The 72,089-nt window shown below is 44.3% G+C and overlaps 1 protein-coding gene across 1 annotated transcript; it reads right to left on the bottom strand.

Annotated features, from left to right (window-relative positions):
* Positions 1-14,605: 14,605 nt before the first annotated feature.
* Positions 14,606-52,183, bottom strand: dpt (dermatopontin). The gene is made up of 4 exons (XM_067992922.1): positions 51,887-52,183; positions 34,316-34,441; positions 19,116-19,223; positions 14,606-16,925 (listed from the first exon to the last, which is right to left on the bottom strand). Exons 1-4 carry the CDS (start codon positions 52,159-52,161, stop codon positions 16,859-16,861), a joined length of 576 nt encoding a protein of 191 aa, XP_067849023.1. The 5' UTR covers positions 52,162-52,183; the 3' UTR covers positions 14,606-16,858.
* Positions 52,184-72,089: the final 19,906 nt, after the last annotated feature.

Genomic DNA, 72,089 nt, shown 5'->3' with positions numbered 1-72,089 from the left:
GGGTTAACGGACAGAAAACAGAGAGTAGGGATAAATGGGTCATTTTCAGGCTGGCAGACTGTAACTAGTGGGGTGCCACAAGGATCGGTGCTTGGGGCTCAGCTATTTACAGTCTATATTAATGACTTAGATGAAGGGACCAGGGGTAATGTATCCAAGTTTGCTGATGATACAAATCTAGGTGGGAAAGTAAGCTGTGAGGAGGACACAAGGAGTTTGCAAAGGGATATAGACAGGTTAAGTGAGTGGGCAAGAAGGTGGCAGATGGAGTATAATGTGAGGAAATGTGAGGTTATTCACTTTGGTAGGAAGAATAGAGAATAGAATATTTTTTAAATGGTGAGAAACTATTAAATGTTGACGTTCAGAGTGACTTGGGTGTCCTTGTACAAGAATCACAAAAAGTTAGCATGTAGGTACAGCAAGCAATTAGGAAAGCAAATGGAATGTTGGCCTTTATTGCAAGGAGATTGGAGTATAAAATTAAGGAATTCTTACTACAATTGTACAGGGCTTTGGTGAGACCTCACTTGGGGTATTGCGTACAGTTTTGGTCTCCTTATCTAAGGAAGGATATACTTGCCTCAGAGGTCGTGCAACAAAGGTTCACTAGATTAATTCCTGGGATGAGAGGGATGTCCTATGAGAAGAGGTTGAGTAGAATGGGCCCATACTCTCTGGAGTTAAGAAGAATGAGAGGTGATCTCATTAAAACATATAAGATTATGAGGGGGCTTGACAGGGTTGATGCTGAAGGATTGTTTCCCCTGGCTGGAGAGTCTAGAACTGGGGGGGGGGGGGGGGCATAGTCGCAGGATAAGGGGTTGGCCATTTAGGACTGAGATGAGGAGGAATTTCTTCACTCAGAGGGTTGTGAATTTTTGTAATTCTCTACCCCAGAGGGCTGTGGATGCTGACTCGTTGGTTATATTCAAGGCTGAGATAGATAGATTTTTGGACTCTAGGGAATCAAGGGGCATGGGGATCAGGCAGGAAAGCGGAGTTGAGGTTGAAGATCAGCCATGATCTAATTGAATGGTGGAGCAGGCTCAAGGGGCCATATGGCCTACTCCTGCTCCTATTTCTTATGTTCTTATGCAAAGGTAACTGGGCCCTCCTGGTAGGAGGGACCAAATCCTCACTATGTGCCACTTTGTCTGAGTCCCTTAAAAATATAAGTGGGGTGAATTTTTGTGAGGGTTTGCCCGCTCGTCCTCCACAACTTCAGCAGAAGGTCCACGGGAACCCTGGAAAATGGCCAAGAACCCCCACAGAAATTCTCCCCAACATCATTGAAATCCTGAGGCAAGAAAATATATAATTCCTTAAAGTAATAAGATGAAATATCCTGAATGAATTGAATGGAGTAGCTGGAAACATGATATGTTGTCATGCAGTGTCAGGATGCAAAACCAGAGGCCTTTGTGCATCATTACCTTTTGTAATAACCAGGTTCTCCATTTCTTAAAGGGGCTTTGTAACCATTTGTAAAGGGGGGGGGGTGCAAACGAGACTGGAAGAGCTCAAAGTTATTTTTCACACAGTGACACCAAGCATAAGCAGTGAAATTAGCCTATGATGTAATCACATGAGGTATTGATACAGAGAAGGGAAAGCTTACCTAGTAAGTTTATGCAGATGGGGGTAGATTTTCATCTTCACTGCCTGGGTAGTAATCTATTGAGCAGATCATTTATAGAATCTGCACAATTTTCATTCCATTAATTTCAGTGGAATGAAAATTGGCCAGTTTCTATAAAGGCTAGGCGATCCGCTCAGCCAGATTACCACCCAGGCAAAAATGAAAATCCGCCCTGTGATAATGCCTCTAAACTAAACTGGTAATCCCCGATCTCACAATCCTGATGTATATGTACAGCTATGGAATCTGATAATGTAGTGATGGTGCAGCCGCATTGGGATTACTGCTCTTCATGCTGCGTGCACCTGTGCACCATCATTTAAATCCATTTTCAGCACTTCTGATGCATAGTCCATGAAGCGCTGGGAATGAACAGGGGTCAAGGGGTGGGTTCTCTAGCACCAGCAGCTCTTAAAGAACAACTGTATGCAAATCTATAAAAATAGCAGAAGCAAAATGCAGTTGCAGAACTGCACCATTCCGAGGTTTAGAGATGCTACAGAAAAGGATGGATTGTTTTGGAGCAGAGGGGCACCCTCCAGATAAGGGTACTGCCAGAGGAACCTGAATGGAGGTGCCAGAGAGGGAGCATTAATGCTGCCTCGATGTGGCCCAAACATGGGAGCAGGTGAGGAAGAAATTTGCAGGTATATACAAGATTGTCAACGTAAGTATGTTTACATTTTGCATAATGTAACAGAACTGTCTTATAAGGGATATTAATAGCACTGCGATGCATGGTGCAGCATTACCGATGAACAAAGCCTAACTCTCTGTCAACTATTCATCTACCTTCAAAATGCCACAGGCATGCTTTACCAGGGCATTCTGCATTGCTGCCATCACAGTACATTTACCGTGAGGCCCATGAAATATGGTAAGCAACAAACCCCAGGCATGCTTCCCACAAATGCATGACGCATGTTCACACAATCGCATAGGGCAGCTACCAGTCTGTGACACTTGAGTAACACACATCTTCATTCATATTCCCCATTTCAAAATTGCTTGCAGGAGACATTGGCACACACATAATCACACATTGAATACCGATAAAAGCTACAACTCTTGACTGCTTGTGAGGAAAGGGCCTGAATGAGCTGCAGACTAATAGGGAGAGCATGGCCACTCCCGGGCCTCTGCCGCAGAGACCCCTTGCCAAGTTTCTAACAGGCATAGCTTCCATTGTGAATACCCTGACTGAGGCTCTGAAAAACTTGTGCTCTAATCCACAGCAATTTGTCTTGTCTGGATTTACCATGTTGGCGATTAGACTGAGACAACCACAGGACCTCCACAAACTCATTTCTGCCCAGTGGCCCACTCCGATGCTGATCTATGGACATACTGAAGGAGTGCCTAGCTGCAGGAGAATGGCAGAAGCTAGCTTGGGCGATGGAGATACCTTCCAGGATGATGCTATATCTATAATACTCACCTGCCCTGTTCCAATGAGTGCAGATGTGTCACATCGAATACAGACCCAGGTATTGTTGTTGATGGGCCCTGTACGGACCAGCACAAGGACCTACTGGGACACCTCCATCCATAGAGGCAGCAATTGACATGCAGTAGCCACTCACATCATTTCCTCCTTCCACTGGGGAAACTCTTAGAAGAAGCACATAATTAGGAAGTGGAGTACTCATATCATAAATTGCCACAAAAGGGGACGCACTGGGGTAAAAATCACTGAACACACCTGCACCATGCACAGGATGAATAAAAGTGGGTATCACGCATAAGGGATAATTTTACCAAATTATTCTCCGAGCGCAGAACCTCACCCACTAGGAGTGTTGATCTGGAATGCAGTTGCACGTATCCCATAGTTTCCCATCCATTCATTTTATAAAATGTTTTCTGCAATGCAAAAGTTTCCAAGTTTTACTCCAGGATGTTTCAGATTTTTGCCCAGAATCTAGTAGTTTTAATGATTTGTTTAGGGTGCAAGAGCCTTAGGGAAATTCAATCTTCTCCCTTGAATTAAAAAAAACACACATGCAAACTGTATATGTAGTGACACCATTAGCAAACCAAATCCCTGCACCCTTTCTCAGTGCCTTGAACACCTTCATTTATGTGTCCGCAGAAAGGGGCTGAAATTTCTCTGCTAAAATGTGTTAAAGGAGCATTACGTTTTTTATCCTGACTGTTATAATGAACTTGCAGAAATGCAATTTTTTTGAACAGTGCCATTCCAGCGATATCAAAGTTGCTAAGACATGTACAAACCAATGAACCAATCAGAATGCATTTGTAACATTGCTGATGAGGCACAGTTAAACAGCTAACAAGGCGCCTAATCTGAAATCTGGCAAACTCCGTTAATATAGCTATGCCGTACACATACCAATACAACAACAACAACTTGCATTTATATGGTGCCCGTAATGTAGTAAAACATCCCAAGGCGCTTAATAGGAGCAATTTTCAAACAAAATTTGACATCAAGTCGCATAAGGAGATATTAGGACTGGTGACCAAAAGCTTCATCAAAGAGGTAGGTTTTAAGGAGCATCTTAAAGGAGGAAAGAGAGGTGGAGAGGTTTAGGAAGGGAATTCCAGAGCTTAGGGCCTAGGCAGCTGAAGGCATGGCCGCCAACGGTGGAGCAGTTAAAATCAGGGATGCCAAGAATTGGAGGAGCACAGAGATCTCGGAGGGTTGTGGGGATGGAGGAGGTTACAGAGATAGGGAGGGGCTTATGGGGGGGCGGGGGGAGGAATCTTCAACTACCGCCCAAAATGAGTGTGAAGTTGGCGGAGCAGCCACCCACCTGCAATGGGCATTGGAAACTGGAACCGTTTTCAGTGAGGGCGGGTATTCAGCTGGCTCCTATGCTGAGCCAGCCAGCAGGTCAGGCCTGGGGTCTGGGAGCTGATCCTGAAATGGCTGAGCACAGGCCGGCAGTGGGCCATATTATTATGGAACCAGGAGGAGCACGCTCCACCCCTTTGTACTTTATAATTGCAACTGGGGGAACGAACAACCACGCTTGAACTGGATTTGCATATTTAAACAACCTCCCAACCGAAACAGGCGGGCATGCCGAGCAACCATTTACAGGCCTGCCTGAAAATTGCACCAGATGGGCCTTGGATTTCCAAGGGGTGGCTGAGGTTCCCTTCCGGTTTTCAACACCTGTTTTTCAGGTGAGAGACGGGCAGCCGGCAGTTGAAAATCACCCCGATGTATCCACAAGATTCTGCGTGACCTCAGCCCTGTATTGGCAGGCTTTCTGTTTAGTGTAAATAAAATTGCAGCTTTTGCTAAAATGATTGTTCCTGAGAGAGCTCCTTGCTGTGTATTTGATATGGTTTATCACCAGCTCACAGAGACATAATCCGCTGACTCCTGAAACAGGTGAGTAATTACTGTAAACTGTGAGTAGGCCCAACAGGAGGCATGTGGTGGGAGTGAAAGATTTTGCAATGTTATACAGAAAACATACAATTATGTTGTATTTCTGAGATTGGGCATACTTAAAAGCTTGGGTGCATATTGGTAAACTTTTTATTCCTTTGTACTGTAAGTAATAAAGTGACTTATGTCAGGCATGTAGTATGGAAGGAATAATCTCAATGTGGGATCCCTTTTTTTCCTGCTATCTTGTACAGTGATCTATAGTCACTATATAACAGTACATGAGGAAGGATATTAATATGTTTTGCTGCTTACAATCCAGCTATGGAAATTGCAGGTCATTATTCTGCAAGGCCTTTCACCGATCTGTACCTCAGTATCAGTGCCTAGCTAATACATGGAAAATAGCTTGAAGTAAAGGATATTCTTATTTGAGACATTTAACTTCAGATTTCTGTGTGAATAAGAATATTCTTTACTTCAAGGGGGGTGAAATTGCACTGTGTTATATTAGTGTACAGATTTCATACAACACTAATGTATAATGGAAGCATCAGGGTAAAGCCCACCTTGTCTTTTAGTATCATTAAAACTAATTTCTTGATTGTGGCAACTTTAACATCAGACATTCTAAATTTGAAAATAATATTACTGCAAAATCATAAACCCTACTGGTGTAGGGGATGTGAGAAAATTAGTTATTTTCCATTACTTCTAGATGTTGTGCATCCTGCTTGGGTTGTAAACAATGGAAATTTTATTTAGCTATGAGAGAGGACTAGCTGGTAATTGCATCATATATTATAGTCCATGGTTTTAGTTTCTGGAAGGAGGATCAGTAAGAAGCAGGAGGGTATAGGGGGATGTGGGTGGCAAGTGTTACAAGGAAGTGGTCGGAGTTGATTTAGTCTGTGATCGAGACCATGGCAGCAGAGATCATGTGAGAAGCCAAGGTTGAGAGGGCAGCCATGAATAGGGGTAGGTAAGTTTATATGGAGGGAGAGGATAAGGGAGGTCAGGGGGGCAATGAGATCACAGGAGAGAGGGCAAGGTGAGATGAGATGGAGATTGAAATCACTGAGGGTGAGGATTCACTCAATACAGAGGCTGAAGGAGAAAGGAGGGAGGATATCTCGGTGAGAAACTCGGTGGAACTTGGAGGGGGCAGTAGAAAACAAGGTTTTTAAAGGAGAGGCAAGGGAATGGAAGAAGGTGAGATGCTCGAAGGAGAAGAAGGTACTAAAGGAGTAGGGGAGAGTCCAAGGTGTGATTTGGTGATAAGGGCCAGACCTCCAACGCGGCAGTTTAGCCGGGACAGATATTAGAAGATATAGCCAGGCAGTGAAGGGGCAGGGTGTTACCACCAATGAGATATATTTCTGTCAAAGCCAGATGTCAATGCAATTATCGACAATAAGGTTCTGGATGGCAAGGGCCTTGTTCACCAGTGAATGGAGATTCTGGTGGGAAATGCAGAGGGGGCGGTGATTGCTGATCCACTGGCAGAGTCCAAGGGGGTAGTGGTGAATGGAATTGGAAGGTGAGATTAACGCCCAGCAGGCGTACCAGGTGGCAAGCTTGACAAGAGAAGAGGGTCGGGCAGCTGGAGTGCTGCTCTTAAGGAGGCAGCAATGGATGCCTTGGAGAATGCTGAGAGAGGCAGAGTGGGTAGCTGTGGACTTATCCAAAAGGGGTTCAAGTCTGGCATGATGGCAAAAGGGATGGCAGCGGGAGAGTAGGAAGACAGAGGAGTAGTGATGGGTTGGAGTAGGGACTGGGGGGGCAAAGTACCCAAGAGGGAAGAAATGAAAGGTGACTGGTGACAAGATTTTATAAACACATAAAAAGTAAAAGCAAATAGTTAAAGGAAGTGTAGGGATGTTTAAAGATGAAAAAGTAAATTTTATGGAGGTTGGAGGAACTCGCACCGTGCCAGGGATCAATGGCACGCCCCGCCCATTGGTATATGAAAATCACATCGGGGTCCAACACTTCAGGTTCGATCCCAATTTAAATATTTAAACAAGGCTCCTGCCTGTTTCGGCCGGGACTGCTGGCTGCCAATTTCAAGGTCCACTTGATAATTGAGTTGGGTGGGCCTTGGGTGGCCAGTGAGCGGATTTTATTTCAAATTTTCATTTGTCTACCGCCCCGTTTTCCAACATAAACATGGCAGTAGGCATATGAAAATTGGACCCTGTGTGTCACGGGCACTTCTAGGATGTTTTATCATGCACTATCGGCATGGAGTGTTGGGCAGGCCGAAAACTTCAGTGCCTCATAATGCGAGGAGTAGTCAGCCAATGCACATCAGCGCTACAAGCACCAAAGATCGCATTATCAGCATCAAATCTGATGTGGATTTTTTTGTCCTTTCTCATATTAATGTTGGAAATATTTTATTCATTTTGGATGGGAGCACTGCAGGAATATTCATATGGCACACTTGCAATGAACAAAGAAGCTGGGATAGGAAATTATTTTATTTACATTAAATCAGCCTGACCATGATATTGGAGGGACAGGCATTTGAACACCTCACAATTGCTAATAAATCCAATAGGAAATTCAGGAGAAACTTCTTTACCCAAAGAAAGTAGTTGTGTCTGACTAACTTGATTGAATTTTTCGAGGAGATAACAAGGAGGGTCAATGAGGATAGCACGTTTGATGTAGTCTACATGGATTTTAGCAAGGCTTTTGACAATGTCCCACATGGCAGACTGGTCAGCAAAGTAAAAGCCCATGGGATTCAAGGGAAAGTGGCAAGTTGGATCCAAAATTGGCTCAGTGACAGGAAGCAAAGGGTAATGGTTGACAGGTGTTTTTGTGACTGTAAGGCTCTTTCCAGTGGGGTTCCGCAGGGCTCAGCACTATGTCCCTTGCTTTTTGTGGTACATATCAGTGATTTAGACTTAAATCTAGGAGGCATGATTAAGAAGTTAGCAGACGATACAAAAATTGGCCGTGTGGTTGATAATGAGGAGGAAAGCTGTAGACTGCAGGAAGATATCATTGGATTGGTCAGGTGGGCAGAAAAGTGGCAAATGCAATTCAATCTGGGGAATTGTGAAGTAATGCATTTGGGAAGGGCAAACAAAGCAAGGGAATACACAATAAATGGTAGGATATTGAGAAGTGTAGAGGAACAGAGGGACCTTGGAGTGCATGTCCACAGATTCCTGAAGGTAGCAGGACAGGTAGATAAAGCTATGAGGAATGATTGGATAGGCTGGGGTTGTTTTCTTTGGAACAGAGGAGGGCGAGGGGAGATTTAATTGAAGTGTATAAAATTGAGGGGCCTAGATAGAGTGGATAGGAATAACCTATTTCCCTTAGCAGAGAGGTCAATAACCTCATAGATTTAAAGTAATTGGGAGAAGGATTAGAGGGGAGTTGAGGAGAATTTTTTTCACCCAGAGGGTGGCGAGGGTCTGGAATTCACTGCCTAATACGGTGGTGGAGGGAGAAACACTCATCACATTTAAAAAGTACTTGGATATGCACTTGAAGTGCCGTAACCTACAAGGCTACGAACTAAGAGCTGAAAAATGGGAATAGGCTGGATAGCTCTTTTTCAGCTGGCACAGACATGATGGGCCAAATAGCCTTCATCTGTGCTGTAAATTTCTAGGATTTCTATTGTTCTATGAATGTGGAATGTGCTACCACAAGGAGTAGTTGAGGCAAATAGCATAGCTACATTTAAGGGGAAGCTAGATAAGCTCATGAGGGAGAAAGAAACAGAAGGGTATGCTAATAGGATAAGATGAAGTAGAGAGGGAGGAGGCTCGTGTGGAGCATAAACGCCGGCATAGCCCAGTTTGGCCGAATGGCCTGTTTCTGTGCTGTAGTTTCGATGTAACTCAATGTAACAGAGCCTCTCATGATCATCAGCTGGACGTCACTTATCACAGAAATTCTGACCCATTAAGCCCAGGAACTCTCAAAGTGCTGGCTCCACCACTTTCTGTAGCAGATTATATTGATATAACTATTAATTTTGCTGTAGGTCATCAGCTTTACTACAAAGTCATTATCTATGGTTTTGAGTAGGAATGAGTAGTTATATCAATATAATCTGTTACAGAGAGTGGTGGATCCATAAAAGCCATGTTACATCCTAGAGACTGAGTTTGTGACCTTCCTATGTTAAACTGATACTGATTTCTTCTGTGCAACCTGCCTCCTTAATTTTTGTCTTCTATTGCCTATCAATGGCTTAAGGACGAGTCGAAGTGTGGAGCTCAGATATCTCCTTAGGCCCACCTTATTTGGCACCACCTGATAATATCAGTCCTGGTTTTCTATTTCACCCTTGAGATCTGCGTACTTTAAAATTTCTTATGGCAGGCAGTTCTCCTGGGTTCTGCTCCACAGCACAATGTCTGAAAGAAGATTTCTCTAAATAATTTTGCTGCAGTCATCAGCCACACTGCAAGGTCATTCTCAATGATTCTGAGTAGGAATAAGGAATGATACTATAATCTGCTGCAGAAAGCTACATCATTAGCACCTGAACTTGACGTGTCACTTCCATGTAAATTTGACATTCAAGAATCAAAACTACAATTGTATAACATCACAAATGAAATTAAAATTCCATCTATTGGATAAATGCTGGACTTTTAAGCCCTGACTTTAACCTACCAGCCTGGCGAGAAGGGGATAGGTTTGAGTCGGACACTCAATTTACACCCTGCCTGAAATCAGGCAGGGTGTAAATCAGGCGTCCGACCCAAACCTGTCCTGTTCTCGCTGGGTGTGTTAGATTAAAACTGGGGCTTTACTTTGTGCATTTATTGAAACATTTACTGGTGTTTTTAGACCAATTGTATTTTTTGTAACATTCTCTACAGATAGTTGTGCAGGTTCATGGCTGAAACTAGTACGGTCATTTGGTTATTTTATAATGAATTCCCACTTAAATGCAAGGTTGCATTTATTGCCCAACCCTAGTTGCCTGAGAAGGTAGTGGTGGGCCCTCTTCTTGAGCCACTGTAATCCTTGTGGAGATGGTATGCCCATCATATTGTTAGGTAAGGAATTTCAACAATGATGAAGGAGTGGCAATACATGTCCCAGTCAGGATGGAGAGTGACTTGGAAAGGAACTTGGAGGTGATGGTGTTCTCATGAAATTTGCTGCTGGTCCTTCTTTCAGGTAGAAGTTGCAGGGCGGGGAGGTGTTGTTGAAGTAAACTTGGTAATTTTCTACAGTGTTTCCTGTAAGTACTACATACTGCAGCCACAGTGTACCAGGGGTGAATAATGGGTTTAGTGCCAGGGTGCTGATCAAGCCAACTGCTTTGTCCCGGATGGCGTTGAGCTTCTTGAGTGCTGTTGCACCCCCGCCCATCCAAGTGAGTGGTGAGTACTCCACCACACTCCTGAGTTGAGACTTGTAGATGGTGGCGAGGCTTTGAGGAGTCAGGAGGTGAGTCACTCATTACAGAGTACACAGCCTCTGCCATCACTGGTAGCCACAGTATTGATATGGCTAGTCCAGTTGAGCTTCTGGTTAGTGTTGATCCCCAAAATATTGATGGTGGGAGATTCAGCAATGATGGTACTGTTCAAGCTCAGGGAGAAATGATTGGACTTTTTTTGTTGGAGATGGCACTTATATGATCCAAATGTCAGCCCAAGCCTGGATGTTGTCCAAGTACTGCTGTGGACTAATATGGGCTATTTCATTATTGGAAGAGTTGTGAATGAACACTGTGACATCATTAGCAAACAACACCACTCCTCATCTTACGATGTCCTCAGACTATGAAAATTGGTCTCTGACAAGCATGACCATCTTCCTGCAACTGGTGAGTATTCTCGTCCACTCACAGTGTAGATCAATGTGCAATGAGGTCTAGAGCTGACTGGTTCTGTGGAATCTGACATGATCTTCGATGAACAGGTTAGTGGTGAATAGGTGTCGTTTGATTGCACAATTGATGATGCCTTGCATCACTTTGTTAATGATTGGAAGGAGGCTGATAGGTGGGTAATTGGCCTTTTTGGGGGATTGGACATACCTGGGCAATTTTCCATATTGTTGGATAGATGCCAATGGCATAGTTGCATTTGGATAGCTTGGCTGGGGATAGGGATGGGGAGAGAGGGCTAGTTCTGGTGTGCAGGTCATACCTCATCTCTTACCTTCACATGCTCCTTTAGACCAAAAAAACAGGATAGTCTGGAATGCTGCTGTGCAGTGGTGGTTGAAACTTCACTTAGCATAATGTGATAAGTCAGTCATCTGATTTTATTTTCTTGCCTCACCAAGATAGAGAGCTCAATGATGTTGTAATTGAGAGCCAAATCAATTTCACATGTGTCAGTTCAGATGTCCAGGTCTGTTCTTCGACAGATATTTGGCCATTTATATTTTGTTGGCATATATTACTGGAAATTGACAGATACACTAAATCACTGCAGGGCTGATTAGAACTTAAATGCAATCTGATCAGTTGTGTTGCTTTTAGTGACAACATCTCATTAAATAGCTGGACTTGTGATGGATTGCGACAGAGCTCCAAGATACAGCACTGTGATTAGTTCCAACTCACTTAAAGTCCAAGGTGTCTTCAGCAATGTTATTATCCTAAAAAATTAATAACTGTCAGGTTATAGGCACTGTGCTTAGATTTTAATATGAGGCAGAATCTATAGCCACTTAATAGTTCCTCTAAAAACTCAGTGAATCAGAAAATTAGGCCCAAATTCTGTCTTTAAGCAAATTATGCAAGCACTGTGTACACACTTAGAGCTCGTCCAACAGCTCAGTGAGTAAATACTCCATCTGGTGTCAGGTACTAAGCCATACAGATCAGGTTTGGCCCAGTTTCAGTCCCTGGTCTGTGCTCAGTTACTTACATAAGCCGGGACGGTAGTGGAGATCCTAAAATTGGCTTCACTGCTTTTGGCTGGGAGAAAGAAAATCAACTAAAATCCCCACTCCTGATCGCTATCAGTTAACCTGCTGGAGAGTGCAAGTGTATAGGCTCAGATGAGGACTAGATCAAGCTTGGCTGCGTTTGCTGAATAGCCTGTTGAGGCTCACAAACTAAAATGGAGTGAGGTAGAGAAAAGCTACCAGTGCTCATGATACCATGCCTCAGCAACAGTCACTGTCTCAAACACCTGACTGCAAATACTCCACCAAATGCAAATTATGTACTAAAATAGAAAATGCTGGGAACACTCAGCAGGTCAGGCAGCATCTGTGGAACAGAACAGACACGTTAACATTTCAGGTATGGATTTTTTTTCTTCTATCAGGCTCCTAAGCCACTGGAGCTTGCTCTGCTTTGCCAGTTTTTCATGCTTCTCTTTTCCCCCCAGCTTATCCCCCACCCTTTTAGCTATTCACAAATTGAATTGTGACTTTTATTTCTTTGATTGATGCCTCCTATTGTCTCTTGTTTACACCACTTCTGTCACTTAACCATCTCCTTTTTTCACTTAAGCAATTTATTATATTACAAGTCACCCTGGTCCACTCTTCCATCACCCTTCCCCAGGCACTTTCCCATGCAAGCGCAGGAAAAGCAACACCTGTTCATACCTGAAACATTAACTTGTCTGTTTTCTCCACAGATGCTACCTGATCTGCTGAGTGTTTCCAACATTTTCCGTTTTAGTTTCAGATTTCCAGCAGCTGCAACATTTAATTTTTTGCAATATATTATTAATGGGGTATAGATTCCCTGCCCCGGGTGGACTTCAGGCAACTGGCCGTCTGAATGCGCTGGCCGGCCAACTGATGAGTCCCAGTGGGACGTATGGTCCATTTGTTTAAATCAATATGGCAACTGGCACACTTCCAGGGGAAGATCGGGCATGAAAGATCGCAACCTGAAATTCGTGGCTCTTTCCTCGCCCAAAAAACGGGTGCGATGAGGTCCAATTTCTCCCCCCAGTGCCATCTGTTTGCTGGTTGTGAGGGTCTATATGAAAAAATCAGTTGGTCTCAGCCCAGTTCCAAATGGGTACAGCACTGACTTCGAGAGGCCACAGGAATTGCTGCTGTAAGAAATAGTGGGGGTGCACAACGGGTGGTAGAGGATTGGCGCCCGTTAGACATCCCGCCCGTTTTACGCTCTTGCCGAAGTTGAATTTTATTCTTAGTATTTTTACTGTTGTAAGTGCAGAACTTGCAGAATGTGAAGTAATGTCCAGTAGATAAGTTGCCTCCAGTTCCACAACAAATAAATTAGGCTAATCAGGAAACATTCAGCCGTTCACATTTCTGGTACAAATACTTTTACTTTGTTATGTTTAAATATGATTCACTTGCAATTTTATATGTAATAAACAATAGTATTTTTGACCTGCACTTGTGTTTATTTTTTTCAACCTTCGGTACAAATAGGACATTTATATAATGTGTGGATTCTAATAGACAAACGATGAAGGATTGGTAGGCATGTTAAGAGCTGTCAGGCTTGCACGTGTATAAATACCATGAATATTTTGTTCATAGCACATATTTTAAATTTAATTTATCTTTTGCCAGACTGTGGTCAGCCGGGTTAAGAACAGAATGGCCTATTCCTAGGTCTTGATGATTGTGTTTCTTAGGTAGTGGTGAGAATGACCTGGAGATGGCTTATCCCATTGACCACTCCTAACATCTCATCAATACTGACAATACTGAGAGGGTAATTTTAATCTAATCTGCAAGGCAGGTTTGGGTCGGACGGCCGTTTTACACCCCGCCTGATTTCACACTCCAGTGGTTTAGGTTAAAATGACCCCCTGACAATCAAACTTTCTTCTTGCTCATCCATGGTATGTGCAATTCATAATGGAAGGCCAGTCACTATAGAATCTGGCAGAGCATCTGCATCAGTTGGGTTTTTGTCATTGTGTTGCGAGGACATGTATATGAGCATAATTGAGCCTAGAAGTTTCATGGAACTTAGACTTTAATTTCAGATTCTCCATTGTGAAGCTGCAGAGTTTTGCCATCAAGTTAATGTGCAACTTTTTAAAGATTTTTCCTGATATTTTTGTTTCTCATGTGTTTTATTGTAAGGCATTTTTGCTGATTCAACACTTTAGAAAAAAAGTTTATTATGGTTTTCTTTCCAGGGTCAAAGTTTAATGGGATGAATTTGTACCTGTGCTGTCTGTTTGTAGGAGATAGAGGCGGTTAAACAATTTTGGCTGCTGTTGTTTTCTGTTGCTGCGTCCTGTAGATCACGTTGAATGTATACTGTTACTGTGGTTCAGTTGACTCTGGAACATAGTGATTTGGAACATTACTTAATTACCTCAGATTTAAGCTGAAATGAGTGTGGTATAATTTGGTGGCAGCCCATTGCATAATACTAATGCTTATCATATTAACAAAAAGCAACAAAACATTTCATTTGTAAGTTATACAAATAACCCTTTCATAAAGGGTGGGCGACTGGTTGTCTATTCAAGCAGATGGATCTAATTACATGGCAAAAAATTTATTTCAGAACCCGCCCTAGTAATGAAAGCACAGCCGGAAGATTATTACAATAATGAATGGGTCATCATGATGAGACCTCACATCGCATATCATAATTAGTGTTCCTTTTCTGAGAAAAGAATAAATGTACACAGAAACAAATACCATTTTTTTTAATTAAGCAGAACCAAACAAACTTTAGAGAACTATAGGATATATACGAACTACAGCCAAAAATAGGTTTTGACAAAGTTACAATCTTCTTGTTTCATTTAAACATTCACTTAAATGAGAGTACTAGACGAGTAACTACTAGATACAGATTTTTGCTATTGCTGATGGGGTGCATACAATTCAGGGAATGCATTGTGGAACAAGCCGGCAACTTCATGTTGTGAATTCTAAAAGGTCAGAATTAGAAATCTATTGGGGTTGAAATATCCATTAGCTTGCTCCACCAGCTGAAGTTCAGCGAGACCAGCTAGAAGTGCGCCCAGGCCCAAAGCCCTAGATCGCGCCCCAAAATGTAAGGACAGGGTCATCTGCATAGTGGTTGTGGACCACCAGCACCTGTAAGGACACATCAGCGGCACTCACCCAGATCTATCAGTAGACAGCAGAGTGGCTGAAAGCTGCTCTGTGCCTGAGGCCCTCCCAAAGGCCAAAGATTAAAAAGATTTAAAGCCTTTCAGTTCTGAAAGGGGCTTTAAGGTAAGGTAATTAAGGTGATTGATCCCCTTTGGAATTGATTACCTTTGCTTGATAAAGGTTTGGAGTCTTTTAGACTGTCTGAACAGGACTCAAGCCAGTTCTAAGGATGTACGGGGCAGAATTCTCACAGACACTCTCCCTTGACTTAAGGTGGGCAGGCGGAAGATCCATTCACGATCGCCTCCACCGATAAATGGTTCTCTATGAAGGATGGGGTGGAAACCCAACAGAACCAGATTCCGCCTCATTTTCTGCCCCTACTCTGGAGATCCATTGGGATTCTGTCTCGACTCCAATTGGAATTTCAGGCCGTTGAGTTTGAACCAACAACCCAAATCCTTTGATTAAAAATGTATTTGAGTGTTAAACAAGTTACTAATTAAAGTATCGAACAACCATAGGAAATGTCAATGATGACAGAATTCCTCCCATATTGAAAACTGGATTTTTTTGATTCCTAAAATAATTTTGGATGATATTGTGCTGCATGACATTAATATAACAAGTCTGTGTAAATTCCTTTGCCCAATGTGTTAATACAGGCGTAAGTCAATTGTTCAGGTTAACGGTCATTAAAACAGCTGGAGAGAAATTTCACACAAATGTGTTAAGCTGTTCATTACTAACATCACAGATCATATTTTTACTTCATTTAGCACTCAGTTTAATGGCTTGGATTTTTGTGCCATCATATGTGTCCTACTCACTAATTGTGGCGTGTGGATCTAGCACCCTGCTCTAAAAGGTTGGACACCCCGATTTAAAGGGAAGATTTTTGTCTCACTGAGCAGGTAAACAGTCATAGTCAGTCTATTCTAAACTGTGGCTAACAGCATCAGCAAGTTTCAGTGAGGTTATTTTTATACAATGTAAGCTATGCAGACTTCGTACATCCCTATCAAGGTGGTCAAGGATGAATATTGTAAATGTGTATTTGAGTTTGGCTTGATTTATCTTTGGGGGAGGGGGGTGCAATGAAAAAGCTTCCAGGTCCTTTTCTCGGGAGATATCAAAGCTTTGAAATGCACATAACATTGTTAAAATCTGGAAAGTTAACATTATTCAACAGATCACACCAGGCTTGCAGTTCACCACCATTAATTGAATGGTTTCATGCAGCTAGTTTATTTACATCATAAATTTCTGGTTTGAACTAGAAACTCATAACCACAACACACCCTTTTAAGCGAAACAAACTTTGACCCTTAAATCAAAAAAACGGTGGATATCTACGTATGAGGAGAGATTTTTCTGAGTCCGTACCCAGGTGCACTGGATTGCCTGGGCACAATGAATATCAGAAAATTGGGCGGGTTGGAGCACACATCTGCAAAGAAACCTTCCCAATTTCCTTCCATTTAATAGAGGAAAATTGGGTGGATTCCTTTACAGGTGTGCACTCTGACCTGCCTGATACTCCAATATTCATTGCGCCCAGGCAATCCAGTATGCCAGGAAAATCTCCCCTGCCTTTTCTAGCTAAAGGGTAATCATAATGTAACAATGATCACATGTCAACTTTGTATATTTCAACCATGTTCATACAAGAAAATACTTTCATTTACGATGACTCTTCTGCACTTTCTATTTTAAATAAACTATGTATAGTTTAGAGAGCAGAAAGGATTATTTTTAGCAGGAGGCATATCAGTAAACATATCTTTGTTCTAGAATCAGTTTTTAGGTTCAACTTGTGACTCCTACAAGTTGTCGAAATCACAGTCATAATCAGTCATCCTGCAGACTAAGTATTTCCACTGACGATCCCTGAAAATAATAAGTAAATAGTACGTAAGTAGAGTTGTGATACTGCTCTGTCAGAGGAATGGAACATTTATGTAGAACAGAAAAGAAAATAAGTGCACAAAAACATTGGCTCAAGATCAGTACATAGGCAATTGTTTTGAAAAAAAATGCTTTCACTAAACAGCAGGGGATGAACTAATTTAGTTTGTTCTCCCAACACTGTCAACCCCAGATTTGTTGCAAGTTTGCCTTCAAGCAAAAAGTCTAGACTTAAACTTGCTCAGAGCAGAACTGAAAAATACAGAAGTCTTAGCAATATCTGCAATGGTGCTAGACTGTCACTATACGAGTAAACAATTTTACAACACCAAGTTATAGTCCAGCAATTTTATTTTAAATTCACAAGCTTTCGGAGGCTACCTCCTTCGTCAGGTGAATGATGTGAAAATGATATACGAGTACTATACGAGTACTGAACATGAACCAGTGCAGGTGCTGCATATACTAGTATCAGATCTATCACCTATATTGGCATTGTACAGAGAAATCACATATATAAGACAACTGCAAGACTACTGCAGTTCTGGCCTGGAGGTTCTAGCTTTAGCCCCTCAGTTTTCCAACAGGCTATGATGGGTCCAGTATCCTACTTAAATTGTGTCAAGCTCCCCGATGGTCTCGAGGGTAAACACCAATACAGCACAGGCCTATACAACCACAAGGTCTCAGGTTCAGTTCCTGGTCTATGCTGGGTTAACTGGAGAAAAAGCTGAGGTGCTATGGTTGGCCTATGTGCCCCTTGATTAGAGAGGAGAAAGTGAGTCAGAGTACCTGCTCATAATTTGTATTCAGTGTATGAATATCAGGTGAGAGCACAATTGAGCTCAGTGATGGTATCTCCAAGGTTAAAAACCTGCCAGCAATCACTGTTTAGAATCTTTCATGCAGAAAGCTCATTGGGCAAGAATGCTGGAGTCTGTGGAACCGTTTTGCAACAAGTCAATGCATTCAGGAGAATAGGGCAGAAAACTGGATGGAAAAAAAAATCAGATTCAAATGGACTAGTATTTTTTTCTCCAAATTTCTCCTCATCCTGCAGTATGGTTCCACAGATTGTACAATACAAGCCACCTTGTCTAAGTGATCAATCTTCATGTATCAGTCTAGAACATGAATGTCAATTGCCTATTTTATGTTAGGAGCATTACAACTAAGCCCAACCCGGTCCTCTCCTAACCTTTACCCATGCTTACTTTCTGATCCCTAGATAGTGACCAAGATCAACGGACCTCGATTAATTTTCCCCCTTTATATCCCACAGAACACTGACCACTTGTCACACCCCTGCTGCCCCAGGTGATTCAGCATTGACTAGGGAATGAACTTGCGGGGGTAGAATTTCCACAGAGTTCTCCCAAACTCCCTCGGTAGAAACCCTGCAGAAACGGAGCACAAGGCTGTTTACACTGTTTCGCCAGCTTTTCTGCCAAAATTATGGTGGGAGAGTGGGAGGACCCCCGCAGAAATTCCAGGCAGCAATCTTCGTTATCTTTATGGCTCAGTACCACAGAATACAGTGCAGTTACCCACTGAGTTTTTAGGGAGACTGGACTGGTAAATCTTAGTGCTAGTCTAGTTCTTGTCAGGAGCTTTTGGAATGCTCTATGGTTCAAGCAGTTGCAGAAACACTGCAGCACCATGAATGTATTTATTTTACTTAATCTAATAGCTCCACATTCAGGATCACTAAAGCTTCCAGAAATAAAGGGCCAGGAATTTTCTCGGAACCGCTCCCGCTCTGCCATCATAACTTTGCCAGTGCTGTGGCAGAAACGCTGCACTTCTGGCTAAGTTATAATGGTGGAGCGGGAGCAGCTCTGAGGAAATTCCTATCCTAGGATTCAGAAGACTAAATAAAATTTGATCAAATGTGAGTAGCCTAAAAATTTCTTTTGTTCATCAGTGATCTACCACTATTCAATATGCCAAAATGTCAACCCATCCTGTATGATGGCAAGATAACTGAAATTGAAAATTTGACCACGTATGACACTAAGGTTTGGTGGTAACTGGTTACCCACTCATATAAATCTGTTTTACATTGTTAACCTCACACAACAGAACAATTTTCAAATGGGGTATGGTAAAGAGTCAGTATTTGACAAAAAATTAGAAAATAAGAACATTATAGAAATATCTAATAATACCAACCTATTGACACCACTAAAGGTGGTACCAGCTCCTCTGATGAAGTAGCCATAATGCTGAATCACCAAGTGTCCCTCTTCTTCATACTGCTCAGGGATTTCAGTTGTCAACCTTCAAACCATACAAAGAAATAGTTTAGTGCATTGTAAAAAATACAAGCAAGTGGATGGAGAATCAAACAAGACAAAAGAAAAGCCTCAGATTAGTGACAAGACCTGATCAAAACTGTCAAGATCATCAAATGAAAACCTGTTCTCAGTGAAGAAGTTTGCTCTCTCCTGCAGCTTTAGCTCAGTTGCTAGTTTTCATCTCACCACTGGGAAATAAAAACGAATCTAGCCATTTATGGTACCAATCAAATAGGCCAATTACAGGTAGGTTCAGGTAAGTAGGTTTAATCAGCCCCGTTTTTTCAGATGATATGTGTATGCATATGATGATCTTTAAACAGTGTGTGCATTCATTCTGAAGACATTTACTAATTTTTGTGCCCAATCTACTGATGGTGACTTTTCTGAAGTGCTGTTGTGTACCAACTGCCTGACAACACTGGGATCAGACACTCCACACCACCATGAGTACAGAGTTTTGGTCTAACAGAAAACAGTTGACAAATGATGCCACTCTATGACTAAGTAGTGCTCTCCTCTACCAAAACTGTTCACCGCTCCAGGATCATCCTGGAAGGCAAAGATAACCCCTGACTTGTTTTCTCCACTACCAATTGTCTCCTTAAACCCCTCTCCCCTGCCCCCTCCACCCTCACCTCCAACAACAGGTGCAAGAAGCTCTTTGACTTCTTTATCATTAAGATTGAGACCATCTTTTCAGCTGCCTTTACCACATCCTTCCCTTCCCCTAACTCACCAAGCCAAACATCCCCAAAGGTTTCCTCCTGCCTTAGTCCTGAATTCAGATCTTTCTCTAGTTTTTCTCCCATCTCTCCTCAGCCCTCTCCACACTCACCTTGTCCTTGATGTGTTGTCGCCTCCAAAATCCGTGCCCATCTTTCCCACAATTCCATGTTTGAACCTCTCCAATCAGGTTTCCGTCCCTGCCACAGTACTGAAACAGCCCTAATCATAGTCACAAATGATATCCTCTGTGACTGTGACTGTGGTGCACTATATCTCCTCATCCTTCTCGACCTGCAGCCTTTGACACAGTTAACCACACCATCCTCCTCCAATGCCTCACCTCTGTTGTCCAGCTGAATGGGACTCTTACCTATCAAGTCGTAGCCAGAGATTCTACTGCAATGGCTTCTCTTACCCGTACCTTTGTCTCTGGAGTCCCCTGAGGATCTATCCTTGGGCCTCTCCTATTTCGTAACTACATGCTGCCCCACGGCAACATCATCTGAAAATATGATGTCAGGTTCCACATATAAGCTGCCAACACCCAGCTCTACCTCACCACTGCCTCCCTCGACCCCCCCAGCCCCACTGCATCTGTGTTGTCAGACTGCTTCTCCAACATCCAGTCCTGGATGAGCTGAAATTTCCTCCAATTAAACATTGGGAAGACTGAAGCCATTGTCTTCATCCCCCACCATGAACTGTTTTCCCTAGCCACCAATTCTATCCCCCTCCATGGCCACTGACTCAGGCTGAACCAGACTGTTCGTAACCTTGTCTATTTGACCCTGAGCGTACAGCAAAACTATTTAAAGCAATGAATAATGTAAATAAGGGTCCTCTGCTTGTTGGAGGACCCATTTCCGATATTGGTAAGCCCCAGTGCCTTTCTCGCCACGTGCTAAACTCACCCAGCAACTCGTGGCACTAACAGGCAGAAAGAACCCTTCACCAGTGCTGTTTAAAGGGATCATGCAGTACTTACAGGTTAGTTGCTGTTTTGTCATTTCACAATGCTAGTTAATTCTGCGCATTTTTTGGTCTGTTTCCTGTCTCTGGACAGAAGTACTGAGAAGATGATTTTGCTGGTGTTGCACTGTTTTTAGCTGCCTTGTAAACAGTTTGGTTGCAGTCATGGGTAGTCGGGTAGAGTTGCCTTCGGGGCTGGAGGAGGAGGGGGAGCAGCAAGGAAGACAGCAAAGAGCAGGAACAACTGCAACAAGAGGGAGGAGGAGGACACTACGCGGAAGGCCATAACCACAGCTTGAACTCAGGGAGCACTTGTCCTACATGAACTTCAATGAGGAGCAATGTGTGAGGTTCCTTCGCTTCACAAAGGAGGCTGTCACCAAGCTTTGTCACCTGCTGCAGCCACAACTCGAGCCGCGCACCAGGGCATAGATAGAACTTCCTGTGGCTGTCAAGGTCAGCATGGCCTTTAACTTTTATGCTACGTATTGAGTATTCTGAGTAATGAGGCTGGAGCAAGTGGAGATGTGAGCAGAGAGTAAGAGAACAGTATTTTTACTTTGACAACTCTGGTGAAGTCATTTAACTTTTTGCAGCATTGCAGCCATGTCCTTGGAGCTAAGCTCCTGGCATCGACTTCCTCTGGGCACTGTTCCCACTGGCAACAAAGTTCTTGCCTGGAGGGCTTTTGCCCCCTGGGGGAAGAAGATCTCCCTCCTCCTGTACACTGCCTGCACCAGGGCCTCCAAGGCAGCATCTGAGAACCTGGGTGCCCGATCCACAGGTCTTGCAGCCATTTCTCTCCTTAAAAGCTTTCCGTATTGTCTGCAGCCAGAATGTACCTTCCCTTTGAGCCGTGCTTGCTGCCTTTAAGTGGCATCAGAGATGCCCAATATCTGGCCCCCCTAAACAGACATGCAGCCAATGAATAGCGCGGATGACACAGGCTGCACGCCTGATTCATGATAATGAGCAGGCAGCACAAATATTACATTCTGCCTGTGACAACACTAATAGACGTGTGCAGTGTGCAACCTGCCCCCTGTGCGCGCACTTTGGGCGCGATCGAATATCAAGGCCGCACAATGCAACGTCCTTCATTAGCACCAGAAGACAATTAGTGCCTAAGTGACAATTAATCCGGGTATTTAAATGAAATATGATGGAGAGTCCCATCAAGATGTTAGCATATTTTTGCCTTTCAAATGGTGACGAACCTGTTGTATATTTCTGTCATTTTCTGTTTTTATTTCTGATTTCCAATCATTCGTGATTTTTCTTTTTATCTTCAATACTTAGATGAGGAGTTCCATCTACCTATCATCCATAGAGGTGAATAACCAGTCCCAGTCATCCTTCATCCCTGTAATTTATTCTTATCATTGCCCTGTTATGACAACATTACTTCACTGACCACATGCAGGGGATTTTGTTACTGGAAGGATCTTCATGATGTCAGTGCAAGGAAATTCTACATAACTATAATCAGTTTTGCTTATTTGAATGTTTCTTTTAGAAAACTATTTAGGCTCACTATATGGAGAGAAATGAATACCTAGGAATGATTAGAAGGCAATAATCTAATAGATGATTTAGATATTATAAATTGAGAATAAAATCAGAATTATTTATAAACATTATTATGGCCATAAAATCACTCCATGATGTCTAGTTTTTTGCAATACATGTACATACTCTGAAATTTCTATGATGGTTTTAGTATGTATTGAGTCCATATTTTACAAGCAACAGCTGTCAGTGCAGATGTTGACAACCTGTATGTTGTTCATATGTAAGGATATCCATACTGAAGAAACAAAATTATGTAATTGCAAGATCATTAAATGATAGCCAGCAAACCACCCAATTATGTAATTGCAAGATCATTAAATGATAGCCAGCAAACAACTGGGTGGCGCGGGTTAGCAAACTATAATCTCATCTTTGGTTTTGGAATTCAAATTCAGAAGGGCTAAAAACCTCTTCACTTCTAAAGATGTTAAGTGAAATAAGTTTTTCCAATGAATTTCCTAGTGGATGTGGACCCATATCACAAAACTGCACTAAAGGGTATCCATGGTCACCTGGGGCTTGCTTGATTGCTTAATGAGTCGGGGAGGAATCTCTCTGAAATTGGCCACAGGAGTTAGCATTACGAGTGCTTGGGGAAAGTGATCTACAAAATTGCACTAACTGATATGGTGAGCATAGGTGTAATGGACTTCTCTTGGCCCTCTTTTCATAGGCTTTATGTAGTTAGTAATCTGACATAAATGAGTCAGAGAAATTGTTAATATAGGAAATGAAATGTAGTAGGAAGTTCTATGGCATATTGTTTGAGCAGAGCAAAGGGAGCTTTACTCTTCAGCTGGAGAACTGCAAATGTTACACCCTTGTTCAAAAAAGGGTATAAGGATAAACCCAGCAACTATAGGCCAGCCAGTTTAACCTCGGTGGTGGGGAAACTTTTAGAAACGATAATCCGGGACAGAATTAGCAGTCACTTGGACAAGTATGGATTCATTAAGGAAAGCCAGCACGGATTTGTTAAAGGCAAATCGTGTTTAACTAACTTGATATAGTTTTTTGATGAGGTAACAGGGAGGGTAGATGAGGGCAATGCAGTTGATGTGGCGTATATGATCTTTCGAAAGACGTTTGATAAAGTGCCACATAATAGACTTGTCATCAAGATTGAAGCCCATGGAATAAAAGGGGCAGTAGCAACATGGATACAGAATTGGCTAAATAATAGGAAGCAGAGAGTAGTGGTGAACGGTTGTTTTTCTGGCTGGAGGGAAGTGTACAATGGTGTTCCCCGGAGGCTGGTACTAGGACCACTGCTTTTCTTGATTTATTGTAAACAATTTTACAACACCAAGTTATAGTCCAACAATTTTATTTTAAAATTCACAAGCTTTCGGAGGCTTCCTCCTTCCTCAGGTGAATGTCAAGAAATCCTCGAACCTCTCGCATTTATAAATCACAGAACAATACCTGGTGATTACAGATAGTCTTTTCAACTGCCTGTTGCCAAGGCAACCCAAGTGTTCAGACAGATGGGTGTTACCTACAGGGCCACCGAATATATAAACGGCCAGAACAAAAAAAAACAGAGAGCGAGAGGCAGAAACATAGAAACATCCGGAAGGAAAAGACAGCAATTGACCCGTTATATTAAAAATAGATAACTTTTGTTCGCTGGTGGGGTTACGTGTAGCGTGACATGAACCCAAGATCCCGGTTGAGGCCGTCCTCATGGGTGCGGAACTTGGCTATCAATTTCTGCTCGACGATTTTGCGTTGTCGTGTGTCTCGAAGGCCGTCTTGGAGTACGCTTACCCGAAGGTCGGTGGCTGAATGTCCTTGACTGCTGAAGTGTTCCCCGACTGGGAGGGAACCCTCCTGTCTGGCGATTGTTGCGCGGTGTCCGTTCATCCGTTGTCGCAGCGTCTGCATGGTCTCGCCAATGTACCATGCTTTGGGGCATCCTTTCCTGCAACGTATGAGGTAGACAACGTTGGCCGAGTCACAGGAGTATGAACCATGCACCTGGTGGGTGGTGTCCACTCGTGTGATGGTGGTATCTGTGTCGATGATCTGGCATGTCTTGCAGAGGTTACCGTGGCATGGTTGTGTGGTGTCGTGGACGCTGTTCTCCTGAAAGCTGGGTAATTTGCTGCGAACGATGGTCTGTTTAAGGTTGGGTGGCTGTTTAAAGGTGAGTAGTGGAGGTGTGGGGATGGCCATAGCGAGGTGTTTGTCGTCATTGATGACACGTTGAAGGCTGCGGAGAACATGGCGTAGTTTCTCCGCTCCGGGGAAGTACTGGACGACGAAGGGTACTCTGTTGGTTGCGTCCCGTGTTAGTCTTCTGAGGAGGTCTATGCGATTTTTCGCAGTGGCCCGTCGGAACTGTCGATCAATGAGTCGAGCGTCATATCCCGTTCTTACTAGGGCGTCTTTCAGCGTCTGTAGGTGTCCATCGCATTCCTCCTCGTCTGAGCAGACCCTGTGGGCTCGATTTTGCGATCGCGTTTCCGGCGGGTTTCCAGCGGGTTGGCCCCGAAAATCCCGATATCCGGTCACGTGACCGGATCGCGACGAAATCCCGGCCACTTCCGGGTACCGCGCTGACGTGCGGGGCTGCGCGCGCAAGCCCCGCTGGTGGGAATCCCGCAGGCAATTAAAGCCAGCGGGGTTCCACTTGAGAGTACTTAACTTGCTCGTTGTGGTCAGTTAATGAGCTGAAGCAGCTGTCAAAAGAGGAAGTGTGGGATTTTAGGTTCAACGCAGTCAGTTTCCCACACTGGGGGAAACAGTACCTTTCAAACCAGGCGTGTTGCAGCCAGCAGCCTGTGGCAGGTGCCAAGGTGCGCTCCACGGGGGAGAGCCCTCACCCACGCAGGAGGCCACCGCGTCACATAGGGCAACCCCTGCCCTCCACCACCCCCTGCCAAGCCAGAGGACAGACCGACACGAAACCGCAGCCCCAGTCCGAGGACCCACCCACCTACCCTGCACAACCCCTCAGACCAACACCTGCCAGATGGGTGGTGCGTTGACATCGTCGGAGGACGAACAGGATGACCAGCCCCAGCAGCCTCGCAGTCCACGCCGTCCGCCTCGGAGAGGTGGGGCCCCCCAACACGGTGCTGCGGCACACCCACCTGCACAGCAGGAGGGAGGGCAACAGCAGAGAGAGATGCGTCGCAGGAGGCACTACCCTCCGCACAGGGTGTACAGAGCGAGGCTCAGCTTCATGGACCTCTCCGAGGAGCAGTGCATACGGAGGCTCAGAGTCAATCGCCAGGTAGTCGCCGACATCTGCAGCCTCCTTAACGACGAGCTGCTCCCTGATGGACCAAGCAGCATCTTCTTACCTGTCGCCGTCAAAGTCACCACTGCCCTCAACTTCTTCGCATCCGGTTCCTTCCAGGGTGCCACCGGGGACATCACCGGGGTCTGTCAGTCCTCTGCACACAAGTGCATAAGGCAGGTCACCGATGGGTTGTTCCGCAGGGCCTCCCACTACATCAACTTCGCCATGGACGAGCGCAGCCAGATGGAGAGGGCGGTTGGATTCCATGCCATGGCCGGCTTCCCACGGGTGCAGGGTGTAATCGACTGCACCCACATCGCAATACGGGCACCTCCGCATGAGCCAGGGCTGTTCATCAACAGGAAGGGGTATCACTCCATGAACGCCCAGCTCATCTGTGACCACCGCCAGAGATTCCTACACGTGTGCGCCAGATACCCCGGCAGCTGCCACGATGCCTTCGTCCTCAGGGAGTCCGCCGTCCCGCCCATCCTGCAGGCACCCAACGCTGGCAACGGCTGGCTCCTCGGCGACAAGGGGTATCCCCTCCACACGTGGCTCATGACACCTCTGAGGAACCCCATCACCGAGCCGGAGCGTCGGTACAATGACAGCCACACTGCTACCAGGTCTACAATTGAGCAGACCATAGGGCTTCTCAAGATGTGCTTCAGGTGCCTTGATCGTTCTGGGGGAGCGCTGCAATACACACCATTCAGAGTGGGACGAATCATAGTTGTCTGCTGTGCCCTGCACAACATGGCCCAACAGAGAGGGGTGCCGCTGGAGGAGGCCCCTTCCACACCCGCCACCCACATTGAGGAAGGCGAGGGCGAGGAGGAGGAGGAGGAGGAGGAGGAGGAGGCGGAGGAGGAGGAGGCGGAGGAGGAGGACGCGCCAGAGGATGTTGGATGACCCATGCGCCGAGCCGCGACTCACCGGGATGGTCGCCGGGCCAGGGAGGCACTCATACGTCAACGGTTCTCCTAGAGTCACACACTGCGAGGCGCTCGCATCTCCTCACCTGCACATGCGAGCGGCCATACCAGCCCCCTCCACTGAAGAGTGCTGCCAGTAATCCTGCACCCACAGCAATGTGCCCAATGGGTGGCAGCAGGTGTTCGCCGTCATGATGGCCTCCACGGAACGCACCTATTGCACAAGCCGCGGAAGAATGGACGAGAGGTGGCAGGAGTGGTGAGAATAGACTATTTAATATCTCGAATGTGACATTATATAAGAAAAAAAGTACGAAATAATAAACACCCTGGTGTTTTCCCTTTGTGATTATAAGGCCTTTGCAATTCTTTTCCGGGAACCCCTACGTGGTGCTACCCCTGTGGCTCCAGCAGAGGTAGTGGCAGGTTGCTCGTCTTCTTGCCTTGACCGGGTAGATGCTTTTGGCGGACGGCCCCTGGGTTTCGGTGCCCGTGACGGCACCTCCACAGACTGCTCCTCCTGCACCGGGGCAGGGGCAGACTCGGCCACCTGGAGAGGAGGCACCATTGCGGGTACTGGTTGAGAGGTGGGCGACGGGTGGGACGTGGGGGCGCCTTGAGAGGCGTCCCCGCTTCCATGTCCCCGGTCACCATCATCCCTCTCTTGGCCTCGGCCCACATCACCCCTTCCACCCTGCTGGACGGCAGTTTGGATGGCATGTGTGAGGCCTTGCAAGGCCACCCCTAGTGTATCCGTCAGCCTGTTGATGGCGTCGGAATGTTGCTCACCCTGAATCCGTACAGACGTTGTCAGGGCCTGCATGGACTCGATCTGGAGCTGTGCGTGACGCTCGAGGGAGGCCAGCCTGTCCTCCACCACAGACAGTCCCGCACCTACCTGCGACACTGTGTCGCCGGTACCCTCCATCGCCTGCGCTATTGTGGACAATGCGCGCGGCACCTCTGCCAGTACCTCAGCAATTAGCTGGTGGCCCTCGACGACTCTCCTTTTCACTGGTGGCCCCCTGGGTTCAGCATCTGGGTCCGGCTGAGCAGAGCCTGGAGATGAGTGCTCCCTCCGTCGCGGACCCTCCGTGGCTGCCCCTGCCACCAGGGTCTGCTCATGCTCACTCGTGCGCGGTGACTCACCAAATGCTACCCCAACTAGTTGGCGAGGGGGACCCACCGAGGTGCGTGTCTCTGCGCTGGTGGATGGTTGGCTCTGATGTGACGAAGCACCCTCAGAGACCGCCATGTCCTCTGAGGAATCGCCCTCCACAATCGCTTCACCCAAAGACGAACCTGCAAGAGAACAGAGGGCACTTTGAGGCATGTGGACCAACTTGACAGTGCGCCTGATGGCAGGTGATGAGACGGTAACTCGCGATCATGGGTGTTGAGTGTCAGTTTTCCCTTACCGGCCGTTTCGGCAGCGACACACTCGCCATCGGCCACCGACAGGCAATGTCGCGTGCGGGCGAGGTCGAGCGCCTCCACCTCTGCGTCGGTGAGCTCCACCACTTGCGGCGGCCCACCTCCGGTGCGTGCCCTTTCCCTATTGTTCTTGCTTCTCTTCTCCTGTGAAGGCAAAACACAGATGTGTGAGTGGGTGCGTCTTGCATCGTGAGACGCATCGAGCATCGGTGTGGTTGGGTTGAGCGTGGCGCGGAACGGATGGGAGGAAGCGTGGGCCACGTGCCCATCCCATTGCATGGGGATTGGGGTGTGTGGTAGTGTTCGGGTGGGGTCAGGGACGGTGGGTACTTGCGTGCACGGCGAGGATGGTGAATGAGTGGCTGTGAGGATTGCTGATGGAGCGCAGTGGTGGCTGTGCAGGAGGGGGTTGTGATCTGCTTGGCGTGATGGTGGGGACGGGATGTGGGAGGGTGCGTTGGTGTACTCACCTTGCCAGACCTAGTCAGGTCATTGAAGCGCTTGCGGCACTGCTCCCAAGTCCTTGGGGTGTTGCCCCTGCTGCTCACCTCCGCCGCCACCTCTGCCCATGCCTTCCTGGTTGCGGCGGCAGGGAACTTGCGTCCATCTTCTGGGAAGAGTGTTTCCCTCCTCCTCCTCACGCCCTCCAGCATCAGCTGCAGTGCCAGGTCTGAAAAACGGGGCGCAGCCTTTCCCCTTTGCTGAGCCATCGTCTCAAACCGCTTGCTTGTAGCAGGAGGGGCTTTGGGAGACTGCCCCTTTAACTGGAGCTCCTACATCGCGTCGACGGTACTGCGCATGCGCAGCCGGCCGGCACGCAGCTGGGGAGCGGAGAACCCGGAAGCAGGGCTTAATCGGTCCAATTATCCCGCGATCGCGTGGGGGACGCACACGATTAGCCGTCCGCGTTTTCCACGCTCCCGGAGGACCACCCGCTGGGAACCCGCAGGCCTGCTAAATTCGAGCCCTGTGTATTCGCAGGGCCTGTCCATAGGGGATGGCCTCTTTGACGTGGTTAGGGTGGAAGCTGGAAAAGTGGAGCATCGTGAGGTTGTCCGTGGGCTTGCGGTAGAGTGAGGTGCTGAGGTGCCCGTCTTTGATGGAGATTCGTGTGTCCAAGAAAGAAACTGATTCTGAGGAGTAGTCCATGGTGAGCTTGATGGTGGGATGGAACTTGTTAATGTTATCGTGTAGTCTCTTTAGTGATTCTTCGCTGTGGGTCCATAGAAAGAAAATGTCGTCGATGTATCTGGTGTATAGCGTTGGTTGGAGGTCCTGTGCAGTGAAGAAGTCCTGCTCGAACTTGTGCATGAAAATGTTGGCGTATTGGGGTGAAAATTTGGTCCCCATGGCTGTTCCGTGTGTTTGGGTAAAGAACTGGTTATCGAAGGTGAAGACATTGTGATCCAGGATGAAGCGGATGAGTTGTAGGATGGCGTCTGGAGATTGGCTGTTGTTGGTGTTGAGTATTGATGCTGTCGCAGCGATGCCGTCATCGTGGGGGATACTGGTGTAGAGTGCCGAGACGTCCATCGTGGTGAGAAGTGTTCCTGGTTCAACTGGTCCGTGGGTACTGAGTTTTTGTAGGAAGTCTGTAGTGTCACGACAGAAGCTGGGGGTTCCCTGTACGATGGGTTTCAGGATGCCCTCGATGTATCCAGAGAGGTTCTCACACAGGATTCCGTTGCCTGATACGATAGGACGTCCGGGTGTGTTGGCTTTGTGTATCTTTGGGAGGCAGTAGAAGTCTCCCACGCGGGGAGAACGTGGGATGAGAGCGCGTAAGATGCTTTGAAGGTCTGGATCGAAGGTCTTGATCAGTTTGTTGAGCTGGTGGGTGTGTTCTTTGGTCGGATCTGCGGGTAACCGTCTGTAATGTTCCTGGTTGTCCAGTTGTCGGTATGCTTCTTTGCAATAGTCCGTTCTGTACCTTGTCTACCTCATACGTTGCAGGAAAGGATGCCCCAAAGCAAGGTACATTGGCGAGACCATGCAGACGCTGCGACAACGGATGAACAGACACCGCGCAACAATCGCCAGACAGGAGGGTTCCCTCCCAGTCGGGGAACACTTCAGCAGTCAAGGACATTCAGCCTCCGACCTTCGGGTAAGCGTACTCCAAGGCGGCCTTCGAGACACACGACAACGCAAAATCGTCGAGCAGAAATTGATAGCCAAGTTCCGCACCCATGAGGACGGCCTCAACCGGGATCTTGGGTTCATGTCACGCTACACGTAACCCCACCAGCGAACAAAAGTTAGCTATTTTTAATATAACGGGTCAATTGCTGTCTTTTCCTTCCGGATGTTTCTATGTTTCTGCCTCTCTCTCTGTTTTTTTTTTGTTCTGGCCATTTGTATATTCGGTGGCCCTGTAGGTAACACCTATCTGTCTGAACACTTTGGTTGCCTTGGCAACGGGCAGTTGAAAAGACTATCTGTAATCACCAGGTATTGTTCTGTGATTTATAAATGCGAGAGGTTCGAGGATTTCTTGACATTCACCTGAGGAAGGAGGAAGCCTCCGAAAGCTTGTGAATTTTAAAATAAAATTGTTGGACTATAACTTGGTGTTGTAAAATTGTTTACAATTGTCAACCCCAGTCCATCACCGGCATCTCCACATCATTTCTTGATATATATTAATGACTTGGACTTGGGTGTATAGGGCACAATTTCCAAATTTGAAGATGACACAAAACTTGGAAATGTAGTGAACAGTGAGGAGGATAGTGATAGACTTCAAGATGATATAGACAGGCTGATGGCATAGGCGGACACATGGCAGATGAAATTTAATGCAGAAAAATGCGAGGTGATACATTTCAGTAGGAAGAATGAGGAGAGGCTATATAAACTAAAAGGCACAATTCTAAAAGGGGTACAGGAACAGAGAGATCTGGGGGTTTATGTACACAAATCGCTGAAGGTGGCAGGGCAAGTTGAGAAAGTGGTTAAAATAGCATACGGGATCCTGGGCTTTATAAATAGAGGCATAGAGTACAAAAGCAAGGAAGTCACGATGAACCTTTATAAAACATTGGTTCGGCCACAACTGGAGTATTGTGTCCACTTCTGGGCACTGCACTTTAAGAAAGATGTGAAGGCTTTAGTGAGGGTGCAGAAGAGATTTACTAGAATGATTCCAGGGATGAGGGACTTTAGTTACGTGGATAGACTGGAGAAGCTGGGGTTGTTCTCCTTGGAACAGAGACAGTTGCGAGGAGATTTGATAGAGGTATTGAAAATCATGAAGGGCCTAGACAGAGTAGATAGAGAGAAACTGTTCCCATTGGTGGAAGGGTCAAGGACCAAAGAACATTGATTTAAGGTGATTGGCAAAAGAATCAAAGGTGACGTGAGGAAAAACTTTTTTACACAGCGAGTGGTTATGATCTGGAATGCACTCCCCGAGGGGGTGGTGGAGGCAGATTCAATCACTTGGCCTCATGCTGCCAAGGTCAGGACAGTTTGCCGTTCACCTCGGCCTGCACCCACCAAAATCCTGCTCCAAGATAAAATCAGGGCTCTAGTGTGTAAAATGGGAAATGTCCCATTCCCTCTTCAACAAAACAGTAATGCAATCATTATATAAAGGCACAAAATTCCTCGGGACTTCCACCAGACTTCTGCCGTAGGGAGCCGCCCTACGCTGGAAGTTCCCACTTCTCCAGCTCAATGGGAATGTGTCGTTAAACCAGAGGCAGGTATGCTGACTGAGATGAAGTGAGATCCACCGAAGGGGTGATGCAGGCCAGAGAAGTGGCACAGACACCTGAAAACTGTAGGGATTGGAAAAAAAATCAAGATCAGCCCCTTACATTGAGAGCTGAAGCAACTCTGTCTGTGGTTGGGTGGCGGGCTGGGCAACCCCCCAAAGACAGCCAGGAACTAGATTTTCCAGTTGCATGGGGCAGTCGGATGCCAGAGATGTTGCTGTTGTGATGCGGTGCCTGCCAGCCCCATGCAAATAAAGTACCCTCCCACTGACCCCGAAAAATTCCAGCAGAGTCAGTGCTTGAGGGCACAAATGGGTGTGATCTCGAGATAATCGCTGGGGCCACGGCCCATAGATTTTCAGGGCCAAGATATTTGTGTCTGCACACATCCCTTCTATTTAGCTCCAATTTTCCACTTCCTACTCATTTTTTCTTCGAAGTGCTGGGATATGACATGACAGCTCTTCAGTATTCACCCAAATAAGTGATCATTCATTCTTCATATATGAGCCAAGACAGTAAGAGTGAGTGGATTGTTTCACAGACCAGGAATTGAACCTGGAACTTGTGTGGCACGCTGCACAATGTGTTTACAGAGCCATTGAGGGAGTAATTATTGTTCCAACAGCCAGTTTTTAAAATTGAGAATGTTAAAACAGAGATCAGCCCGTCTGACCTTGTGAACCAGAACACAGACTGTACCGCTAACTGATAAAGGCTATTTACTGCCACTAATGTGTCAATTTCTGAGACTGGAGGACAAACAGACCAAAAATCTAGACTGATCTATTCAGTTTAATCTTTCTAATGGTAACAATGGTTTCCAGCTTGTACAATTCAGGAGAAATAGTGAGGCTAGGACACATATTAAATGGCATTGTTTGGACAAACTCTGAGGAATGAAGCCACGGTACTAAAGAGTGGCCTTCCCTTTTCAACATTCATATTTTTAAACCAGGCTACTGGAACAAAAGTAACCATCCTTTTTTTAAAATTAAAAAGCAGGAGAGGGCCTGTAATACTCCATCAACCTGATGATGTAATTAAAAAAGCACAGGCTTTAAAACATGGAACTATAAGAATGCAGTCTTGTTGTTAATAGGGGGGATAAACAAACATTCTTGATTTTTTTTCATTAAAAGAGGAATTTCACCCTGAGAGACACCTTTAGCCGTTCTGAGCTGGGATGGCAGCATGATTGCTCTCATGTCCCTGGGCTAAGGAGAAAAATTAGCCAGGGCTGTGTTTTTCCCCTCTTCTGGTCTCGAAAGTCATCAGTAGCTGAAACCCTGGCTAACTTTTCCCCTCCCGAGTTCAGAGATGTTGAAGCCAATTGTAGCAGCCTAATCATTGGCCCAGCTGAGATCAACTATGTGAGCACAGGCAGAGGATCAAACCTGGGAGCTTCGAGACTGCTTCATTCACACCGTGCATTTACTCACTAAGCAACCAGGGGAGCTAAATCAGCCAATCATCCAGGGTAATCAGCTATATCAGCCACCTGCCAGGTTGCTAACCCACACTGTTTACTGGAAGTGTATGGATACCACGTGAGGAAAGCAACTATGGTGCCCCTGCTTCATACAGTCAAATTGCCTGCTGACATCCAGCCTCCAGGTTCACGCACAAAGAATGGCCACTTGGAGGATGGCCATCCAAAGAATCATGGGGTAGAAATTGGACCATTTTGCACCTATTTTACAAGCTAAAATGAGGCCCAATTTTGGGGACAAATGTCCTGCACCCAAGGGTGCCTAAGAAACATCCAACCCGAAATTGGGTCAGGCCATTTTTCAGGTGTCCCTGGTGGCTGCTCAAAACAGGCGATTGGTCCATTATACATGCAAATGAGGGGCCTAACGTCTGTTTTCGACCCCTCACCAAAAATGACCTAAGTAGCGATTGCCAATGAAAAATGAGGTTTTAAACAAAATAATTTTTTTAAATGTTCCTGTAAAGCCTAAAGGAGCAATAGTGCTCCTCCCAGGTCTATAGCGGTCCTGAGGGCCGCGATCAGCCCCCATTCCGTTTTTCCTCTCTTCCCCCCCCTTTAAAAATCTTGCATTTATGTAGCGCCTTATCACTTCTCCTAGAGTGTTCAAAAGCACTTCACAATGATTTGGTTTTCAAGTGCAATCACTTACTTTACAGGCAAATGCAACAGATATTTTGAAACAACAATGAGATTAATGACCAGTTAATCCGTTTTTGGTTGTGTCAGTTGAGAGAGAAACACTAGCCAGAACGCCAGGAGAATTCCCTGATGTTCTTCGAAGAGTACCACGGGATCTTTAACATCCAACTAAACACAGTAATGATAACAAGCAGATTAACATCTCTTCTGAAGGACGCGTAGAGGCAAAGCATCATATAGGAAGGTAGAGAGGCCAGAGAGCATAAAAATAAAAACTCAAAATTTGCATATGTTAGGTAACTTTGATTGAAATAAAGACTGTCAACTGACCAGCATGCATATGGACATCTTTTGCTGTATCTGCAGCAGTAGAACTGCCAGTCTCGATCCAGAACAGCCTCATGGTACCAGCTTTGTATTCCTGCTACAATACCATTGTTTGAACAAGTTTGATACCTGAAAGTAAACATAATGATCAAATGTTATCACTTTCAAAACACGCTGTGAATAAGTGAGTGTATGCAGGTTATTTGAACATTAATTTAAGAGCACTTTTGTTACCTTCAGTTCCACCAATATGAATGATTTTTAAACTAGCAAGTACTACTAGCACGTGAAGCCTTGATTGTGATGATTAATTTTCCAGAGTACGCATACTATATTATTGCACAGAACAATAGCAACACATCCAAATAAAAGGTTAGAGATTTCACCAGCTGTCTGAATAGTTTACATTTTAGTAATCCGTGAAAAAGAACCAATATGCCAATAATTTGATGGTATCATTCAGGTTTAAACTGTAATTTTCTCACAGTATGATTAATAGGTTTAAGGTGTGTAGGGGAGAGTTTCCTAGGTTTCTGACCAGGTGCACTGGCTTGCCCGAACAAAGTGACTATCAGAATATCCGTTTGGAGAATGCCTGATTTTCTTCCCATTGAAATTAATGGACAGGTGTGTGCTCCACTGTAGTAAACTTTTGTCTTCACCATAATCTGGTGGAGCGGATTGCCTTCCTATTATAGAACCTGCCCAATTTTCATTCCAGGTGATCCAGTGTACCTGGGTGCAGATTCAGGAAAACCTCCCCCATAAGGTTTTGACCCTCCTTAACATACAGAAATCTTTAAACAAAAGCCAGTACAACGTGCTCATAATATTTTAAGCGTTGTTAAGTAGTTGTTTTAAGTTTCTGTAGCAGTGTGTAGTTTCTTTTTATTCATTCATGGGATGTGGGCGTCGCTGGCGAGGCCAGCATTTATTGCTCATCCCTAATTGCCCTTGAGAAGGTGGTGGTGAGCCGCCTTCTTGAACCGCTGCAGTCTGTGTGGTGACGGTTCTCCCACAGTGCTGTTAAGAAGGGACTTCCAGGATTTTGACCCAGCGACGATGAAGGAACGGCGATATATTTCCAAGTCGGGATGGCGTGTGACTTGGAGGGGAACATGCAGGTGGTGCTGTTCCCATGTGCCTGCTGCTCTTGTCCTTCTTGGTGGTAGAGGTCACGGGTTTGGGAGGTGCTGTCGAAGAAGCCTTGGCGAGTTGCTGCAGTGCATCCTGTGGATGGTGCACACTGCAGCTACAGTGCACCGGTGGTGAAGGGAGTGAATGTTTAGGGTGGTGGATGGGTGCCAATCAAGCGGGCTGCTTTATCATGGATAGTGTCGAGCTTCTTGAGTGTTGTTGGAGCTGCACTCATCCAGGCAAGTGGAGAGTATTCCATCACACTCCTGACTTGTGCCTTGTAGATGGTGGAAAGGCTTTGGGGAGTCAGGAGGTGAGTCACTCGCCGCAGAATACCCAGCCTCTGACCTGCTCTTGTAGCCACAGTATTTATATGGCTGGTCCAGTTAAATTTCTGGTCAATGGTGACCCCCAGGATGTTGATGGTGGGGGATTCGGCGATGGTAATGCCGTTGAATGTCAAGGGGAGGTGGTTGGACTCTCTCTTGTTGGAGATGGTCATTGCCTGGCACTTGTCTGGCACGAACGTTACTTGCCACTTATGAGCCCAAGCCTGGATGTTGTCCAGGTCTTGCTGCATGCGGGCTCGGACTGCTTCATTATTTGAGGGGTTGCGAATGGAACTGAACATTGTGCAATCATCAGCGAACATCACCATTTCTGTCCTTATGATGGAGGGAAGGACATTGTTGAAGCAGCTGAAGATGGTTGGGCCTAGGACACTGCCCTGAGGAACTCCTGCAGCAATGCCCTGGGGCTGAGATGATTGGCCTCCAACAACCACTACCATCTTCCTTTGTGCTAGGTATGACTCCAGCCACTGGAGAGTTTTCCCCCTGATTCTCATTGACTTCAATTTTACTAGGGCTCCTTGGTGCCACACTCAGTCAAATGCTGCCTTGATGTCAAGGGCAGTCACTCTCACCTCACCTCTGGAATTCAGCTCTTTTGTCCATGTTTGGGCCAAGGCTGTAATGAGGTCTGGAGCTGAATGGTCCTGGTGGAACCCAAACTGAGCATCAGTGAGCAGGTTATTGGTGAGTAAGTGCCGCCTGATAGCACTGTCGATGACACCTTCCATTACTTTGCTTGAGAGTAGACTGACGGGGCGGTAATTGGCCGGATTGGATTTGTCCTGCTTTTTGTGGACAAGACATATCTGGGCAATTTTCCACATTGTCGGGTAGATGCCAATGTTGTAGCTGTACTGGAACAGCTTGGCTAGAGGCGCAGCTAGTTCTGGAGCATAAGTCTTCAGCACTACAGCCGAGATGTTGTTGGGGCCGATAGTCTTTGCTGTATCCAGTGTACTCAGCCGTTTCTTGATATCACGTGGAGTGAATTGAATTGGTTGAAGACTGGCTTCTGTGATGGTGGGGATATTGGGAGGAGGCCGAGATGGATCATCCACTCAGCACTTCTGGCTGAAGATGGTTGCAAACGCTTCAGCCTTGTCATTTGCACTCACGTGCTGGACTCCGCCATCATTGAGAATGGGGATGTTTGCAGAGCCTCCTCCCGTTAGTTGTTTAATTGTACACCACCGTTCACAACTGGATGTGGCAGGAATGCAGAGCTTTGATCTGATCCGTTGGTTGTGGAATCGCTTAGCTCTGTCTTTAGCATGTTGCTTCCGCTGTTTAGCATGCATGTAGTCCTGAGTTGTAGCTTCACCAGGTTGGCACCTCATTTTTAGGTACGCCTGGTGCTGTTCCTGGCATGCTCTTCTACTATCCTCATTGAACCAGGGTTGACCCCCTGGCTTGTTGGTAATGGTAGAGTGAGGAATATGCCGGGCCATGAGGTTACAGATTGTGCTGGAATACAATTCTGCTACTGCTGATGGCCCACTGCACCTCATGGATGGCCAGTTTTGAGCTGCTAGATCTGTTCTGAATCTATCCCGTTTAGCACGGTGGTAGTGCCACACAACACGTTGGATGGTGTCCTCAGTGCGAAGACGAGACTTCATCTCCACGAGGACTGTGCGGTGGTCACTCCTACCAATACTGTCATGGACAGATGCATTTGCGAGAGGTAGATTGGTGAGGACGAGGTCAAGTAAGTTTTTCCCTCGTGTTGGTTCGCTCACCACCTGCCGCAGGCCCAGTCTGGCAGCTATGTCCTTCAGGACCCGGCCAGCTCAGTCAGTAGTGGTGCTACCGAGCCACTCTTGGTGATGGACATTGAAGTCCCCCACCCAGAGTACATTCTGTGCCCTTGCTACCCTCACTGCTTCCTCCAAGTGGTGTTCAACATGGAGGAGGACTGATTCATCAGCTGAGGGAGGGCGGTAGGTGGTAATCAGCAGGAGGTTTCCTTGCCCATGTTTGACCTGATGCCATGAGATTTCATGGGGTCCAGAGTCAATGTTGGGGACTCCCAGGGCCACTCCCTCCTGACAGTATATCATTGTACCGCCACCTCTGGTGGGTCTGTCCTGCCGGTGGGACAGGACATACCCAGGGATGGTGATGGAAGATTCTGGGACATTGGCTGAATGATATGATTCTGTGAGTATGGCTATATCAGGCTGTTGCTTGACTAGTCTGTGGGACAGCTCTCCCAATTTTGGCACAAGTCCCCAGATGTTAGTGAGGAGGACTTTGCAGGGTTGATTGGGCTTGATTTGCCTTTGTCGTGTCCGGTGCTTAGTGGTTCGATGTCGGGGGGTCCGTCCGGTTTTATTCTTATTGTGACATTTTTTAGCGAGATTTTTACAACTGAGTGGCTTGCTAGGCCATTTCAGAGGGCAATTAAGAATCAACCACATTGCTGTGGGTCTGGAGTCACATAGAGGCCAGACCAGGTAAGGACGGCAGGTTTCCTTCCCCAAAGGACATTAGTGAACCAGATGGGCTTTTACGACAATCCGATAGTTTTATGGCCACCATTACCGATACTAGTATTTTAATTCCAGATTTTATTTAATTAATTGAATTTAAATTCCCCAGCTGCCATGGTGGGATTTGAACTCATGACTCCGGATTATTAGTCCAGGCCTCTGGATTACTAGTCTAGTAACATAACCACCAAGCTACCGTACCCATATTCGTTACCGTAATGAATCAATAAAATAGATGGCAAGTAGTTTGCTGCAGCTTAAATTAAGTGGATATGTTTTGCTATATGGTCATATGTAACAGCAAACAGTATTGCAGTTGGTGATTTTGGTTTTAAGTAATCAAACTGACAGTTTATTGTGCATAAGATCTTTCAAAATCTGTTGGGCTCTTTTTAGATACAAAAATGATCACATACTGTGTTACTTGTATAAAATAAATACCTCTTAATGTCTTGGCTTTATGAGGCTGAAGGCGGAGATGGAAATGGGGATATGGAGAAACTACTGTTGTCACTACAACAATATGTATTTGAGATTAAATATATTTTGGATAAATCAGTAAAAGTTTATTAATGAAGATTCACTTTTTTTTTTAGATTGAGAAACTTATGTGCAGGTGCAAGACACCACAGTGTTGAAAAGACAAACAAACAGACTAGGTAAATCAAGAAGTAGTGTTTAGGTAATGCCAAAATCAACTTTTAAAAGCTTGAAGGTCAAGACCGAGATTAAATTAAGCATGGATTTGTAAAGGGCATGTCATGCTTGACTAATTGAATCAAATTTTTCAAGGAAACCATAGTGTAAAGATAAAGGAAATGCAATGAATGTTATATAGCATAAACGATTTGGACTCGGAAATTGGAAGTACAATTTCAAAATTTGCGGACGACACTAAATTGGGGGGCATAGTTAATACTGTGGAGGACTGCGACAAAGTACAGGAAGGCATTAATAAACTTGCAGAATGGGTGTGTAATTGGCAAATGAATTTCAATATAGATAAGTGTGAGGTGGTACATTTTTGTAGGAAGAATAAAGAGGCCACATACTCCTTGGAAAATAAGAGTCTCAGGGTAGAGGAGCAGAGGGATCTGGAGGTACAGATAAGCAAATCACTAAAAGTAGCAACACAAGTTAATAAGGCCATTAAGAAGTAAACCAGGCACTGGGGCATTTCTAGAGGGATAGAATTGAAAAGCAGAGAAGTTATGTTAAACTTGTATGGAACCTTGGTTAGACCACACTTGGAGTACTGTGAATAGTTCTGGTCTCCATATAATAAAAAGAATACAGAGGCACTAGAGAAGATGAAAGAAAGATTTACTAGGATGATACCAGAACTGAGAGCTTATACCTATCAGGAAAGATTGAACAGGCTGGGGCTCTTTTCTTAAGAAAAGAGAAGACTGAGAGGTGACCTGATAGGGGTCTTTAAGATTATGAAAGGGTTTGATAGCATGGACGTAGAGAAGTTGTTTCCACTCGGGGGGAAGCCCAGAACTAGGGGCCATAAATATAAGATAGTCACTAATCAATCCAATAGGGAATTCAGGACAAACTTCTTTACCTAGAGAGTGGTAAGAATGCGGAACTCACTACCACAAGGAGTAGTTGAGGCAACTAACACAGATGCATTTAAGGGGAAGCTAGATAAACACATGAGGGAGAAAGGAATAGAAGGATATGCTGGTAGGGTTAGATGAAGTAGAAAGGGAGGAGGCTCGTGTGGAGCATAAACACCGGCATAGACCTGTTGGGGCGAATGGCCTGTTTCTGTGCTGTACATTCTATGTAATTCTATGTATGTATATATATACACAGATTTTCAGAAGCATTTGGTAAGATGCAATATAAGAGACTTGTTGAAAAAATAAAGACATGTGGTACTAATAGGATCATAGGAAGGCTATTAAAGCCATGGAAATTGTACAGTGACGATTCACTAGAATTATATCAAGAATGAGAGGTTATAATAAAGAAAGGTTTGAAAAATTAGCAGGAACATGGAAGGTTAAGGGGGATCTTATAGAGGTTTTCAGAATTATGAAAGATTTTGAGAGGGTAAACAGTGAAAGATCGGGGCGGACCTTCTTGTTATTGCCCCATGGCATATCTGAATCACCTGGGCACTGTGCATGGAGGAGAATCGGGCAGAAAGAATCGGGCAGAAAGGATCACACACCTGTAACAAAGCCTGCCTGATTTTCTATCCATTCATTTAAATGAATAGAAAAACCAAGATGGCTCCGTTATTGTCATGCAGTCCTCCCCACCCAATTTTCATCCACAATCCAATACGCCCAGAAAATCTGTCTGATCGTTTCCAGTGGTTGGTGAATCAACAAAGCATATAAACTCAGGATTATTACTGGAAGAATGAAGGGGGACGTTAGAAGAAATGTTTTCACACAGTGTTATTAGAACATGGAATACTTTACTACTATTGACTATTGAAGCAGAAACTATACTATACTTTAAAATGGTATTGGATAATTATTTGATAAGTAAGAATATAAAAGGATATAGAGAAAGGGCAGAGAAATGGGATTAGAGTAAAAAATTCTAGTTGAGCAGCTAACACAGTACAGGCTTTGTGGGCTGAATGACCTTCAGCTGTGCTGTAATTTCATTGATTCTATGATTATGAGACAGATGAAGTAAACAGGAGAATAAGAAAATAAAAAAAGGATTGTTAACCTCCTCAGATGTTAACAGTATTTATAGGTGGTTTTATATTAAATGTGGAGTCCTGGGAGTGTGATTTTCAAACAAAAGCCATGAGCTCTATGCATCACACTCTTTGCTTATATTTGTTGACACCAATTTCTGAAAAAAAAAATTGCCATTAAAAGATAATTGGAGATCTGAGAGCTGCTAGCAAGACCCACAGAAAAGTTAGTCTCTGATGCCATCAGAGGTTGCCAGCTTTATATTTGTCCATGCCACTGATCGCGGAGAACTGTGTGCCTGCCATCAACGGCATCCCTTTAATGTAAAACTCCTCCAAGAGGTGGTGATGGAACTACTATAGGCAATCCCAAGTTACAACTATATAAGTAATTATTTATTCTCAAATACAGTTTTAACATGTTCAAATAGCCCGTTTCAGACTTGTTAGCCTGGATTTTCCAATACAGGCACAGTTTAGACCTGAATGACTAGTGGCTGATTTTAAACTAACAGAAATGGATATGTGCTGTTTACTCACAATTTTCTACGGTTAGCTCATATGCATAGCTTCTGGTCAGGTTAGGACAGGTGCATGGTGCAAAAAATTCCATGTAAGCAAAATATAAAGGGAATAGGGCTTTCATGTTTTGGGATCTTTTCACCATTTTTCCACAAAAGAAGATTTTGTAATGAGTTACTTTAACAGCTGTGTCTTAAAGCATGATTTATTCATGTAAGTTATGAAAAGAGTCTGAGACATTAGGTTGTTAAAATGCTAGTGCACTAATTTTGATGTTATTTCCCCATAGATTGTAAATAAACAATTCATTAGCCTTTCTCAGCAATCAAAAAACACCCATTGTATTGGAAAGTCTTTGTTTCTGTTTGCTGGGTGTGAACAGCAAGAGATAAAACAAAGGCAGACACAGGCAAGGAGCCTTTTTGAAACAGGAAGGCTGTGAAGGAAGTCAGGTTTGTTAATGGGAAAGCTGTGGGGGCTTTTGCTGAGGCAAAGAGATTAGAAATACTGAAGGATAATTAGAATCCATTTGTTTAAGTCAAGTAAGATGACCCACTGTGGAGTAGTGTAGTATATTTCTTTATTTTGTATTATTACGGAAAGGTAAATTGTACAGATTGAATAAGTGGATCTGATCATAACCGCTGTTCCGTATGTTCATCTTACTGTAAAATAAAACAGCATAACGATTTGTATGTGGCTGCGTCTCACCATGTGTTTGCTCGGTCTGCCTTTTGAGAGATTGAGGAAGCGCATGTGAAAGATATGAGAATATCCAGTCCAGATCACAAAGGGATGTTTTTGTAACATCCTTGGGCTACGCTATTGTATAAGTAGATATGGAGCAATGTGTGTCAACTCCCATAAAAGACAGTCAGACCACGAATGGACTGATGCCACTGAACCTGAGAGGGTATCTACAGCAGATTCAAATTTTTAATAGAGGCAATTAAAATGGGGTGGGGGGGAACCTGAATTGGGGGGGGCGGATGCATAATTCTTTGGAAAAGTATAAAAGTTCAGCAGGCATCTCAATGCATTATTTGCCTATGCCAAGGCTGAAAATGGAGGGGAGTAAGAAGAGCCAGACAAAAAGTAAGGGGAAAAAACACACACTATGTAGGTATGAGTCTGCAGACAAGTGACTGAGCAGCACAGAATCCAACCCCCTACTGCATGTAGTTACAAGGAGGGTGGCCCTCAGTGCCACTCCATGGCACCACTCCCATAGGTTAATAATGCAGGATGCCTGCAAGAAGATTAATTTAAGGTCACAACCGATCATTATTGTCACTGGATATGCCAGTCCCAAGCTGCAGGGGTCCTTGCAGCAGATGACACAGCTTTGTATGTGCTGACCCAGACCCTGTCAAGATAGTTCCCCATGGTCATTGCCACACATTGCTGCAGATATGGTTGGTGACATCTTGGCAGGTATGACATATCAGGGTATGCTGCCTGCTGATCACCCTGGTATACCTTCCTTTTTGCATGTCAAGGAAGCATCCAATGTTAGTTAGTCAGACATTCAAATATCTTAGCGATGCCATTGTGTCTGCTGTCCCAGCTTCCTTTGGGAAGAGAAGCCTCCAAATGCACTAATTGTTTGCCAAAGCAAAGTCTTGGTTACTTGCCAGCTGCAGATGTGAAGGCTCCAGAAGATGGACACAGAGCGCCTCTCATGCAGTTAACCAGCCACTGAACCTGAGAAGCTATCTACAACAGATTCAAATTTGTAATAGAGGCAATTAAACAGGAGTGCCCGATTGAGCGGGTTGGAGGGGGGGGCATTGAATAAATGGTATAAAGCTTCATTGAGAACCCAAGTGCCAGTAAAAACAGTCAAAAATGAGTGACATATTGCATCAAAGCACTTACCTGTGCCTTTAAATCAGCTCCCACCACAGCTCATTCCCCAGTAACGCTGGATGCCGATTTCACAATATCATCCTTTAGAAACAAAGTCTTGCATGCTCAAACATCACGAAATAGCATGCAAAATGTCCCCACCCCTAAATGAATATTTAGGAGAGAAGTTAGGAAACACTTCTTCACGCAAAAGCCGGTAGAAGTGTGGAACTCTCTCCCACAAAAAGCAGCAGATGCTAGCTCAATTAATAATTTTAAATCTGACATTGATAGATTTTTGCTAGCTAAGGGTATTAAAGGGTATGGAGCCAAGGCAGGTAAGTGGAGTTAGGATACAGATCAGCCATGACCTGATTGAATGGCAGAAGAGGCTGGAGGGGCTGAATGGCCTAAAGAAGTATCTGCCTGTTCAAGGTGGCACTTCCTATACTGCTGGATCCCAACCCTGGAAACTACATGTGGTACAATGTGGGAGGAGTTGCGGCTTGGCAAAACACTGGCCCATTTTCCACTGCCAGCTGCCTGATTTACACCACTACATTGGGCAGCCAGCAGCTGTTAGCTCTGATGGAAAGACAGTGAGAGAGAGAGCATGTGAGATTTCTTGTTGCAAAAACAGTAAGAGAGACAGCATGTGAGATTTCTTGTTGCAAGTGTATCCCAATGCTCCATTAATGTTGTGTTTATATTGCAGAACTGTTTCTACTGGTTCCAGGTGTGTGTCAATATTAGAGGTCACAGAACTGGACACTTTGTGATGATGCTACCATGTGGTCTGCTTTTTTTCCTCAGGATATCATACTTGTCTCTTTCAAACCCCCAGAAAGTTATACTAAGCAAACCCTGAAAACCGTTAAATCATGTAAAGCTTAGAACTGCATATTTTAATCAACTCCTTCAATTATTATAGGTTGGATATTTTAATGGTTAGAGTGTCACTGCTCTATATCCATCCCTTCTCAGTCTTATTAAAGACAAACTTTACTCTCTTTTATCCTCCTTCCTCACGTAGGTGCAACAACTGACAAAATTATGGTACAGGAAACAGAGGGCCACCACACACATACTCTGCTCACATGCCTTAGTTCAAAGCTTGCAAAAACCAATTATCACAATGAATTTGATCAAAACTATCTGATTCAGTGGTTGTCAAACTGGGTTCCATTTAAAAGAAAAACTCTCATCTTGGAACATAGGAACAGGAGTAGGCCATTCAGCCCCTCGTGCCTGCTCTGCAATTTGATAAGATCATGGCTGATCTGTGATCGAACTCCATATACCTGCCTTTGGCCCATATCCCTTAATACCTTTGGTTGCCAAAAAGCTATCTATCTCACATTTAAATTTAGCAATTGAGCTAGTTTCAATTGCCGTTTGCGGAAGCGAGTTCCAAACTTCTACCACCCTTTGTGTGTAGAAATGTTTTCTAATCTCGCTCCTGAAAGGTCTGGCTCTAATTTGTAGACTGTGCCCCCTACTCCTAAAATCCCCAACCAGCGGAAATAGTTTCTCTCTATCCACCCTATCTGTTCCCCTTAATATCTTATAAACTTCGATCAGATCACCCCTTAAACTTCGAAACTCTAGAGAATACAACCCCAATTTGTGTAATCTCTCCTCGTAACTTAACCCTTGAAGTCCGGGTATCATTCTAGTAAACCTACGCTGCACTCCCTCCAAGGCCAATATGTCCTTCCGAAGGTGCGGTGCCCAGAACTGCTCACAGTACTCCAGGTGCGGTCTAACCAGGGTTTTGTATAGCTGCAGCATAACTTCTGCCCCCTTGTACTCTAGTCCTCTAGATATAAAGGCCAACATTCCATTAGACTTCTTGATTATTTTCTGCACCTGTTCATGACACTTCAATGATCTATGTACCTGAACCCCTAAGTCCCTTTGGACATCCACAGTTTTTAACTTTTTACCATTTAGAAAGTACCCTGTTCTATCCTTTTTTGATCCAAAGTGGATGACCTCACATTTGTCTACATTGAATTCCATTTGCCACAGTTTTGCCCATTCACCTAATCTATCAATATCGCTTTGTAATTTTATGTTCTCATCTACACTGCTTACAATGCCACCAATCTTTGTGTCATCGGCAAACTTAGATATGAGACTTTCTATGCCTTCATCTAAGTCGTTAATAAATATTGTGAATAATTGAGGCCCCAAGACAGATCCCTGCGGGACTCCACTCGTCACATCCTGCCAATGTGTGTACCTACCCATTATCCCTACTCTCTGTCGCCTTTCGCTCAGCCAACTTCCTAACCAAGTCCGTACTTTTCCCTCGATTCCACGGGTTTCTATGTTAGCTAACAGTCTCTTATGTGGGACCTTATCAAATGCCTTCTGGAAGTCCATATAAATAACATCCATTGACATTCCCCTGTCCACTACTTTAGTCATCTCTTCAAAAAATTCAATCAGGTTTGTCAGGCACGACCTACCTTTCACAAATCCATGCTGGCTCTCTCTGATTAACTGAAAATTCTCGAGGTGTTCAGTCACCCTATCCTTAATTATAGACTCCAGCATTTTTCCCACAACAGATGTTAGGCTAACTGGTCTATAATTCCCCGGTTTCCCTCTCTCTCCTTTCTTAAAAAGTGGAGTGACATGTACAATTTTCCAATCTAGAGGGACAGTTCCTGAATCTAGAGAACTTTGAAAGATTATAGTTAGGGCATCCGCAATGTGCTCACCTACTTCCTTTAAAACCCTGGAATGGAAACCATCTGGTCCTGGGGATTTGTCACTCTTCAGTGCTATTATTTTCTTTATTACTGTTGCTTTACTTATGTTAATTTTATCGAGTCCCTGTCCCCGATTCAATATAAGTTTTCTTGGGATTTCCGGCATGCTATCCTCTTTTTCGACTGTAAATACTGACGCAAAGTAATTGTTCAACATGTCCACATGATCTTCCCACATCCCTCTAGCTAAAGACACTTGTAGTGGTAAGTCTGCAAAAATGGCTCTACCATTTTTATTTCTCTCTGCTTCGTTTCTGATTCTTCTCCTCTTTCTCTTCTGTGTCTCTCACTGTCTCTCTCTCTCTCTCTCTACTCCATATTCACAGAAAATGTCATTCATAACTGTGGTTAGGGCTGTTTCGGTGCTGTGGAAGGGGTGGAAATCTGATTAGAGGAATGCAAACAGGGAGTCGCAGGAGAGATGCGCATGGATCTGGGAGGCAACACATTCGAGGACCTTGCAGAGGAAAGGGAGGTTGGAGATAGGATGGTATTTAGCGAGGACAGAAGGATCAAGGATGAGTTTTTTTGAGAAGCTGATGTTGATAGCGGTTTTAAAAGGGAGGGGGACAGTCCATCAGGAGATGGAACCATTTACATATGTACAATATCAGGAAGGGAAGTTGGGTGGTCAGGTGTTTAGTGAGAATAGGGTTGAGGAAGCAGGAGTTGGGTCTCATGACTGAGATGAGCCTGGAGAGAATGAAGGGGAGTTGGGGCAGAAACAAGAGAGAGACAGGGGTTCAGGAGGGGAACTGGGAAAGGTTTAACATTGTGGGAAAGGGGACAGCTGAGTAGATAGTCTCTATCTTGGTGACAAAGAAATCCATGAGCTCCTTGCACTTATTGTTAGAGATGAGGGTAAAGGGAGGTGGGAAGAGAGGCTTAAGGAAACGGTTGGTCATAGAATAAACAAGCCGGTGGTTATCTTTGCATTCCAGGATGATCCTGGAGTAGTGAGCAGTTTTGGAGGAGAAGAGTGCTATTTATTCATAAAGCTATCTTTGCACTCCAGGATGATATCAGAGCAGTGGAAAGTGAGGCCCATTGGAGCTTGAAGTGGTCCAGCCAAATCTGGCAATGGATTGCTAAGCCAATCGTGCACCAGATATGCTCAAATTTGCATCCCTTGGACGAGGTGGTGAAGCTAGGGACTGTACCAATGGCGCAAAGATGATGGGACACAGTGAAGATTTTGGTGGGACAGGGGACATTGAAAGTAAAAGTGAGAAGTGGGATTGAAAGAGCTAGGGGGGATGTGGGTGGTGAGGAGTACAAGGAGATGCTCAAAGATAGTCATATTGCCACAGGAGTAGAGAAGCTACGGAAGATGGTGAGGTCGAAGTGGTGGCCATGAATGTGGGTAGGAGAGTTTATTTGAAGGAACAGGTATGTTTCTCCAGTTCTGTTTCCCTCTCTCTTCACTTTTGTTTTTCTCTCACTATTATCATAATTTTATTATTGTAATAGTAACCCTACATAACTAAAATAAATACTTAAACCATTTTCAAATAAATATAATTCAAAAATTTTTATTCGCATTTCTTTTCCATTCTCTATTCTTCTCTCTTTTATTTTTATTATACTAATTTTAATTTGACTTAATTTCTATCTAATTTACTGTGTTCTATCTATTCTAAGCTTTTTTTTTAATTACAAAAATTCCCTTACTTTTCTGTGCCTCATGGGCTCCACAAATTATTTAGGAGGTAGGAACATTATCTAATAAATTTGACTCCCATTGGCTAAAACCCATTTACAAAGGGCTATTTTTTAGCCAATAAAGTGACACAAATCTAAAGATTGATGTGGTCATAAACATTACCAGGAAAAGCTGCATTGGAACAATCTATCTCATCTGTGACCCAGAAGCTTGATAGTTAAAAGACCAGAACATAATGACAATCACAGATTCTGTCTTGTTCTTTTAACTTCACTGCCAATTTCTCATTTTCTAATATTTTGAATTCCTAGGCTTATGCATTCCAATTTGAAATCCTTTGTGAGAAATGAATGAAATAAGAATCACGAAAATTTGTTTTTTTAAAACTGATTTGTCAATTGGTTACCACACAAGACACTAACAACTCCAAGAAAATTTCCTATTGGATTTAATTACAGGAACGATTACAATTATGTTCTTGAGAGCAGTGGCATTGGTCTAAGTGAAAATGACATACGCATGGTGTTTCATATAGCCATCATTAGCATTTAGAGTAGATGCTAATACCCACTGGCATTCATCAACCATTAATCCCTATTGTTTTTGAGGTAGCTTCTGTGTCTGGCTGTGCCCTCTGACCACTTTCCGTAAAGTGGACATTGCTTATCTGCAGCAACAAGATTATTCACTTTTGCCATTGAATGGATTCCCCAAAATGGGAAATAATCATCCTGTCAAGCAAGTGAAAATACTGTATATTGAGCAAACAGTATATAGTATGGATTTTAATACTGATTTCCTGGAACTGTATTACTCATAATACCATTTGTGATGGCAAAGCTATGGATATATTTGAGAACAAGGATGAAAACTTTGAACTTGACACACAAAGATATGGAAGCCAATGGAGTTAGAAAAGGACACAGTGATGGGAGTGTGGAATTTAGAGCAGATGAGAACACAGGTTTTAATGTTTTGAATGAGTGGAAGCTCGTGGGGTTCATATGTAGAAGCCAGTTATCATGGTATCAGAGAATCCAAGCCTTGAAATGAAGAAGGCATGAAGGAGAGTTTCAGCAGCAGAATGGAAGAAATAAGGACAGTGATAGGCAATATTGCAGAGGTTGAAGAAAGTAGGTTTCATATCAACATGGGTATAGATGAACAAGCTGAGTTTGGATCAAGCAGGACACTGAGGTTACATTGCACTTCCTGATTCAGCTTGAGATGGCAGTCAGGGAGGCTGATGGAATTAAGACTAAAGACATGGACGTGGATGGCCTCGGTCTTGTGGACTTTAACTGGAATATTTTTTGGTTCATTCAGGTCTAGGTCTTGATATCAGACAGTTGAGAGTGTGGCAACAATATTTGGCTCAATGGAAGAGGCGGTAGACCTGGGGTCATCAGTACATAGTTGGAAGTTGACCAGGCTAATGTTACCGAGCGACAGAAAGTAGATAACGAACACTGGCTTGGAATACGATTTAAGTTTCTGAAAGGGGTTCCCCAAAAACAGCATGATTTCCTTAACCAGTGATTTCCCTAAATGAATTGTAATAGATCGAATGGCACTGGAACAATCAGTAACAATTCCTGTTTTGTACTGACAATAACTCTTTTGTTAAAATTATCAATAGGAGAATTTCACCTCCTAACACGTTTACAGTTGCACAAGTTTCATTGAATTTGGCAAAAATCTCCGGTTATTTTAAAATCTACAATATGCAGTATAACATCTATATGGGAGTTGGGTGCAGAACATTGATGTATCAATGCATGCCAGACTGGTGTGGATTTATCCCCATGATCCTCCACACAGTGAGTTCCCAATCTCGGCTAAGTTACTTAGAGGAGCAAATGTGCTTCACTACAGGGAACAAGGAGAAATCAAAAGGTATATCATCCTGCGGTGCTCTCACCTATATCCTAGCAGTTAGTTACAGAGACCTGGACGCAGATCACCTACCCACACTCAGTGACAGAGTGCTGTCTGGTGTGGGAGGAACCTTGGGGGAATGAAACAGAACTCTAAAAATGATGGAGGAAGAGTATATATTTCAACATTGCAACATGAATAATCTGGATTTTGACTGTATTAAAAATTCTTATATTTTACTTAGACTTGAGAACCAATGAAAAATGCATCCCTTCCTTTTCACTGAATCCAACCACTGATTATTCCACAGATTTAGTTAATTGCCTTTTTTGATAAATTATGGTCTTAAAAATGTAAGCGAGTGAAAGGAACCTTATCACAATTAAACAACACTGCTTTGAAATATTAATGATGTGGAGATGCCGGTGATGGACTGGGGTTGACAATTGTAAACAATTTTACAACACCAAGTTATAGTCCAGCAATTTTATTTTAAATTCACAAGCTTTCGGAGATTTTCTCCTTCCTCAGGCAAATGTTTGCCTGAGGAAGGAGAAAACATTTGCCTGAGGAAGGAGAAAATCTCCGAAAGCTTGTGAATTTAAAATAAAATTGCTGGACTATAACTTGGTGTTGTAAAATTGTTTACAATTGAAATATTAAAATATACAGTGCTATTTTAGTTAGTTGGATCTGTCCTCTAACTGACTAAGTTGGTGTTTTTAGTTCAGTGGTGGTACCAGTGTTAAACCTATATCAACATGCAGAGTGCCATTAACACTACTCAAGGTATCCTTATCGTCTAGCTTACACAATTCACCTGGCAGTAATAGGATGTCACATCCACATCACTTCACATTATCCCATAATCTTTTGTTCTATAGACACTGAAGTGCTCCTTTAAAGGAAATCATCAACACAATACAATTTATCAACAAATAGATATCACAATTGCATGCTTTAAAAAGCACACCTCATCATGCCCTTCAAGTGAAAGAAAGGGCCATATTAGTAAAAGATGACACGATACATACAATAAAAAGAGGTGTATAAATTACAGCACAATATTAGTCTCCATCCTCCCCCTGTCGATTTTACAGTTTTAGGTAAAATAGTTTTGCATCTGTGCCGTTAACAACATACCTATAGCACAGAATTGTGAATAAAAATGTGCACGGTGATTTTACAGTATGATATTTCTTCCGCTCGAGGTTTCTTGTGTCTCTGATTGTCTTTGTGAATCAATTTCTGTCTCTGGAATCCTGCTCTTTCTCTCACTCTCTCTTTCTTTCTAGATCTGCTCTATTAGTGTGTCTTTTTCTGAGGGTCTCCCTCACTCTCTATGCCTATCTGTCCTCCTTTGTTTCTGAGCGTAAAATCTTTTCTTTATTCTCTCCCTTGCTGGCTTTCCATCTTACTCAGCCAGACAGACTCGCACACAAAGAATGATGGCCAAATACACAAAAACAAGATACTGTATCACAATAGCCATCTTTGTCCCTCCAATGAACAAGTCACGCCACAAAAAGTAGCCATGGCTTAAAGTAACTATACAAATCTATTTGGCTTCACTCATGAGCAACAGCCATTTGGGTATAATATCAGAGGGGTCCTAGCATTTGTGAAACTGCACCACAGGATAAGTCACTGTCTTTGAGATAGGAACAGCAAAAAGAGAAAATTGGAGGAGAAAGAAAAGGAACAGTACATAGTTCTTCTTGTACACTGCATTTTATTGTAGTTAATCTTTAAACCATTAAAAGTGGCCATTAAAGGTGTAACTTCTCATTAAAAAATGAAAATTCCTGAAATGTCGAGGTCAGAAAGGACAAATGTACTTCAAACTTTCCAGTACTGGCAGATTTCCATGAGTTATGTAAGTCACACTCATTTCACTTGTATAACCTCGGATCACATAACAGGAAGAAACCTGTCAGTACCTGTGAGACTGGGACGCAGGACTCTTACATAAACATCTGATTCGCTTGGCTGTTTGATGTTTTCAAAAGTATTTAAGCCCAGGAAAGTCAATGCTGATCTGTCACCTGCTACTAATTTGAAGTTCATCAGTTTCATTCAGTAAAATAATTGGCTTGGGTTCCTAATTATACATAGCAGTCTGAAAACTATTTGATTATTTTAATAAAGAGCTTAATAAATGTATCTGCAAAAACCAAACAGAGGTCATCTAGGGGAAAGCAAAATAGTAACAATTGGCCCTGTGACTTACCATTCAAGTCCAGCTCGGTTAATATCATCCCACCAGCATTCTGTCGCCTGTCCCATACCCATGGGCGTTGGCATGCATTCGAAACTCCAAAGTCTGTCAGAGCCTTCCTCTTTTTCATAGTAACTCTGTATCCCTACCAAAGCTTCCCCCTGATGACACTGGAAGTTGAAGCCTTGCCTATAAAGATTGACCCAATACACCTCAGGTGGTGGAAAATTCTGACCATAAACCTCAATGATCAGGGCTACAAGCAAGTAAGCACATTTGAGGTGCATTTCTGCAGTCTGGATGCTCTGTCTGAGATTTTGTTGCGTTCACTATTTTATATGTGATGTAACATTTGGCAAACAGATGTTTCCGAGACTGAATCCAAAGACTTATGATCTGACGTGAAAGTATGCATATGCTTTAAATATAATATCCAGATTGTGAAACTGATCATATTCTTTTTAAGGTGGATTATGCATTTCATTTTCTGTTGTGAAGACAAATTATGTTCTTGTATAGATTTGTGTTAAAGGAAAATTCAGAGCTTCAACAGAACATATTGGCCATAAACAGTACATTTCACCTCATCACTAATATCAGGTCAGTACCAATGAGTGGTTTTGCAAATATTACCAGCAACACAGGGATCATCAGTGTTGTCTTCAATCATGAACATAGCAATCTGAAAGTTTAGAATGACAGCATCACAGGTACATCTCCAATGTAAAATCTATTGTAAAATCTGATGCAGACGATCTAAATTGTGTTGTGTGATATTAGAGTATGAAAGTATGAAATTCCTTTCTCCACTATTTTAATGGAGACACCAACCCAAAACAGGTAATTTCATTCCATCTGAGTTCTGTAGTACATTTCAGTGGAACTGCTGTGCTTCTCCTTTCCAAATGCTCAAATATTGCACACTGCAGTTGTTTCTGATTTAAACCAAAATCAATTTGAGGTGTAGTATCAACAGGCTCAGAATGTACTGAGGGAAGCTCGACATCTTTATGTCAGTTTTGTGCCACTGAACTGAATCTGACCTACAATGTTGTCATGATTACCTTTTGTTAAATGCACTCATAAAAGCAATGGCCCCAAAATTCCTGAGTCCCCGAAGCAGTGCTTTAGGCGGCTGGCGCGTCGGGACTTTTCCCTGCCAAAATCCTAGGAGGCTATTAACAGTATGCATTATATAGTGGGAGGACATGGCTTTGCATTCATAGCCCTCCAGCTGCTGAATTTCTCAGTGAGTCACTTGGAGGGAGGAGGGTTGTATTGACCACAGGTGCGATGTTTCCTCACTGGGAGCGAAACACATTCAGAGGGCAGGTCAAATTATACTGCTGCTGTTCAACTGTTGGTGAGCTGTTAAAAGCAGCATAGACAGAAGGCATTCGCCTGAACTCTTAGCTGGGAATAGTGCAGTGAATAATTAATAATTGGGCCAAAAAGAAATCAAACAAAACTAACTGTATGTTTCAGAATTAGACTAAAATAGACAAGTAGCTTTGACTTTTTATAAAGAAATAACTTGCACCAATTTATTACTTTCCGACAATCACTTTGTGAAAGTGATCCTTTGGCCATATTTTTAATGAAGTGTCAGGTTGCTGATTAGTGAATACAGAACTAGAAGTTACAATGACCTTGGTCACTGTTAAAAATTGCACAGCAGTGTCTTTTTACACAGTGACCTTTCTTTCAATTTCCGGTAATTTAACCCATCAGCCCTGGTGGTTCTATTAGTAACTGACAAGTTGATTTGAATTAATTGGAAATATGAAAAAAAAACAATATTCCATCTTGGAACCAGGAACTAAGGTAAATTACTATAATAATAAAATAGTTTATTGTAAAATTGATAATAAAATATTATAAAGATCTGGAAACCTTCAATGCTCTTTTGTGTATGACTCTGTAGTTGAAAATGTGCTGATGGATTTAATGAATGGGTTCCTGGAATCTCGTCTTCAGTTAGGATGGGACTTCAGGATATTTTGGGTTATCTGGGTGCTTTCAGACTCCTGGGGCTCGATTTTACCAGGCCTGCAGGTTTCCGGCGGGTTGGGTTTCGGGAGCGTGGTCAACACGCTCGGTGAAATTAGTGGGTTGCCCGCGCGATCATAGCAGGCAACACACTAATTGGATCCATTTACCTGCTCTTCCGGGCTCCGCGCTGCTGGTCTGCACGTCGGGCGGGCTGCGCATGTGCAGTACGATCTGTCAGCTGGAGGCTCTCTAGTTAAAGGGGCAGTCCTCCACTGACAGATGCTGCAACGAATAGAACAAATTACAGCATGGAGCAGCCCAGGGGGAAGGCTGCTCCCAGTTTGATGATGCCTCACCCCAGGTATCATCAGATGGGGTGAGGAGGAGGGGGAGGACAGAGCTCTTCCACCCGGCGGGCGGGAGGAAGCGGCCTACCTCTGCCACCAAGAAGGCCTGGCTCGAGGTGGCAGAGGAGGTCACCTGCACCACCAACATATCGCCCACCTGCATACAGTGCAGGAGGCGCTCCAATGACCGCAGTAGGTCAGCCACAGTGAGAACACGTAGTCTTTCCCCTACACTCCGTCTGCCACAACACTGCCCCCACCCCACATCTCCTTCGGCACCGCCAACACTACTCTGTCACATCACCCCTCATACCCACTCAAACCCCATCCTCATCTTACCTCCACCTACTCACCTCGTGAGTACTCACCCCGCCACTAACACGCAACCCAATCCTCATATAATCTCATGGCTCTATCCCATACGCACCCTCTCGTGCATCTCCCTCACGGCCAGCCTCACTCAACCTGCCACCACCTGTGCTGCAGCCACAGGGCATGCATCACACATGTGCAGTAGGCAGCGTAAGGCAAACGTGTCGTGAGCATGAAGGGGATGCACAAGGGTGTTTGAGGGTTTGTCATGGGTGTTACCTATATTGAATTTCAGAACAACTCACATCACACATTGTATTGGCACCACCACTGCCATGTCTCCGCGGATCCTGTCTGTTTTGTGCAATAATGCCCGCTCCTGGGTATCACTATGAGGACCCACCACTGATGCCACCCATTGTGTTACTGCAGAGTAGGTGCAGGTGTATTTGCAGGGCTCCTCCGCGCAGACGACTGAGAGACATCGGCGGTGTACCCGGCTGTACCCTGGAAGGATGCGGAGGAGAAGTTGTGGATGGCAGTGGTGACTTTGGCAGCGACAGGTAAGCAGATGGTGCTGGGGCCAGCCAGGAGCAGCTTGGCATGAAAGAGGCTGCAGATGTCCACGACTACATGTCGAGTGACTCTGAGCCTCCGTGTGTACTGCTGCTTAGAGAGGTCCAGGAGGCTGAGCCTCGGTCTGTGGACCCTGTGGCGAGGGTAGTGCCCTCTGCGACGCATCTCTCTCTGCGGTAGCCCTCCCTCCTGCTGTACAGGTGGATGTGTCACAGCACTCTGATGTGGAGCTCCACGTGTCAGAGGTGGACGGCGTGGATGGCGAGGCTGGCGATGTTGTGCGCCCTCCGAGGAGGTCATGGCTGCAGCTACGGTGGCCCCCATCCGCAATATGTACATCTGAGGGGGTCCGCAAGGTAGGCACATATCTCCGGACCCCGGGGTAAGTGTGCAGGTTGGTGACTTTGACCGTCAGGAGGGGGGTGGTGGAGGCCACACTTTGTCCCAAGTGACAGAGCGGCCTCCTGCAATGGGTGAGGGTCTCCCCCCCACCCCACCCCCCCCCCACACCTGTCAAATGGACCTTTGCAGCTGCCACAGGCTGACGGCTGCAACACGTCCAGTTCAACTGGGAGTGTTTCCCCCAGTGTGTGAAACAGTCCCATGTTTCTCCAAAATCACACACAGTCCCTTAATCAGGTCAGTTAATGACCTGAACAAGCAAAATAAATACACTCAAGTGGCATCCCGCTGGCTTTAATTGCCTGCGGGATTCCCACCAGCGGGGGCCGCGCACGCACCCCCGCACGTCATCGGGGAACCCGGAAGTGGGCGGGATCGTGGCGCGATCCAGTCACGTACCTGGATATCGGGATTTTCGGGGCCCCTCCGCTGGAAACGCACACAAAACCCGCTGGTAAAATCGAGCCCCTGGTACATGACTTATCTCTATATAGATGATGGCATAAAGATGTAAATATTCCTAGAACATTGAACATTTACAGCAAAGGAGCCCACTATATCTGAGCTAGCTTTTTGCTAGAGCAACCCAAAACTAATCCCATTGTCCTGCTCACTCCCCATGGCCTCCCATCTTCCACCCTCCATAAACTTGAGCTCATCCAAAACTCTGCTGCCCATATCCTAACTCACACCAAGTCTCGTTCATCCACACTACTGTGCTCGCTGACCTACATTGGCTCCCAGTCCGGGAACGCCTCGATTTTAAAATTCTCATCCTTGTTTTCAAATTCCTCCATGGCCTCGCCCCTCCCTATCTCTGTTACCTCCTCCAGCCCTACAACCCTCCAAGATCTCTGCGCTCCTCCAGTTCTTGCCTCTTGCGCAGTCCCGATTTTAATTGCTCCATCATTGGCGGCTCTGCCTCCTGCTGCCTAGGCCCTAAGCTCTGGAATTCCCTCCCTAAACCTCTCCGCCTCTCTACCTCTCCCTCCTCCTTTAAGGTGCTCTTTAAAACCTACCTCTTTGACCAAGCTTTTGGTCACCTGTCCTAATACCTCCTTATGCGGCTCGGTGTCAAATTTGGTTTGATAACGATTCTGTGAAGTGCCTTGGGACGTTTTACTATGTTAAAGGTGCTATATAAATGCAAATTGTTGCTGTTGTTGCTTAAAATGTTTATTTACTTTTCCCTTGAAAGGATGCAATGGTCTCTAAATCAACTGTTCCCTTTGACAAAGCATTCCATCCTCTAACAACTATTTGTATTAAGAAATTTCTCCTAACTTCTTTCCTCACTCGCTCAGTGACAATTGCCCCAAATTTAACCTGGGACGGGTTTAGGGTGGGTGGAGTATGGACAGGCATGAGTCCCCCACAAACTACTCGGCATGAGACCCGGACCATTTTAACTCCCAGGCCACATTTAAATTTGCCTGGACTGTCACCCACCCGAAGCTGGCGGGAATGATGTAAGAGCCGGCAGAAGCAGGAAATCAGGCGGGAGGTTGAGGCCACCGCGGATCCGAGGGAATGGTCTCAGGCATCAGGTAAATGCTGGGAGGGGGGGGTCTCTGAAGAGCTGTCGGTGGTGGGAGAGAGAAGGTCGGGGTTGGAGGAGACCCCCAAGGCATCCTCACAAAAATTAAAAATATTAAACTTACCTTGGCCTCTTCGTGCCACCCTGCTGCCTCCCACTAGGTTTCGCTGGCAGGTTTGGCAGTGTGCGGGCCTCCCAAGATTTCTAGTTAAAATGGGGTCGCGGCACTGATGATGTCACGGGCCATGGCTTTTCCATGTAAAGTGAAACCCTGCTGGGGCAGGCAGCTGTCCTGTGACCAATCTGAAGTCAGTTAAGATGGTGAGTGGTGGGGGGAGGCGGGACGGAATAGCGTCGGGAACGCAGCGCAACCCCCCACCGCCATCTTAACCCCGCACACACCGTTCCCGCTAGGCGGGCAGGGTTAAAATCGACACTAATTTTAAATTGATGATCCCTAGTGACTGACTCCACAACCAGAGAAAGTAGACTTTACCTATTCACCCTATTGAAACCCTTCATAATTTTAAAAACCCTTTTTAAATCTCCTCTTAGTCTTTGCTCCAGTGGAAATTGTCTCAGTATCTCAAGTTTCTCCTTATAAGTACAGTTTTCATCTTTGGTATCATCCTGATAATTCTAAGCTATATGCTTTCTATGGCTTTAATATACTTTCGAAATAGGGTGCTCAAAACTGCACATAGTACTCCAACTGTGGCTTAACTGTTGCATTCTACAAATTTATCATTATCTCTTTGTTCTTGTAATCTGTGCCCCTGTCTATCAAACCCAAAATTGCCATTGGCCTTTTATAGATTTATCTACCTGTACTTGCATTTTCAAGCAATTATGTATCTGCACTTCTGGTTCTCTCTGTTCCTCCACAACTTTTAGCATTTTCCATTGAATGTATATTCTCAGTCTTTGTTTTTCCTCCCAAAATGCATTACTTCATATTTCTCTGCATTAAGTTATATCTGCCACCCTACTACCCACTCTGCTAACCTGTCTATGACCTCTTGGAGCCTTTTGTAATTCTCCTCACTGTTTGCCAAACCCCTACTTTTGCGCATCAGCAAATCTCAATATTGTGCTCTCCATGTGCAAGTTCAAATCATTTATGTATATGGAGAACAAAAGCATTATGTATATGGAGAATAAAAGTATCCAGCATTGACCCCTGGAGTATACCACTTCCAACCCATCTGCTGACCGATGCTCAGTTTGGGTTCCGCCTGGACCACTCGGCTCCAGACCTCATTACAGCCTTGGTCCAAACATGCTGAATTCCAGAGGTGAGCTGAGAGTGACTGCCCTTGACACAAGGCAGCATTTGACCGAGTGTGGCACCAAGGAGCCCCAGTAAAATTGAAGTCAATGGAAATCAGGGGGAAAACTCTCCAGTGGCTGAAGTCATACCTAGCACAAAGGAAGATGGTAGTGGTTGTTGGAGGCCAATCATCTCAGCCCCAGGACATTGCTGCAGGAGTTCCTCAGGGCAGTGTCCTAGGCCCAACCATCTTCAACTGCTTCATCAATGACCTTCCCTCCATCATAAGGTCAGAAATGGGAATGTTCGCTGATGATTGTACAGTGTTCAGTTCCATTCGCAACCCCTCAAATAATGAAGCAGTCCGAGCCCACGTGCAGCAAGACCTGGACAACATCCAGGCTTGGGCTGATAAGTGGCAAGTAACATTCGCGCCAGACAAGTGCCAAGCAATGACCATCTCCAACAAAAGAGAGTCTAACCACCTCCCCTCGACATTCAACGGCATTACCATCGCCGAATCCCCCACCATCAACATCCTGGGGGTCACCACTGACCAGAAACTTAACTGGACCAGCCATATAAATACTGTGGCTACAAGAGCAGGTCAGAGGCTGGGTATTCTGTGGCGAGTGACTCACTTCCTGACTCCCCAAAGCCTTTCCACCATCTACAAGGCACAAGTCAGGAGTGTGATGGAATACTCTCCACTTGCCTGGATGAGTGCAGCTCCAACAACACTCAAGAAGCTTGACACCATCCAGGACAAAGCAGCCCGCTTGATTGGCACCCCATCCACCACCCTAAACATTCACTCCCTTCACCACCATTGCACAGTGGCTGCAGTGTGTACCATCTACAGGATGCAATGCAGCAACTCGCCAAGGCTTCTTCGACAGCACCTCCCAAACCCGCGACCTCTACCACCTAGAAGGACAAGGGCAGCTAGTACATGGGAACAACACCAACTGCACATTCCCCTCCAAGTCACACACCATCCTGACTTGGAAATATATCGCCGATCCTTCATCGTCGCAGGGTCAAAATCCTGGAACTCCCTTCCTAACAGCACTATGGGAGAACCTTAATCACACAGACTGCAGCGGTTCAAGAAGGCGGCTCACCACCACCTTCTCAAGGGCAATTAGGGATGGGCAATAAATGCTGGCCTCGCCAGCGACGCCCACATCCCATGAACGAATAATAAAAAAAATCCGGTTCCAATCCAAGAAACACTCATTATCTGTAATGCTTTGTTTCCTATCCATCAACCAACTTTCTTTTTGTACCATACACCCAGATTTTTGTGGTGAGTCTTTTGTTAGACAACTTATTGAATGCCTTCTGAAAATCTATGTACACATCTACTGCAATTCCTTTATCCATAAAATCAGTCACTTCTTCAAAAAACTCATATAAAATTTGTCAAACTTGACTTGCCTTTAACAAATCCAGTTTTGGTTGCTGTTGATCATTTCTCGCATTTTTAAATACACACACATTTAATCTAGTTTTTCCAGTTCTCAATTACTTTGCATGAATTTAAATGTTTTTTTAGTTTTTGCAGTTCAGGTATGACCTTGTCAGTTCTATATGTGAGTCTATAAATTGACTGGAAATGTTTTCTTCTACAATGCTATTTTGTACAAAAAAAAGTTAAATTAAAAGATTCAAGAGAGGAAAAGTGTGTCCAGCAACTTTTTAACGTCAATCTGCATTGTTGTGTTCATGTGTATGAGTGTTTCGGCACATGTCATAAGAGCACAAAATCACAAAATAGATTCAAATGACTAAGTCCCTACAGCTGATTTGACCTCATTCTCCACAATGCTAACCCAAAAACAAACCCATGTGACTTTGTGTGCTTGTTTGTCTGTTTGTCTGATGGAGGGGTAGGGATGCTCTATATTTATATATTTGTTTTCCTTCTTTTCCCCCTTCCTCTTCTGAAAGTGTTGATGACTATGGGGATAAGGTTTCATGGGCACTAGTTGCCCCCCGATATTTCATCTAACAAGCAATTTTTCATGTGTGAACCCAAGCATTGAGTTTTGGCAGAATGAAGGAGAACATCACAGCTGAGCTCGATCCTGCTCTCATCCAAAGCTACACGTGCATATTTTCCAGCAAGGGTCACTAAATAAATAACAATTTTAATTTGCAATCAGACACCAGCTATGATAAATCAAAATCTTAACAGAACCAGCCTTTAGTCACAAGAATGCTTTTCCAATGAATATATAAGAATGGTACTTTTTTTGTCTGTTTACCAACATATGATGCCTGTTTTCAGAAAGTAACATATATAAAAAAATTGGGTTACTTTATTGTGCATTTAATTGTTGAACAATCCAGTGTTACTCAAAATCATAACTTCTGGAACCACAGATCAACATTCCAGGGTTCAGGATGATCATATCGCTCGTATCTCTCCCAAAGATCCATTTTCAAATTCCTTCATTCCGGTTTCATTGCCTACAGCACTGAGACTGCTCTAGTCAAAGTCATCAATGACATCCTTTGTGACTACAACCATGGCACATTATCCCTCTTTGCCCTCCTTGATCCCTTTGCAGTGTTCGACATGACCAAACACTCCATCCTCCTCCATTCTGTCCCCTCTAGGTCTCACTTCCGGGACACAGATCTCACTTGGTTCCCCTCGTACACATCCCAGTGGGATCAATACATGTACAGCAATGGTTTGTTTTCCCGCTTCTGCACAATCAACTCCAAAGTATTCCAAGATCCATCTTTGAACCATTCTTTTTCTTTGCTGCCCCTAAGAAACATTGGGCTGGATTTTCCTTGTTGCACTAGAACTGTTCTTGAACTCTGCCAGTATTATACTACCAAGAACCTGTCCAATTTTCCTAAGTGAACCTTTATTATATATTCATGACTGGCTCCAGCCACTATATAGTAAACCACCTCTGGGGAGGGGAGAGGAAAATCCAGTCATGCTGCAGCAGCTGAAAAGGTCACGGCAGCCATTTTGCGCCTGTAACCATGTGGCTCAATTCAATGTCTGAGGCTGATGCTTCTTCAGGGGACAGGGGCCATAATTTTAGAAATGCTTCCGTTGAGGTGTTATTGTCTATTATCCAGCAAAGAAGGACCCATCCTTTAGGCCCAAAGAGAAGGGGGCCCACTAAGGGCCTGAACCAGGCCATGGAAAGAGTTGGCCTTGGCCATCACCCTACTTCAGTGTCCTCTGATCCTATGATGGCAAACAGTGTACATTCACCCTCTCTACTTTCATATTAAAGGGGAAACTGCCCACTAAAGACAGGGAAGCCACCTCAATCCCCCAAGTCTGCTGGTGCATTCATCAGGCAACCACCTCAGAACCTTCTGCCACTGTAAGAGAAGTAGGAGCTAGGAATGAAAGGGTACACAAGATTAGGTACCAAGGGGAGTCATGGTGACATTAAACAGTAGGAAGGTTATCAGATTTGTTGTTAATTAAATGTTTTTGGCACTAACGGGATTTGTGTGGAATGATTTAGAGCAAGTTGGGGGTATACCTGTGTGAAGGAATAGCTCGAAATGGCAGCATTGGAAGTTGTGAAGGAGAGCTCAATGGCAGCAAATGACTGAGTAGCTTCCTTGGTACTTGGTGATACTTCCTTGACTTTACTTGTGTGCCATTTCCTCTTTAAGAAGTATAGAATATTGCCAAAAGGAGGACCATGATGGCAGTACTCATTTGGCTGTGGGCTCGGATCTTAGTCAACTGAAGATTTCCCTTTTGTGCCATGCCTGCAACTGTCTGGCAGCTGGCACAATACAGTCATTGCTTTGTGATGGAAGTAAAGCCTTCTCAAGTATTACCAAGGGAACATGGTGACGTCTCCCAGCCTGATCTGCAGATAGGGAGGCGTGAGTACCAGTGGACAGGGATCAGGGGCCACTTACAGTGTTGGTTCACCCTGACATCCCTGTGGTGGGCCTCCTGATGTTCCTCCTCTGCCTCCTCAAAGCAGAGGAACCACAGGAGGTCTAATGGGGACCCCATTGGGTCTTGAACCCAGTCTGCAACCTTAAAACTTAAAACAATATAAAAAGCCTTTAAAATACTTAAATTTTAAAATCCTTAAATCTACTTTAAAAATACTTGAAATATACTTGAAAAAATACTTAAAGAAGCTATAATTACTTTTTAAAAAAACTCACAGAAGCTTAAAATAAACTAAAAATGTTTGAACTATTATTAATAAAAAAAACCTTACTTACCAGGTTCCTATTGAGTTCCTCTGCTCCACCACATGTAGGCCCCTCTTCCTCAAGACATTCTCTACCCTCAGTGGCTGCAGGCAATAACTTATGGGAAATGGGGCCCTGCAGCAAACTGCACCACCTGCAGGGAGAAATTTCCCAGAAGTTTTCCTCAGTCCAGGACAGAGCCGATCGTAAATGGTCTGTGGAAAGAACAAGCTGGATTGGAAAAAGTGCCTTTTCTTCTTCCATGTTTTCTTAAGCTTTATCTGTGCTAAAAATGTGACTTGAAATGCGATACAATAACCCCCACTTATCAGGCTATGTGAAGAAGCAAACTTACTTATTCTCTCTGTGCTGTAGCCATTTTCATTAAGAATTAGCATGAGACTGCCTAACCTAATTTCACAGCCAGCAGACAGAGACGACTTTCATCCCATAAATCTGGGCTGGGTTGAACCTAAGTCCCAAAGGTGAAAGGAAAGTTTCTAAACAACGACACCACCCACTTCCCTTATAACAGTATTTTTATTTCATCTAGTCTTGAGCCTTGTTTGAAGTAATTAATATAATACTCTGTCCTTCAGTTCCGTGTTCACAGTCCAGCAAAATAAATTGCTTACATCTACATTATCATTTCTCTCAGCTTTTTAGAAACTGGATTATGGGAATGGAAGATTCCTTTAAAAGAACATTCAGGAGTAGAACGTATGTGGACTTTGGCAATCTCCCACTGTAACTTTGGCAGAAGATCACCCAGGGAAACAGCGTAAACGGCCACTTACGCCATTTCTCCAGGGTTTCCACCAAACTTCCACCAAAATTACAGCAGGAGCTCAGGAACATCCCCATAGAAATTGTACCCCAATAATCATGGAAGTATTTAAACACGAGGATTTCAAATCCCTCCATGGCCTCACTCCTCCTTTTCTCTGTAACTTCCTCCAGCCCTACAAACCTCCGAGAACTCTGCATTCCTCCAACTCTGGTCTCTTGTGCATCCCTCCTTCCTTCACACCACTATTGGCAGCCGTGCCTTCAGCTGTCTAGGCCCTAAGCTCTGGAAATAATACTGATTACTAACCAAATAAAAATGTCAGTGTAAAAATACAGCTGCCTTGTTCTCTGCAGAATAGTGCTGTCAATAATGCCATTAAAAAAACTTAAGCTTACAATTTGTGACAGCAGATTCCACTGGAGTCTCCCAACAAGATTGTGCTGATATAATAGAGTGGACATGCAGTCCCAAAAAATCTGTATTTAAACCTAATTCCTGAAATACTGGATGCTAGCACAATGGAAAGCAAAAGAATGTTTCCCAACCCCCACCCCCTTATCTCTCCTCTTCACCTGAAGGCATTAATTAAAGCTGACATGTGGTTGCATAGGCACTAGCAGCCCTTATTACTGGGTTTCGACAGTGAGTGTCAACAAGCTATTTTAGCAGGGGTGGCATCACAGAGAGCCCAATTCTAATCTCACTCTGCATCTACTAGTGCATACTTTCCAGCAGGGGTCACTGGATAGCAGTCAGGAATGTTGGCTGATGTTTCTACTTATCTAGCCCAAGATCACTAAGAACAGTTGTGGTGCTCTCAATGTTGCCCCTGCTGAGATTGGCAAACTCATCACAGACTAGGGGTCAAGCCTGGGACCGTTGTGATCTGTGTGACTCAGTACCAATGTGACAATGAACATTAACCCATTGAGCCCCGTGTGAAGCTTTAAAGCAAAAGACTATTTGAAACACACCAAATAGAAACGGATGAAGATAATAAAAATAATTTGTATCAAACAGTTCAATACACAGTAACACGGACTCAGGTAAAACTGGGAAGGTAGGTTGTTGTACTAAAAATTTAAGGGAACAAAGTTACTTCACTAGGGCCACAGAAATTACTGCTGCTTGCACAATGCTAATAGATTTTCAAGTCTTTTTCAAGCTTTGGTGCAAACATCATTAGTTAAAGTTGGATGGGAGTGGCCCTGGGGGTCTTCAACATTGACTCCAGGCAGTTTCTTGCCTTCAGGTCAAACAAGGTCACGAAAATGTCCTGCTGCTCACCACCTCTCCCTCCCCGCCCCCCGCAAAACTGACTAATCAGTACTTCTCCATGTTAAAGATCACTTGGAGGAAGTTCTGAGGGAAGCAAATGCACAGAATGTAGTGTGGGTGGAGGACTGCAATGTCCACGACTACGAGTGACTAGGTAATATCACCACTGACTGACCTGGCTGAGTCTTCATAGAATCATAGAAAGTTATGGCACAGAAAGAGGCCATTCGGCCCATCATGTCCGTGCCAGCCGAAAAAGAGCTAACCAGCTTAATCCCACTTTCCAGCTCTTGGCCCATAGCCCTGTAGGTTATGCATTTCAAGTGCACATCCAAGTATTTTTTAAATGAGTTGAGGGTTTCTGCCTCGACCACCCTTTCAGGTAGTGAGTTCCAGATGCCTACCACCCTCTGGGTGAAAAAATTTCTCCTCAGCTCCCCTCTAATCCTTCTACCAATTACTTTAAATCTATGCCCCCAGGTCACTGACCCCTCTGCTAAGCAAAATAAGTCCTTCCTATGCACTCTATCTAGGCCCCTCAGAATTTTATACACCTCAATTAAATCACCCCTCAGCCTCCTCCGTTCCAAAGGAAACAACCCCAGCCTACCTAATCTTTCCTCGGAACTAAAATTCTCCAGTCCTGGCAACATCCTTGTAAATCTCCTCTGTACCCTCTCTAATGCAAATACATCCTGTAATGTGGTCACCAGAACTGTGTGCAGTATTCAAGCTGTGGCCTAACTAGAGTTTTATATAGTTCTAGCATAACCTCCCTGCTCTTATATTCTATGCCTCGGCTAATAAAGGAAAGTATCCCGTATGCCTTTTTAACACCTTATGTACCTGTCCTGATACCTTCAGGGATCTGTGGATATGCCCTCCAAGGTCCCTCTGTTCCTCTATACCTCTCAGTATCCTCCCATTTATTGTGTATTCCCTTGCCTTGTTTGCCCTCCCCTTTGTTTGACCTTTCATCCATCATAAGGTCAGGATTGGAGATGTTTGCTAATGATTTCACGGTGTTCACCTTAATTCATAGCTCCTCCGATAATCATGCAAGCTTATACCAGGACCTGGATAACATCCAGGCTTGGGATGACAAGTGGCTGTTGACATTTGTGACATATATGTGCGAGGTAATGACCATCTCCAACAAAAGCAAGTCCAGTCATTTCCCTTTGGTTCTTCAATGGCACCACTATTGTTGAGTTTCTCCCATCATCAACTTCTTGGAGATCATCATTGATCAGAATCTTAACTGGACCAGTTATATCAACACCATGGCTACAAAAGCAGGGCAGGGGCTGGGTACTCTGAGATGATTGGCATGCCTCCAGAACCCACAAATCTTCTCAACCATCTGCAAGGCTCATGTCCAAAGTGTGATCAAATACTCACCACTGAACTGGATGGGTGCAGCAGCAACAATGCCCAAGAATCTCAACACCACACAAAATGTGGTAGTCATTGAGAAGAGGAGCTTGAGATTGCTCTTACGTTCCAGGATTATCCTGGAGTCACAGGAGGACTTGGCTGTGGGGCAGGAGGTTCTGCATAGCTAAAGATGGTCAGTCAGACCTGACAGTGGACGACCAGACCAGTCATGTGCCAGATGCACTCAAGCTGAAGATCCAAACCTATGAGGGTGCAAAGGTAGGAATTGTACCAACAGGAATGGCAGAGTTGGACACCATGAGTAATAATAGGGACGAGGGCATCAAAGGTAGAACCAATGGAACTGGTGAGCAGCTCAACAGTGGCAGTGGGTTTCTGGTTGGTGGAGGATTAAAGGAGAGGGAGTTGAGAGATAGAGAGTATTGTTGAGAGGTAGGTTTCATTGGTATAATTTTCACTGTTGTGAAAGTCACAAAACAATAAAACCAACTACTCACACTGGTGCACATGTTATAGCTCAGAGGCCACCAATTCCTATGTGATAGTAGAGCTTATGTATTACATTTTAAAGTATATGGAGCTCCTGTCCAGGGATTTGAATAACCTTTTTCTGTTTCAATTACAAGAAAACACAAACGTTATTCTGCAGTTAATATGCCCACAGTTCATTTTTTTTATTGAATAGCTCTATTTCATTGCACATTTACCTATTTATATTTATTTTTAAAATGTCAGGAGTTGGGGTGGGAGTTGAGACCGAGTGAGGGACTACAAAATAACTATCCTGTTACTCAACACAAACAGAAATTGTCTCATAAGATTTGCACTTGGAACAGGGAAGTGCAAGTTTCAGCGTTAAATTCTACCTACCCACATGAACATTTTGTCAGCATCTTAAAAAAGCTTCACTTTGTGTTTAGTAACAAGTGTGGCATGTTCTGTGTTACCTAATTTGTCTAAAAATGTTTGTATTTGGCAAGAACCAAAAGCTGGGATACTGATCAACAGCAAAGATACTGCTACATGTGCTATACATCAGTCAGAAGGCTTATGGAAATAATTTTCTGTTGGTATATTGCCAAAAGCAAACTCTTCTGTGTGTAGTACAAATGGAGGACTCAGCATACTTTATGGAATGCAAAGATCTAACATAAGTGTATGTCAATCAAATTCTTTTTAGCAATATAGGGGTGGGGTGTATAATTTGTTGGAAATGTGATGCAGTACTAATTTTGTGTATTGTATACTATATCACATCAAATTGTTATAGGAATTTGGACATGGAAGAATTTCACCTTGCCAGCATTAGGAATGTTCTCATTTCCCACAGTCAGTCTTGTAGAAGCTGACCGGTTTCAGTGCCAGTGTTTATATAAACTGTTCACACTTAATTAAAAGAACCAAGCTGCAACTAGCTCGACTCACTGAAAAATAGTAATTGTAAACAATTTTACAACACCAAGTTATAGTCCAGCAATTTTATTTTAAATTCACAAGCTTTCGGAGATTTTCTCCTTCCTCAGGCAAATGTTTCAAGAGCAATAGTAGGTTCCATTGACACTGGAGTCAGGATAGATGTGGCTGAGCTTTATCACTCAGGAGATTAAACACGTTTGGGAGATTCCATGGTCTATTGAGTGGGGGCCTAGATGGATGGAGAAAGAAAGAACTTGCATTTATATAGTACCTTTCATGACCCCAGGATGTCCCAAAGTGCTTTATAGACAATGAAGTACTTTTTGAAGTGTAGTCACTGTTGCAATGTGGGGTAACATGGCAGCTCATTTGCACACATTACATGCTGAAGGATGTGACTGTGGGAAGGGAATTGTTGTAAACAATTTTACAACACCAAGTTATAGTCCAGCAATTTTATTTTAAATTCACAAGCTTTCGGAGGCTTCCTCCTTCCTCAGGTGAACGTTGTTTTTGAAAGCTTGTGAATTTAAAATAAAATTGCTGGACTATAACTTGGTTTGTAAAATTGTTTACAATTGTCAACCCCAGTCCATCACCGGCATCTCCACATCAAGGGAATTGTTGACAGTGATGGGGGAGGGATTGAAAGGAGTGTTGCCAGGTGTTGTCGAGAGAGCTGGAGAGATGAAGAGCTGTACTCACCGTTGCTGCTTTTGTGAGGCCACTAAACCTCTTTCTACATTGAACACAGGTCCTGGGGGTTATGTTGCTGGCACTGACACTGTCAGCCATCTCTGTCCAGGCCTGCTGTATAGTCGTCCTGGGTGTTGCTCCTGCAGGAACCTCCCTCCAATATTCACTAAGACATGCCAACAAGATCCATTCTCTCTTTCTTCAACCACTTCCTAACACCTGACTATCTTTTGTGCCAGCTGATTTACTTACTCTACTTCCTAATCCTCCACCAGAACCTCTAGGGAGACATCTGAAAACTTGGGGGGAGTCCAACGACTCATTTCAGAGAGTTCCCTCCTTGTAGCAGCATGACAGTGAAATGTGAAAGCAGGGAATGGATCCTCATTTTAAGTGGTGTTTTTCCACTTTAAACAGCCCTTGGAGGTTCATCGGAAATTGCGCTGTGAAAGAGGGAGGATCGCCTGTTTCTTGACGCGATCAGGTGGGCAGCCCGAAAATGAGCCCCGGAAGTTCGCACAGGCCTCACGCTGGTGACATCGTGGGGGCTTGCCCCGCCACGCCGCCATTCCCCCCCCAGCTATTTCCATCTCCCCTCCCCCCCCCAATGCCTGCCTGATTCCCATCCTCCCTGAGTTAAAATGCTTATGTCTTTCTGTGGCAGACAACTATTCGCAATTACATTTTTCATATTTTCTGTCAACATAACGTAAGTGGTAATTAGGCTATTTTAAGCCTAACTTAACAAATAGTCACTTCACACTTGCCGCCTCCCCTCCCCCTCTACTCCACACCTTGACAAAGTTCTTCATTTTCCAAGACTTCTGCCAAGGTCCTTCATAAGATAGCCATGATCTTATCAAATGGCAGAGCAGGCACGAGGGGCTGAATGGCCTACTCCTGTTCCTATATTCCTATGTTCCTAGAAGTTGACATTTTCCCTGCCATCATCCAACTCCCAAAAGCTGACAACATATACAGAAAAGAAATCACAACTCTACGTGATCAAACTGTCTTTACTTTAAACAACAATATTCACTAAGACATGCCAACAAGATCCATTCTCTCTTTCTTCAACCACTTCCTAACACCTGACTATCTTTTGTGCCAGCTGATTTACTTACTCTACTTCCTAATCTACTACTTCTACCAGATGCTCCCTGAATGAGATGAGACTCAGCAGTGGTTGGCTGGGAAGATTCCCTTGGAGCCTTAGAGATCTGAGATGACCCTCATCTCAGGACAGCTGCTGTCACAGAGGAACCAGCTTCAGGCAGCCTGGCACTTGCAGTAACAAGGGGTACCAGTTCGATGTCTGGTGCTCCCTCATGTAAAGGCAGCAGGCTCAATGACACTCTGCACCCTCTTGGTGCTGAGGACAGGCTCAGAGGTGCTACTGGTTTGTGTCATCACAAATCAAATAGTTCCAGTGAGGTCTTGGAAGCCCTGTGCGAGTGTGGTGTTCAGGGTGACCCGCAAAGCACTTATTGAACACAGGAACAGGAGTAGGCCATTCAGTCCCTCAAGCCTGTTCTGCCATTCAATGAGGCCATGGCTGATCTGTACCTCAGCTCCAATTACCCGACTTTGTTACAAATCCCTTGATACCTTTACCTAATAAAAATCTATCGATCTCTGTCTTGAAAATTTCAATTGATCCAGCATCCACAGCCTTTTGGGGGAGAGAGTTCCAGATTTCCACTAAAACAAAAGCTGGATGTTTCCAGCATTTTCTGTCTTTATTCCAGATTTCCATTACCCTTTATGTGAAGAAGTGCTTTCAGGTTTCACTCCAAAATGGCAGAGCTCTAATTTTAAGATTGTGCTCCCTTGTTCTGGAATCCCCCACCAGAGGAAATTGTTTCTCTTTATCTACACTATCAAGTACATGAACTGAATCAGGGTACAGATAAATGTAAACCCTGAGAGATTACATTCAGCGCATTTGACTGCACACTGAAATCTGTCTTGCAGTGTCAATGATATTATTGTTTTCTTTCACCTACAAACACAGCACTGACCACTCTTCAAAAGTAATTAATTGGCTGTGAATCACTTTGGGGCATTCTGGTGTGAAAGGTACTATATAAATGCAAATCCTTTTCTTTCCCTTTCTTACTGTTTGTGTTTCCCCCATACTGTTTTTACATCACAGGTTTTAACTTGGTGCAGCTCTAGATTAGTGACATTTACAAATTCAATGGGACTTTGAAAATGGGACTTTGTGGTTGGTCAAACTAATTATATGGCAAGCTTCTTGAAAAATAGGTGACATAGAAATCCTGCCTTTGGACAAAATTACAAAAGAATGGAACTGATAAGTAAACTAATCCACCATTTCTTTCTTTTCTATCAGAAACCATGTAGATGGTATTAAATTCTGATTCCTAATAAGAAATGTGGCTCTGCCGGCCTAATATACATATTTTTAAACAAGAAAAAAGGTAATTTACTGTTGTATAAGGTTAATTTCTAACTCTAATTTGTGTCCGATATTAGAAGTATAACACATGGCTAAGTGGCTGTGAAGTGCTTTGGGATGTTCGGAGGTTGTAAAAAGTGCTATATAAATGCAAGTGGTTTCTTTTCAAACCCTCAACATAACACATATATAAAAATAATGCACCAAATGATGCATTACCTATGGCTTCATTATTAATACACAGCTCATGTAAAACACTCTCTGTAATGCAACCATCACGAATGCATGTTTGTCTATGACTAACAAACAAGGAAGTTGAACTCCTATAACCACTTATGAAATCAATTTTAAGTTATTTGGTTCAAAAATATCTTATTCTGCAGAATTTTACTTTAAACAAAAAAATAGATAATGCTCTGCAAATAAACTATTCAAATAACATTCTGTTGGACTGCAGACATTAGGATTCCTTAAACTCTGTGTATTTTACATACGACGGACACAATGGGGCTAAATAGTCTTGGCTATTCATCCACACTCCCATTCTCAACTACGTGATTCTGACAGGATGCCTCAGAAAAAGGCTGGGACCTGGATGTACTATGTCCCAACCTTATTTAGGAATTCTCGCATGGCCTTGTAAGTAGGGTTGCCGACTCTGGTCAGAGGCAATCCTGGAGGTTTGATCACGTGACATTCTGACCGTGTGATTCCTGATCACATGACATCTGACCACGTGATGTCTGGTCACATGACTTCTACAAATGTTATTGCAACTCCCGATTCCCGATTCTTCAGCCCCTTCCCAACTGCACTCCACGTGGTCATGGCTCTCTGTGGCGATGGCCGGGTGACATCACCGTGCCGGAGGGGGGCGCACCGCAGCGGGAAATTTAAATCACTGCTCTCCCGGGCTGCTGGAGGCAGTGCTCGGGGAAGAACCCGCGATTCGGAAAACTCCCGGTCTTTCCGGGAGTTTGGGAACCCTACTTGTAACAGATGAAGCCTCCACTTACCCCCTGTAAGGTCACTTATGCAGTTAGATCACAGCTGGACACTTCCGACACTGGGAATCACCTTTGCCAGATCATAAGAGACAAGGCATAACACTGGAGGCCAGTATGCCCAGTGAGATGTGGCACACCAGCACGAGGGAAGGAGGGTCCAGTCTAGGGAAGAGGCCTGGCCCCTGAAAATAGGGATCTTTAAAGAAAAAAATTATAAATTGTGTCCCCTTATGCAAAGCGGGGGGCGGTGGTGGAAGGGGAGTGTATGAGGACTCCGGGGGCGGGGAGGGGGTGCCTTGTGTCTGACTGTGGTCAGGTGCCAGAGTTTCCAGTAGTGTGGAGCAGGTGGGCATCAGAGATAAACCCATAATGACATGGATGTTCCATGCAAATGAAGTGCTCTACCACTGATCTTGCAAACTCTAGGCAGGGTGAGCACTGGAGGGCACTGGCAGCTGCATCCCCAGTGATTGTGCCAGGACTGTGGCCCAGATATTTTCAGAGCCAATGCCCCTGTACTATTTTAGTGCAATACTAAAAAAATTATTTTCACATTCTCTGCTATC

The sequence above is a fragment of the Heptranchias perlo genome, chromosome 11 (genome assembly GCF_035084215.1).
Source record: "Heptranchias perlo isolate sHepPer1 chromosome 11, sHepPer1.hap1, whole genome shotgun sequence".
Lineage (NCBI taxonomy): Eukaryota > Metazoa > Chordata > Chondrichthyes > Hexanchiformes > Hexanchidae > Heptranchias > Heptranchias perlo.
This window is presented reverse-complemented; position numbering and strand designations above follow the sequence as displayed.

Excerpts from the sequence above, each read along its gene's own strand:
- dpt (XM_067992922.1), bottom strand. The coding sequence starts at position 52,161 with ATGCACCTCAAATGTGCTTACTTGCTTGTAGCCCTGATCATTGAGGTT. Across the intron at positions 34,442-51,886 it reads AACCGAGCTGGACTTGAATG|GTATCAAACTTGTTCAAACA; the intron begins GTAAGTCACAGG and ends GTTTACTTTCAG. Across the intron at positions 19,224-34,315 it reads AGATGTCCATATGCATGCTG|GTTGACAACTGAAATCCCTG; the intron begins GTCAGTTGACAG and ends TATGGTTTGAAG.